This window comes from Platalea leucorodia (assembly GCF_965183815.1).
Source record: "Platalea leucorodia genome assembly, chromosome: 12".
NCBI classification, from domain to species: domain Eukaryota; kingdom Metazoa; phylum Chordata; class Aves; order Pelecaniformes; family Threskiornithidae; genus Platalea; species Platalea leucorodia.
The window spans coordinates 14893034-14953981 of NC_138834.1; the positions used below are offsets into that span (position 1 = coordinate 14893034).

Sequence of the window (60948 nt, forward strand, 5' to 3'; positions counted from 1 at the left end):
TGTGGGTCACCTACCTTCACCTTCTCCAAGGCAAACCTCCAAGTCTTCAGCTTCTCCTTTGGCTTCCTCTGTAGCACCGTGTTTGTAGGATGAAAGCTAATACCTCTGGAACATTGTCCCATCCTTTGGGTTGAAAATCCAGTGGACTCCAGCATAGAAAAAAAAATTTAGACGAATCCATCATTCTTCAAAATGCTGTCTCAGGGTGACTGGGAAATTCAGCTCAAAGCTACAAATTCCTGTCAAATTCGGCAAACCAGCTTGCCTAAATAAATGCGTTTCCAACAGAGATACCACACTGGAAAAGTTGGATCATTTCATCTTGATGTTTTTAACTGAAGTGAAACAAATTTGGATATTTCATTTGCTTTGATGAAGGAGGAAAAAATATGTTAAAAAAACAATATGAGGTATTTTACTTTTAACCAAATATTTCAGTTGGCTCAAGAGAAAAAGGAAAAAACCCTGTTGGTGCGGGGAGAAAATTGGTTTAGTTGCTTGAGTAAAAAAGAAATGAAAATCACCTCCCCAGTGAGCCACCCAAAATGAGCTGGGATCTGGGAATCCCTTGTGCCAGGTATCTCACAGACAGGGCTCAAAGAGACCCCCGGGAGCTGGATGGGACCCTCAGCAGGATCACCACCACATAACTCACTTTCCTTCACCAAAATCCCACTGACTTTATAATTTCGGGAAGAGGGATCAGCCGGGAAGGTCCCGTGGCTCCCAAGGGAGCGCAGGGAGAGGTACGGGAGTGACAGCCCCGTCTGTGCCACCCCGAGGAGGGACTGCCCGGCCACAGCCATAAACCCAAGCCAGCATGTCGAGTGAGCAGGTTGTCCGAGATGTCTCTGCCTCCTCCCCGGGCTGTACGCTTGCCAAGAGACGCGGTTGGAAAAGAGCAAGAAAGAAAAGGCTATCACAAGGCTGGACAGATGCAGCCAGTTGGCACCAGCCGCTAAATTACCAGCCAATTTCCAGCATACAACCTAGGGACCTGGGCTTTCAGCTGAGCACATTAAGGCTGGTGCCCCTTTTAATTGCTGTAGATCTTGACATGCGTCCCTCAACTTTGGTGTCTCTAACAGCCTGGACAAAGCCAGCTTTCAAAGTGGGGAAAATGGTGTTACCTGGTTTATTTAGGGTCTTGCTGACATGCTCTGGACCTGGTGTTGCTGCAGTTGATACGAGCAGATTCAGGCTTTGGGGCTGACTTCTCTCTTATCCCAGCATGGAGAGCAGGCAGGAGCACCATCCCTATGGTTTCCCCCTCCATGGATGCCGAAAGTTGAGTGACAAGTCAAGTGTTGACCAAGGTAGGAGGCTGCGGACCAGCGAGGAGGTGCAGGGATGCGATGACCCTGCGGACGTGTTGCTGGAGCTCGGTTGCTCCAAGAGGCAAGACAGGGAGTGGAGAAAGCTGTGAGACCCTTAGCGGGTCCTGTCAGCCTCATTCACACGTTATCAGATGGGGGAAGCCCAAAGGGCTGTGAGGGAGGTAATTAATCTTGGTCTCGAGCAGAAAGGCTCTTGGAGAGGAGGGGGGGAAGGTCAAAACGAGGCACTGTTTGAGGAGAGATGGGAACTTTGTAAATGCTTGAATGGTTTTCCTTAATATGAAGTTCACCCCAGATCTGAAGACACCTTTGTACTTCCCCCTGGTTTAATTTGGATTTTTATTTGGGATCATCAGTTTCTCCTCACCATAAAACACATCATCATCACTGTAAAGCACTTTTATGACACCTTTATCTGATTATCTGAAAGCACTTAATCAGCATTAACTCATTAAGCTTCCCCATGGCCACAGCGGGAGGAGGCAGGGGTCGGTGCCTGCTTTGAGAGCAGCCCCATGCACGGGGGACAGTTGGGGCTGCAGCTGGGATTGGAGCCACGAGCATCGCTTGGTCCCCGGCTCCGCAAGCGCTGCCAGAGGGAACTCACCACTTTTTCTCCATGGAGCAAGGCTAAGCTGGACGGACATAAGGTTTCTCTGGTAGGTGGACCTGCACCATCTTTCAGGGGTCAAAGGAGAAACACCTCGCGCAGACTCTCAGCATCCCCAAAGAGGTGCTAGGGCTGCGTCGCCTGGTCCTTGGGATGGGATTGCTGTGTTTGACCTGCTTGCCCCCTGTCCTAATGTACTACATAGGGTCTCATAGTATAATACACAGCATCTTAGCCAGCTCTGACTGTGAAGCAAGACAGACTTGTTTAAACAGCCTCCCTGACTCACATCTTTTACGGCAGAGAACAAGTCCAAATCTCAAAGCTCTCGGCAAAGAACAAGTCTCACTTACGGAGATGTGGCAACTTGCTGAGCCCTGGTAACACCCCACCTGCCTGTCCCAGAGTTGAGTCGCTGAATTTGGCCCCGAGAATAAAGCACTAGATCATCCCTACCCCAGTGGACTTTGCTGTGGGTTAGCATCCCGCTGCATCCAGTACCGGGGATGGCTGTACCAGGCAGAGAGAAGGGGGACATACCTGACCACCCCACAGGGGCAGTGGATGTGGGATGCTGCCAGCTCCCTCTCCACACAGACACCCCCAGGGTCTCCTCCAGCAGCATGCCAGGACAAGGTGACACCCCACCCACAGCAGCGACACTCAGTTATTCAGGGATGGCCATTCTCCTGGCTTCAGTGGCAAATTAAACCCCTGGAAAGGGGTGGCGGGCAGGGTTGCCCATCTGCTCCTGTTTTTGTCCATCAATTAGGCCCTATTTCCAACATGCTCACTGTGGTTCATTGGTTTCCGCTTCACGTTCCTCGTGGTTTCCAGACACCATCGCAGAACAGCTCTGTGTTCTCTCTGGAGAGCTCTTGCCTTTGGACTCAGGCCATTTTTTTTTCCCCTCTTTTCTTTTTTTTTCCCCCCAGGCTCATTCAAGCAGTGCTCCCTTGGGCCAGCTCAAAGAGTAGACCCTGGCCAGCCATGCCAGGGCACATGCTGGGTGCTGCAGGCTGCCCAGGACAGCCACCAGCACCCAGCCATCGTTTCATCCGCTGGTGTGTTCTCAGATGGTTCAAAACCTCTCTGCAGAACTTCCCCTGTCTCACCAGAACAGCAGCTCTCCCCAGCATCCACATCCCCACAGCTGGCAAAGCCATGCGTCACCAGCAATATTTCCTCCTGCTCTGAATCATTTCTCACTCAACCTGCTTACCTCCATCAATCCTATCACCTGTAGATGGGGATTTTCACTGTCTTTGCCTCCTCCTTGCCCATGCACAGGGCTGGTGTCATGGCTGCATGGACCATCAGGATGGTTGGGCTGTCCTGGGGGTCCCCTCCCAGCTCCAGATCGCTGAAGTCCTCCTCCCTTTTGGCGAGAAGAAACATGATGTTCCGGGCTGTGCAAACATCTCTCTTTGAACCCAGGGCAGCAGGGCTGAGGGGATGATGCTGGTAGGAATGAGACAGAAGAGACCCAGAGCCAAGAGAGGTTAAAGGGTTAGTGGTAAGGAGAAGGGATAAAGTCTCTAACGCTACTTCAGCATCGTGAGCTTGAGGTGAAAGACTTTTGCCTCTGAGCTCAGAGAGGTGGCTGTTTCTTTGACTTTTGGCAAAAAAAACCCATGCCTAACTGGATAATGTGGGTGGTGTGGGTTTGGGACTGGATTAGAGGTCCAGATTTTGTGTCCTGGGCAACCCTGTCTGAGTTTAGGGAGCAAAAACCTGGAGCTAAATGGGGAAAAAAACAGATGCTGATGTCAGTGTTGGTGGGACTTTGGGTGCATGGCTGGGACCTCCCATCCCGCCCAAGGGTGTGGGGTGCCAGGGACCCCCCTCCCCAGGCAGCCTGTGCTGGGAACTGCCCCTGGGTGGGCTTGGGGACAAAACACGGGGGTCTCCCACACAGCCCCAGCCTGGTGTGGTGCACCCTGGGGCAGGGCTGGGGCTCAGGAAACTCATCTGGGAGCTCTGCCCGCCTCGGTTCACTGCCGCTGGGGCTCTTGGGTGCCACGCAGGGATTTGGCTACCCATCGCACAAACGTCATACTGAATCAAAACAACACTTTGTATCCCTGAATCAAATAATCGGCGATTCTGGCAAAGAAAGAAACACAAAATAAATGCACAAAAGACCTTGGCATGTGTGTGGGTTAAGTCTGTGTTCGTGTTGTCAGAGCTCCTATCCTGACCTTTCCTTCGCCGTCTGGATGGTGCGGCTGCTGCATTCGATCCATCCTTTACCTCCAAAAGATATTATTTAATTCCCTTTGCAGCTGCCTGCAGCTCCTGATGGCCAAGCAGTTCTTCGGCTGATAAAAAAGTTGAGCATCAGTCAGTAAATCAGTGGCAACAGAAATGCTGAATCATTAAATCTTATACTGTAATCTATTTTAGCTGGGTTTAGGAGCAAGTTGCTGGGAGAGCACACACACACACACACACTGCCTTTGGTATTGAAACAGGAATGCCCACAGGAGGAAGGCAGCATCTCCGCCTGGAGAACGCTTTTCTCTCCTACCTCCACTCATTTTTGCAGGCTTTGGCTAGATTCACATTCAAACTAAACAAAATTGGTAGTGCTACGGGGCTGTACACCTCGGAGCAGCTCCCTGCCTGACCTCATGTCTGGGTTTGTGCCTTGGGTCTCGTTTCGGGGAGGTATTTGTGCTCACACTCCAGAACTGCCCAAGTCAGAGCGGTGGTCTGAGACTCCGGAGCAGTGAAAGGGCTGCCCACCCTTCATCGTCTCTGCTGTACCGCTGCCTTATTCCTTCCACTCCTGCCCAAGACAGAAAAATGCCTCCAAATCCTCTCCCCAGCAGCTAGAGCCCAGGCTGCCCAGGGCAGCTCTGCCCACCAAAGCCCCTGCTGCTTGTAAAGAGGTAAAACCAGCTTCCAGCCTCGCAAGGCTGGATGTCCCATGGGAGCACACGTACCTTAGCACATCCAGGCACGTATATCCAGGATCACGGATGCAGTCAATGGGCTTTAAAGACAAAACCGAAATAAAACACCCAAGCCAAAAGCAGAGAAATCCCTGATTTTCCTGGTTGTGGCCAAGGTGGCTCCAGCCCATTTCAGTCCCTGTAGGAAGGGAAAAACCCTTTCCCCTGTGAAGAACTGCGTATTTTGACTTTGTCCTGAGTTAAGACAAAAAAAAAGTCTCATCTTTTTAAAAACGGGGATTTCTAAGTCAGGGCCAGCTCTGACGGGAATAATGCAAATCATTCAGAGCTGCTTTCTGAGCCCTGGCTACATCTTAGGGTCAAGCAGGTCTGAGCATGAGCCACCAGTTAGTGTAATCCTACTTTGCCAATGCAGGTGCAGGTGGGATGCCTGGACTGGGCACAGGCCCTTCCTACAAGCACTCCTCCTCCCCATCCCTCCCCTCTCCCAGTCTCACATCCCATAAATGCGCACCAAGGTTGGCATCTTATTTGGGGAAGGGGAGAAGCGTGAGGGAAAACTCAGCGCTGGGACACAGCGTCTGCTCGTTCACAATTCACAGCCTGCCTTTTTTTCTCCCTCCTTACTAGATGAAGGGAGAAATGAGGTTTTAAAAGATGCTGGGCAAAAGATCCCAGAGCCTTGCCTGGAGCCACCGTAGCCCAGGGAAGCTGCTGGATCCAGGCATTATTGTTAGCTATTTGCACTCTTGTTTTAGCATCGTGCCAATGCTTTCTGCCCAGCACGGCATTCACAAACACGTCTGTGCCCCAGCAAGCAGGCAGCTTAGGGGTAGGGTAAGGCAAAAGTGGAGGCAGCCCTCAGAGATCTGCAAGGAGATGATGATGCTCTCAGCACGTGAACACCCAGAGCTCTGCCTTGCCACTTGGCCATGGACAGAGGCTGTCGTCCCATAGACTGACTTTCAGCAAGAGCCTCTGCAGAGATGCCTTCTCCCCAGAGCAAACTGCCCAGCGTAGAGCTGACCGGCTCATCTCCGGGCTCTGACCTCTCCCACCCACTCACCCTCCCCACATTTTCCCTTCAGGGGGTCACCTCGTGTGCAGTGAGGCTAAACCCACCAAAACCTGCTGCTTGTTTCCAGACCAGCCTCACGACGTGGTGGAGGGTCATCCCACCAGCTGCAACATCAACTTCCCATCCCGCCGTTGGACACCAGCATCCCACATGGAAATGCTGCTCCAGCAGAGCCACTTTTATCCCAGACTGAGCTGTTTCTTGCCCTTCACGAGTGCTTTTCTGCTTGTTCCCAAGTGAAGCAATCATTTGCTTCCCTCATTTTTCCTCTTCCTTGTGGGCAGCAGAGTAGAAGAGCAAAGGGCAGAACCTCCCTGGACACAAAGCATGTCCAACCAGCCTCACCCTTGGGGTGGCCAGATCCTGCTGGGCATGGCAGCACAAGCAATGCATCTCCCCAGCTTCTGCAGCACCCTCTGCCCAGGCGCTTTTCCATTGCTGTCACCTCGAGGAGCTGCACAGAGCTGTTAGCTGCTAGAAGGGATCAGCGGTGAACAGAAGGTCTCAGTCCTGCCCTGGTGCCTCCCAGTGATGTTCAGCCACTTCCAGTTCAGAGCCAACCTCAAACCTGGATAAGGAGATCTCACTCCTGCTGTAGTTTCCTCACAACAGTGGCTTTTTATTGACCAAGCCTAATTCTTGGAGAGTTTTCACGGTATTTCAGAGGGAAAAGGCTGGAGGCTCCACGAGCTCCTTTGGGGACCTTCCTCCAGTTTAGTACTGCAGATCCTCAGGGACCACGCAACTGGGTGTTTGTATTAAGCCCTAAAATCAGAGAGACAAATGGATGAGTGGATGGACAAACGGGTGTTAGATGACAGAAAGAAGATAACAGAAGGATGAAGAGCTGGATGGGGGAACTGCAAACAGATACAGAGAGGGCTGGGTGGATGGAGGGATGGCAGGCAGGGAAGGGTACCACGGGATGGCTGTGCAGGCAGACACTTGGCTGATGGATTCAATAGACAAGAAGAGGCACATCAGTACATTACTTCCTCCTCTTCCTCCTCGCCAGAGCAAAGAGGATGGCCAGCCCTGGGGACACACAGGACACATCCCAGCAGCCTGGCAGCAACCAAGGGCATCAGGCAGCAGCAGGGCTCTGCCCCCCTGCCCAAGGACAGGCGGGCTGTCGGGGTACCACCGCTCAGCGGGGCGCCTGGCTGGCCCAAGCGTCTGTTCCCTTTGAAGCGGGTGACTTACAGAGCCGCCGGAGAGGATTTGGCAGGACGGCACTTCTGCTCTGCGGCAGGCCTCATAACAAGAGGATTGGCTTCCCTCCCTCCAGCACATGGCTCTCCCTCCCCTCCGCGCTCCCCGTTGAACGGCAGCCCAGCCGGCAAGCCCCGACAATCTCCCGTCCCCCCCAGCCCAACCTCATTGTCCCCGGGAGATGCCTCCTTCCCCCTCCCCACCTCTCCCTTCTCTTCCTGGCAAATTCTCCCCCTCCTCCTGGATCCAGCCGCTCTCATAATAGCATCCTTTTCATGGAGACAAATTGTCCAGCCGGGGGCTGCACCTGAGGGCTTTCACCCTTTAACAAATAGCCTTTTAATTTTCTGCCAGAAGGGCATGGAAAGGGGGGGGGGGGGAGGGAAAGGGGGGGCTGGAGAGGGGGTTGCACAGAGGAGAGAGAATCAATCAGACATCCATCTTCATCATTGCTGCCAAGGGACCATTTGCACTGGCTGGATGCCCCTGGGGGAAGGTGGGGTGAAAAAGAGAAGAGGTTGGGGTGAGGGGGAGGCAGGAGGCGGTGAGGGGATGGGGAGGGAGGGGGGTCACAGAGCTATTCTGAAATCCATGTGGAACAGTTGCCCTCCAGCAAGATAAACAGCAACGCTTGGAGCCCGGGGAAGAGAGCAGAGGGTCATTTTCCTGCTCTTACTCTGCTCTCCAAAGAAGTTGGGTCAAATCCAGAAGAGTCAGTAGCCCCAGCACGGGGCAATGTAGTGGCCCAGCAGAGCCAGCCTGGCTGGAGAAGCCACAGGAGAACCCCATCCCCCTGGAAGTGAGGAACTCCCCCAAGGGAGACGAAGAACAAAGAAACATGGGGAGAAGCCCCACCAGCACCTTCTCCTCCCACGACGAGGGCATCACGGACATCATGCGCAGCTTCCACCGCAAGGCAGAGGGGCCAGAAGAGCTTGAAATTCTCCCCTCCCTGATGCCTGGACAGCAAGGAGGGAGCTGGCAGGTGAAAGCACCAAGTCACTGTCCTGTCCTCCCCTCTCCTCTCCTCCAGATCCTCTCCTGCAAGGGGAGCCCAAGCCACGGTGCTGGCTTTGGCTGGAATCTGTCACCTTTCCCAACAAAAAATAAGCAAAGAGGTTAATTAGATGTTTGCAATCCAATTTATGTCTTGTTTGTGAAACCAGCATTTCAGCTGTAACCCAGCCTGGGAAGCCCTCATGCCCTCGCTCTTTTGCTAAATTTATTTCACAGCTTTGCAGAACTGGCTCGGCCGGGTCAGAACTCTTCCATTATCATTTTATCGCTGCCTCTTACTCTGTAATTACAAGCTGCTTCCCTCACCCCCTCCTCCTCTTTTTCCCCAGCCCCCTCCAAGCACAAGGTGGGAGATGCTGGTCTTGCTTTAAGCTTCTTCTACAATTTGTCTCACCCACTGAGGCTGGGAACGGTTTGGCCCTGGTTGCAGCAGATAAGCAAGGGAAGGTGGCTGGGAAAGGGGGGGCATGCTGTTCTTCATCTCCCCCTCCCCAAGGATTAAAATATTCAGATGCACCGATGAATAGCAATGAGCACTGGAAATGAAGGCCTGGAAACTCGGTGTTGAAGAGGTTGGAGTCAATCTGGCAGGAAGGAGAGGATCTGCAGAGCCACGGAGGTCTGTGGCATGTCGCCTCACGTATCCTACACCCAGACCCTCGTCTATTCCCAGACACTGACTGGGAGGGTACTGGTTGGCAAGGACCAAAACTGTGCCAGGATACGTGCACAAAGGTGGCCAGCACTCTTATCTCTACCCTGTGGAAGTATAGAGGAGGGCTTTGTGAGCCCTGTTGGCCAACACCCCCAGCAAACTCCAGTGGGAGGGAAGGGTCCTTTGGGGAGCATCCCAGATGCACACCACACAGAGCCAGGGACCAGCATCTCCCTGGGCTACCAGCACCTCCTCTGTGCACACAGGGCAGAGATGGAGATGGGGACTCAGGTACCAGGCTGGCATTGCAGCTGGAGGACAGTCCCCAGCCAGCACGGTGGCTCCACTTGCAGACCCAGGACATGTGAAGCAGCAGCACTGATCCCCACACCAAGCACACGCTCTTCCCCAGCCCCCCTTGCCGTTGTAACCCATCCCCTCCCCAAAGCACCAGTCTCCTCCCCCTCCAGCAAGGGCAAGGGGCCACATCCTCACCTGGCACCATGCTCAGCCTGAAGGACCTTCCCTGGGAAAGCAGAAGGAGGCGAGGTAACAGGCAGAAGGATGCCCACCCGTTTGGGGCTCTGTAACATCTTGGCCATGGGGACAAGTCATCACAGGACTCAAAAACTGAGTTTGGGATGGAGGTGGCCACTGTTTCTGCCCTGGGAGAAAGAGATGCTGCCTCGCTGGGCGGACAGGGCCTGGATGCAGCTGGACATAGCCAGAAGCACCCTGCTTTGTTGCAAAATTTGGCTTCATTTCAGTCACCTGTGAGCATGAATCAGACAAGAACTTGCAGACAGCATGAATACACACACACACGGCCAGCTCAATTGTCCATGAGAAGGTTCATGTAATTAACAGGCGGACAGCTTTTCTTTCACGTGGCAAAGAAAGGATGGGGAGTGGGGGAAGTATTTGTCTGGGCCCACTCCCTGCAAGCAGATTTCTGCAGGACTGCTCACAGGAGTGGGGACCACAACACAGTCTGCGAACAGGACCCCAGGGGCAAGGAGGGATGGACCACTGACCCCTTTGCCCAGCCCTGCTGCTGCTCCTCCGTGTGCAACCTGGGACCCTTCCCACCCCTGGGGAGAGGAACAAAAAGCCTTTTCCCTGTTAAATCCATTGTGCAGGGAGTCCCTCTTTGCTGGAAATGGCATAAGGGTGGATCTTGCTGCTCCTTGGGCTGAGCAGCCTGCTGCAGGCCCTGGGCCATGCTCGCATCCCCTGCTCTGTGCAATCCCCCACCATGTGCTGAGGATCCCCATAATACCACTGGGGACAGTATTTAATGCTTGCGTCCATCACACACCATGCCATGATCACTCAAGTATGATTCCCAACCCCAGAGCACATCTGGCTCTGCGTTGTTCAACCCACGCACGCCGTGGCTGTCCACAGACACACATACAGCACAAAGACACCTCGATTCCTCCCTAAAACAAAGATCAAAGCCTCTGCTCTGCGCCATGCCAGCTCAGAGCTGAGGATACCACCCCCTCTCCCCACGCTGCTGGAGGAACATTAAAACCCCATTAACCTGGGGTTGTTATTAATCATGCAGCATTACCCAGTGGGGACAGCCCTGACGTCTGAGTGCCCGGGCTCCCGCCAGCTCCCCCGGCCCGGCTCCAGGTGACACAGGTGCAGGGAAGGTAGGATTCGTTTATAACCGTGCAAGCGCACCAGCTCCAGATAATGAATTTCCTCCACGAGGCAAAGGAGGAAAGCTTCGCCGAGATTGGAAATAGTCACCCTGAGGCAAGGCAGGGACCGGACTCCGGACGCCTCTCACCCCTGCGGATGATAATCCCCTTTGTGACTGGGTTAAGGGCAAGGCGAGGAAACCACGATTTATCATCTGCTTGAACCGTATCCATCCTCTGGAAGAAGTTTTCCAGCTGTGCTGCAGAGCGCACCCAACGAGAGGCAGCGATCCCAGGCTGAAATCAAACCAGGAGCTCAAATGTTCACTTTGGAGACCTCCTAAGGACACGGTGGGGACATCTTCAGCATGCACCGAACAGGTTAACGCCACGAGAGCACAGCCCCTGCCTGCATGTATGTATGTATGTAGGCTGAAGCCCCATCAAGCCCTCACAGTTCCGTGATATTAAAGCTTTCCCCTCATGCATAGAAGCAAGCAGGGGGGCTAATTGCTTCTTATGACACTATAATGGTAGGACTATTTACAGTAGATTAAAATCCAATTCATAATGAGGTATAATAACTTTGCAAATGCCAGGATTCGTCAAAGAGTGAGGAGCGCTGCTGAGACAGAGCTGAGCAGCCTCGGACTTGGGGTCTGAGCCTCAACGCAGGAGGAAAGGGCTTTTGCCAGAGCAAGGGTGGGTTTTTTTGTTGGATTCTCCCTCTTTGGTTGCTTCTCCCATAGGTTAAGCACAGGGGATGCAGATGGACTGGCACAGCCCTGGAATAGCTTTATGCCCAAGAGGGTGAGGGGACTGCCCTGGGAAGGGGTGAGCTGTGTGTGGCCAAGCAGGTGGACACATCCACAGAACTGCCTGGGCTTCACCTCCTGTGTCAGAAACAGAGCTCCTTCCCCAGGGAAGTTTTGCCCCAGATGCAGATACTTCTAAATCCTCCAGTAGTATTGAAACCCGCTGGGTACCAAGGGTGCTGAGGCAACCCTCGGACCAGAATACAGCAGTAGAAAATTCTCACGTGCTGGATGTCACACAACATGCTACAACATCACACCCCCCCAGAAACCCATCCTCTCTGCCCAGGGACATGGTGGCCCTTTCTGCACACCCCCGGACAGTCCCATTCAGCCACCCATCGAGGACATGAGCAGAGACAGGCACCCACCACTGCCGTCTCCCCGAGCTCTGGCCTGTGTTTGCAGGGTACTCCTGCAGCAGGGGGGGATTTTTGCCCTGCAGGAAAGCAAGGGCTGAGAGTGGATCCAGTTTGGATTTGCTTCCTGCCTCCACCACATGTTTACGGGTGTGACCTTGAATGAGCCCAGCACCGCATCACTCCTGGCTTGTTCAAAGGAGGTATTTATTTATTCCCTGCCAATGACATGGGCTGATGGTGCCCTCTGAATTTCAAATAGGACTCGGCTCTATTTCGATAGTCTGGGTGGCTCTGCGAGAAAACAGACAGTGAGGAAAGAGCCCAAAAAGCTGAGACCTGATTTCTTCATTTGGAAAGAAGATTGCTCCCCAGATCCAAGGGCTCTGTGCAATTTCTGGGTCATGCTGAGTGGATGCTGGCACCTTGCACAGGGGCTTAAGCAACGTCCCTCAGGTCTCCAGCCATCACCAAGGCCCTCTGCTGAATACCAGCCCTAGGGACTGCTCCAAAGGACTTGTCGTCACCAGGAGTGGAGCTGCAGAAGACAAACAGGCATCAAGCTAGAAGGAGATGTAGGGAGTGCTTGGGTTAGCGTGAGCCCCGCTGTGGTGACGTGGCTCGCTCTCCCGGTGTAACCAGGCTCTCCAAGCACCACCCCACTGCCTTCCCACATCTCCACACCTGCTTGTGTTCAAAACCAGATGCCTGTGAAAAAAAGCTGAGAGCAAACCCTCCAGAAAACAAGTTCTGCAGTACAGAATGCTATGAATTTGTCACTCATCCTGCTGGACGCTCAGTACTCCCAGCTTGTGACTGCTGAGTCGCATGCATCGAGGATGAGGAGCTAAAAGTAATATTTGATTTCCTAAAGGGTGAAACCTTCTCCTCTATACAAACTCTTCCTCAATGGGATCACTTAAACAGCTACCCCATGCATGGGAACACAGGGGAAGTGTTGAATTTTAAAAGCAGCGATAACCTTCATACTCCTTGTACTTAGAAGAAAATCAGCTGAGCCTCAAATACAGCAAAGATAAACTCAATTGTGCCAAACTTACCTTCACACCAGCAAAGGGCTCTTCCTGGCAAAGGCTCCATGCAGCACTCTCCCTGGTGTCTGAGCTGAGGGTGTCCCATCACCAGGGCACAGCAAGCCCCATCCCACCCTCTCCGAGCAAGGTGGGCTCGGGGATGGCAGCTGGGGTCAACCATGAGTCCATGTCAGCAGCAAGTCTATGGTAATGAGGCACATTCGACATCAGGCTGGAAACACAAGTCAGGCACAGGTCCAGTAACCATCAGACAGGACCGTGGTGACAAGATAGGTCCAAGTTGGGAAGGCAGCCCATGAGTTGGGGTCCACACCAAGAGGGTCCATAGCCAGGCACGGACAAGGCTGGAGTAGGTACACCTACAGCAAAGCTCAAGAAGAGATCAAAGACCCAGGCCTGAGCTTAAATAGACCTCCCACCCATGGGCAGAGGGTGTGGGTGGAGGCCCCAGGTGAGGCTGGTCAGGGCCATTAGGGCCTGTTAGTGCTCACAGGGCCCTGATGCCCATTGCCTTCAGGGCTGAGAGCCTTGTCTCAATGGTGTGCGTGCACCAAAGCAGAAACTTTCTTACTCCTTGGGCTGGGTGTTTGCCCAGCATCCTAGTGAAATTAAGAGGTGTTATTTGGTGTGAATAAAGACAGTGGGTCTCAGGTGGGCTTTGCCCCTTTTGGTTAGATTGAAGCCCAGACAATTTGTCCATGGTGGCTCCTGGCAGTGGCAAAGCCAAATGAGTTTCAGTAGCCACAGGACTGGCCAAGGTACTGCTCTCTGTGAAGGGTATGAACTGGTCGCAAGACCCAGGGCTCTGCAGAGTTACAAGGTGTATGGGGAGAGGGTATCCATCAGGTAGGGACACATCTGCCCAATGGCCACAACTGTGTAACCCAATGGTCCCCAACAGATACCCCAACAGACCCTGCCTGGCGATGAGGCTGTCAGGTTTCAAGGAGAGCACAGTGCCTCCTCGAAGCGGAGCTGCGAGGAGCAGCCACAGGCATGCACGTGGCTTGCAGAGTTTCCTTCTGGCATCCCAGGAGCGGAGGCTGGCGTGGCAGCACACCACAGCCGTCGCACCGCAGGACTCCTCACACACTTTTGCAGGCAGATCCTTCCTAGTGGGAGACAGAAGATGCTCATAAAGGCAACCTTAAGCAGAACACATGTATGTTGGATGAATCAATATGTTCAAGCTGTAAAGGAGATGTCCAGCAGCCCGGCATCTCCAGCACAACAGATGGAACGGGGCCCAGGAACACGTCCGACTGCATGGCACCTCCCAGCATCGCTCCAGGAGGGGACGAGGCTTCTTGGCCAGAGTCTGAACCAATTATCTTCTGGCAAATGTGATGCTCTTTGATTCACCAGCACTGAGAAGAAAAACACAATTTTCCCCCATTCGGTTTTTCTTTGAATGTGAGAGGGAGAGCGAGCTGCAGCAGGTGATGGAGCAGAAACGGCTTGAGAGGATGGCATTGCATCCCAATTGGAAAGAGCCAGTGGCCACTGCCCAAGTGAAATTCCAACTTTATGACATAATGGGCTTTTTCTAACCAGTGCTTGCTATTAACTTCAGCACTGGCTTAAACCCCCTGGCCTCAGGCACAAGCAAAGCAGAGCTCATATACTGTAAATGTTAATACTGCTTTAGTACTGTAATAAGCTAAAAGGTGGATGCAAGATCTGGCACATTAATTCCTTTTTTCATCTTTTTGGCACATTTCAGGGTAATATGAATAATAAATATTTGAGCTCATGAAGGTTAACGGATGGATAGCCCTGGAGACTGGCACTCCCCGGGTAGGAAGGCAGCAGCTCCCTTCTGCATATCAGTGTCTCCAGCAGCGATCCAAGGAATTGGCCTCCTCCAGAGAAGTCAGAGGTGCTTTTTGGCAGGGAAATGTCTGACACAAAAACTTGTTGCCTGGCATACTTGTTCACACTTCAAATAAGAGCGCTTGGGCTGGTGAATGCGTAGAGGTAGGAGTTTCCAAGCATGGCAGGGCAAAGCTATGGAGAGAGGAGAGCCTCCTCCATCCCAGCACGGGCTCTCAGTCTCCATTGAACAAGAGCCAGGTTTGGTTAGCAAAGGGCCTCCAGCCTCAGAGCTGTTTAGGCATCTAATTCCTACTGCAAGTAGGTCTAGATTCATCTGGACGGAGAAGCTCGGTGGTAGAACAAGGGAGCTGAGCATACACCTCCAGAATTTTAAATTCCAGTTGACCTTCCTCTCACTGAGGGAATGGTCTAGAGGCAGAGGATAGATATGACCCAGATGTCTTCATCAGCCCTGAGGCTCCTGGCCTGGACTTGTTTTGGAGCTGCTGGGTCTAACTTAAAGGACTTCTGATATCTGTCTGTCAGGCTGCACCCACACGACACCTCAAGGACAGCATCTGCAGATGCTGAGCATGGCAAAGGCCTGGCTATTGGGATAGTCGGGTGGAAAACCTTGCTGGAGCTGCCATAACTCTGCCCATCACCTCTGGATTATGAAAGGACCGCAACATGGAGAACAGGGCTTGGGGAGAAAGTCACACAGCTTTGGCATTCAGTCAGGCTCCACAAGAGAGCCCCAGCTTGCCCCAGAGCCAGGCAGGCTTGCAGGAAAGCAGTCCAGAAGGGATGTGGAAAATCTTCTAATCAAGCCTCCCCCTCCACAGCAAGACAGGAACCCAGAACCAGGACCATGCCAGGAGAGAAAGGGTAGGGCTGGCGACCCAGGAAAGGATTTGAACCCTGTGCTGAGAGAGCAGGGACCGCAGCATGTGAATTCCCATTGCTTACCTACCACGGAGACCCAGCAGGTAGCTGCACTTGCTGGGAGAAAAGGGCTCAGGGTAAACACCAGTATAACCCCCTGGGACGGAGGAGGGAGGGCTTGCCCAGATTTCATCTGCCGTTACGGCTTCACAGTGGGCACTTTGTCTTCTTGACCCACATAGTACAGATGCCTGCGCTGTGACTGCCACTTCTGGCAAGCAAGGGAAAGCTGGGAAAGCCCCGGTGTTGCAGCAGAAGTCGTTCTGCCACTTTTCTCTGCTGTCCAAGGCTGGTGGACATCAGCACTGTGGGACACCGGGACACCCAGGGCATGTCCCTTCGCTGGGTAGCCGGTGATGGGATGGGTGAAGGAGGCATGCTCTGCTGTTGTGATGTGGCACTGGAGGTTAAGGTGCAGGAGGAAAGTCTTGACTGTGCAGCCAACCTGGGGCAGAGACACAGTCCCCGTCCTGCCCCTGACGGGGTGGTCCAGGAGCTGCAGGAGCTGGTGGGGGCAGAGGTGCTGCATTCCCCCCGCAGATGCCTGGTGCTCCCATCCTGACCAGTGCTGCAGGAAGCTGGGATGGACAAGAAGCACTGGGCTTGTGCCACTCCAGGAGGACAGTCAGGGAGACGGGGCAACTGTGGGCCTGGCAGGGGACATGGGAAGGACAGGCTGGAGAAGCACTGCTCAATGGAGCGGGGTGCTCAGCAGGGGCTGGGTATCACGGGCCAAGGGGTGACCACTGCAGGTCTCTGGGACTCTCAGCAGGGAGCAGCCCCTGCCAACACACGGCTGGGGAGCGCTGGTGGCCAGGAGATTGGGTGCCCAAGGGCTGCGAGCGCTCCTCACCCAGCGACCGTGCCCACCTATGTTGCACGCACGCATGTTGCACGCAACGCGCGCTTGCCGACGACTGCGCATCTGCAAGGATCGCCTCCGTACCCTGATTTTGGGGGAGGGAGGGGAGCTGCCCGCCGCTCTTTGGGGGTGCGTGCCTGGATGCTGTGGAAGGGGAGCGATGTGCCCCTGCGCTCCAGCCCCCCGTGTTTGCCTTTCACTTTGCTCACTCTTGCGTGACAGCAGAGCCCCCCTCCTTCCCTGGCAATCCTTGGGGGATATCAAGGGCAAGCAAGAGAAGGGTTACCTGGAGGAAAGGGTTGCTAAGCAACCCCCCCCTCGACCCCCCCCAAGCACCGCAAACCCAAAACTCGTTCCAGGCCTGCAACCAGATTAGCATATTAATGAGGCTGTAATTTCCCCGGAATTGTCTGCACGTCTATGCCCGCTCACAGCACACTGGCCCAGGAGTTTGCTATGCAAATAAACTGGTTTTACAGGCTGTGGCTTAATTAACTCATCAAGTTCATCTTCCTAACAAAAAAGGCAGACTAACTGCGGATTAATGGACCTGTGTTTGCTCTTCTTTCTCTCTCCCTCTCACTGGCTCCCCAAGGCAATGCCTCCCTCCAGACCCTTCCCTCCCCGGCCAGGCCAACCTCGACGCTGGGTGGATGCTCCGTCCTCGCAAGGAGATAAATCCTGGGAAAAGAGATGGGGAGGGGGAATCTTAATACTGCTTCCAGCAGAGTCTGGGAGGTTTCCTCATCGACTTCAAGGGGAATAAGATGGATCAGGCCTCAAGGATGGTAATTACGCCTCCAGTTGAAGCTGGCAGGTGACCACTTATGAGAAGGAGGTGGCACACCGTGACACTGTCTCTTTAAAATGGTTGTCTCTGTGTGGATCAGGGGTCAGGGATTTTGGGGAGGGGGATTAAGGCACCGTTTCTAGGTGAGCTCTGGCAATCCTGCTCCATCCCTAACGGCGCAGGGTCAGAGCAGGCAAGAAGGATGCTCTCTCTCCTGGGTTAATTAGAAAGGCCCTTCTTGCCTGCATCCCATGCTCAGAGACATTATGTTTTTTGCAAATGACCCCCAAAAAAGTAAGTATAAGGATTTGCAGAGTCACTGGGGGAAGTTCACACAGCCAGAAGTCTGTATTCAACAGCAAATCCCTGGACCGGAGCTTTCTTTGAACATTAACGTCGTTATGAGTTTGTTTCCCTTTCCCTTCCCTCCTTTTTCTGTTCCTCCTTTCCTTCCCTGGGAAGAGGGAAGCAGTTTTCTGTAGGACCTGGATAGCTCTTTGCCTGTATTTGGGTACGGATGTCCCCCCATTGCTCACACATCGGTGGGGGTTTGGAAGCACACGGAGCTGGGCTGCGAGCACCTCAGCCCCAAGACTGGGTGTAAAGTGACTCTACTTGCAGATGAAATGTCTGAGCGTATCTTTTTCTTTTTTCTTTTTTTTTCTTCCAGCTGTATTGTTAGTTAATTGTCGCTTGACCTCCGGGAAGGTTTTCCATGGCTGGGAAGGTGGCCTAGGATACAGAATTCAGAGCCTAGGGTGGGAATGGTTTATTTGGCATTCATAGCATGAATTGTGCTGGCCCGACGCACAGAGCCCCGAGGAGCTGAGAGCCCGGCCAGCAAAAAAGGCTAAAGGGAAACTGAGGAACAGAGCTGTTGAGAAGTGCCCAAGGTGGCCCCGTGGCCATCCAGCTTGGGCTCTTGACTTCCAACCCATGCAAGCCAAGGCAGATCTGCTGTCCATCACCCCATAGCAGCACTACCATAGCCCCACGCTCTCACACCCCAGGGCTCTGCACCATGCAATCCTCCATGGTTTTGCTGTTGGGGTGGGGAAGGGGCCGGCTCCCCAGCCAGCTGGGCTACCAAAGACCACCCGGCTGCTCCATGCACTCAGCTCTGCAACATCTCTTCAGGGAAACTCAGCAGAGATCCACATCTCCCTTGGAAGAAAGTTTAGGAGCATTCAAATCACATTCAGCTGAAAACCACCCCTCGTCCAGCTACAGCTGTCTTGGAATGGACTTAAGTTGAAGCTTTCGTGCTAAAGTTGGGTTAGACTGGACAAAGTCCTTGAAAAATCTAACCGTACTCAGAAGCTTTTCTGCCTTCACAGGGAAATGGACTGGCTGACCTAAAAGGTCTTTTCCATCTCTAATTTCTGTGGTTGTGTGATTCATCCCTCTTCTTTGAAAGTGTTTCCTACATGAAACGTCTAGTAGAAGGAAAAAAATGATACTAAATAATCTTTTTTCATTTCCTCTCATCATTGTCAGAGATTATGAGAGGTGAGGGATATGTCTGCTGTGACATTAGCCAAGCAATGGAACAGAAAAGGCAAACCAGGATTCAGCTTAGCAGCCAAGAAAGAAGCTATTCACACAGGGTGGGATAGGAGGAGACGTGCTGGAGCCATCCTTTCCAGGAGCACAGTTGTTCCTTACTTTCTCAGCTCTTGAGAAAATACTGAGCTGGACTAAAACATAAGAACAGAGGAGTGCCCACATCCCGACCAAGGAAAGGACCTCTCTCAGACTGCTGTCCCCAGGAGGGACAAGGAGCCATCATCTGGGGAAGGGCAGCAGAGCAAGGCAAGCATATATAACAGTCCCCTGGGACGCTCTTGGGGATCACCAGAGCCAGCTGCAGGTTCAATGTTCTTAACATCCTCCAAGGAATTTCTCTCCTATGAGCTTGTCCAGTTTCCTCTTAATCCATTAAGCTCCTGCAGCAAGGAGTTCCATAGATAACTCATTGCAAGAAGTACAGTTTGTCTTAAATTGTGCTTCTACCACCTTCACCTGAGGATATGAAAGGGTTTTTAGTTTCATGATGGTCTCCTACTAGCTGTTTTATGTAGGAAATGCTATCGAAGGCACCACATATCGCAGAAAAGAGACAAAAAACTCCTGAGGTCAGCCAAGCCGTTCCCCTGCCAATGCAGAAGTTCATCTTTCCATCTTGAAGCAGCCCTGCATGGGGTGGGACTGGGAGCTACCCCAAAGGAGGACACAGGAGAGGTCCCTTGGCTTGTGGCCACCAGTCCACGCCTCAGCTCCCCACCCCTGCTCCCTGTCCCAGTCCCCGAGCTGCTCCCCCAGTCCCGTACAACCACGTGAAAGCTGCCCCATCCCTGCAGGCTCTGTGGCCACCACTGCATCCCTCCACTCTCCGGATCTCTGACCCTCAGTGGCGAGGCTGTCTCTTCTCCCATGGCTATCAGGTGACTTTGGCTCATACTGTCACATCAACTCAAGACTGCTTATGAGGGACAAACTGAAGATCATCAAATTTTGCCTTTTTTCCTGTTGGATAATGTCTTGCAAACCATCCCATTTGCTAACCCTTCCTTTCCCACATGCTCAGCAGCAAACGCAGGGTGATGTTGCTGGAAAACAACCCCTTTCAACTAGTTTCTGCTTTAAAAGTTGTCTGTGAGGTTGGACGCATGCTCACACCAGATAATTTCCAGAAAGGCTGGGGAGCCGACGTGTTGCAGGGGGAGCTGATGCAGACAGCCTGGCACTGCGCTTCCAGCCACTCATCTGAGGGCGTCAGGATGGGAAGGCAACGGGGGACGGAGCTGCTGTCCCCAAAACGAAGGGGAAATGAGGGGGGAACCGAAAGGACAAACCCCTGTAGGGAGGCAAACTCTGCATCTGATGCCGGGTCATTTATCAGTGAGTTTTTGTCAGTGATTTGGGGATCAGAGGTGGTTTGAATGATAAGTACCCATCTTCAGCTGTCACCCAGGAGGCGTTTATTTGAAGAATTTTTGTGACCATAATATAGGACTTTCAGCTCTTTTTATTTCATTGATTTAGTGGATTTTCATTCTCTTTTTTTCTTGCATTTTCTGGGAGCAAGAGAAGTAATATAAACCAAAGCCTTTCTACAGCATTACCACTTTGCTGCAAAATGCATTTCTACAGATTATTTTTTTTTAAACAAAGACTAAAGACCAAACGCTTACAGTCAGAGAATCACCAAAAATTTGAACACTTGCCAAATACCATTTCCACCCATAAGAAGCACCAATCCTTTTTCAGATGACATTCCAGGACACTGAATTTTTTCTTTTCTCCTATGTAGCCACTACTTCAACAAAAGGGGGAAAGCATTTATCTGGTACAGGAGAAGTGGGAGAAGAGGGAACCCAAGAGGACCAAGCAGTGGGAAGCTGGATCTACACAAGCTGAGCCTTGAAATTAAAAATTGCCCTTTTATGATTAACGAGAAGAGCGATAAAACAAGGGAACAAATTTACGGAGGGAGACATCAACTTCTCCATCACTGGTGATCCCTTTCGCAGGGGAGGCTGCTGCTTAACCGCAAGTCACGGGGCAGGATGCAAAAATTACCGGGCGAGTCTCTACGGCTCGTGCTCCGTGGGAGGTCAGACTACATGATGGTCGGGGTCCCTTCTGGCCCTAAAATCTATGAATCTATTGATGCTCTGAGGCTTAAAAAGCAGCAGCTGCTCCTATGCAGCACCTAGTTCTCATAAGCATTTGGAATAATGGATCCATATTGTGCCAATGCATACTAATGTTAATATACATTTGCAGCACACAATGTGATGGCTTTGGAGACACCCAGGTGTCAGATTGAATCAGTGTCAGTGACACACCATACCAGGACTTCGCGGCAGGTCCCTGTTGGCTTCACCAGCGGGAAGCTTTCGGTTCTTTGAAATTATTGTGTTTATCCCTTATGTTTCTGGAGGGGAACAAAAAAATAATAAAGAAATGGTACCAGGCCCACCACAGGACTGGTGTCCACAGTTTGCAGCCAGCCAAAGCCTGGTTTCCACAGGGTTAGAGATGTGGATGCGAGGGAAAACAAAGAAAGATGCTGTATGAGGAGTGACCAAAGAGTTCAGAGGTGCAGCCTTCTTCTCTCTCCGTTAATCTCCTCTCATGCACCAGTGCAAAGAAATTAAGCGCCGGGGCCAGGGGCTGCTCTCAGCTCTGTACATGCTGTCCCTGCTGAAGTCCAGAGAAGTTGCACAAAGCATTTGCGAGCCAAAGACCTGAGCCTGCCTCTGCCGGATTTAATCCCCCCTGGCTTTCAAGTGCAGAATCAGGTTCAGATTCTGCAAAGAGAAAATGGCCTCTTTAATTGCTGCCTTGGGTTGGGATTGGGGGGGCAGAGGAGGAACACGCTCACGCCCCCAGCCCCACTCGCTCCGCACCCGCGAGCCACGCGTGTGAGCGCGCGTGGGTGCGCACGCGGACTGAAGCACCCCGGGCTGCGTGAGCGGGGCGGGGGGTGTCCGGGGAAGGTTTGCACCCCAGGCTTGACCTGTATAGCTTGTCAGGGTGTGGATATACGTGCAATACCTTCGCCTTTATATATATACATATAAATACCTGCTCTTTTCATAATAAGCAAGCCTGCATCAGCCTCATCTCCGTTCCCTGCCCGAATTCACTTGTCAAGCTACATGAGCCCACATGGGAAGCTGCCCATTTGTTTGCAGTAACACGATAAAGCAGCACACCGCCCAGCAAGTCCTCACTTGTTTGGATGCTCGTTATTCCCTTAGCTAACCTGACGAACCAGCCCTGGTGCTGGGGACAAGGGGACTTTGTCACCACGCAGGCACTGCAAGGGTTAAGGCCGTCCCTGCAGCCCCCGCTTTGGGACTCACCTGCAGCAATGCCTGGGTGGATGGAGGTCTCCTTGGGAGCCCCTCTGCCCTGCAGGACCTTCTCAGGGCTCGATCCCACAGGCTGGCTGAGGTGAGGAGCCCTTCCCAGGCTGGCCCTCGTCCATCCCCCCCTCCAGCTGTGAGAAGTCGCTTCCAACGGACATGCTAAACCTATGTTCCCCCACGCTGGTTTTTGCCCTGCTCCAAAAATAAAAAAAAAAAAAAGGATCAGAAGTATTTAAAGAAAAATGGAATGAAAACAACAGCTTCCCAAGCCCGTAGGGACTCCGCTCCCCTTTCAGCCCTCCATGGCCCCACATGGTACCCTGCTGCCAGACCTTCTCTCCTGGCTCTTGAGCATCTTGGGAAGCCCAAGATGCCCAGGTACCAATGGGAGACCCCCTTGACCAGAGCAGGTGGGGCTGCTTTTGTGGTCTTGATCATGCTTAAGAGAGGCAGGTTGTGTCTTTCTAGTGGGGACAGAGGAGAGGGGAAGGGAGGAGAAAGCAAGCAACGTGGCCATGTGCTCAGGTGACAGGGACAGTCCAAGCACGCTCACCAGAACTGTGCTGATGAGGTTAGAGGGGTCCCAGGCGCAGTCTCCCCCTTCCCTGAGGCGATGGAGGTGTTTCCAGCTCCCTGCCCAGCATGAGGTGCTTCTGCCCCAGCTTCTCATCCAGGTTGTGAAATGGGCGTTGGAGTAGTCTAAACCAAAGAGTCAGCCCCGCTCCTGGCCCCAAGGCAACCCCAGGAAGGGCTCTTTCCCCTGGCCTACACGGAGAGAAAAACCTCGTCTCCTGGTATAAAAAGATGGGGCTGAGGGATAGTGTCAGCTCCCACAGAGCCTGGGTACGTCAGAGAAGGCAGGGCCACTGAGATGGGTGTTGCAGGGGGAATGTGCGTGTGTGAGGGCTGTGTGTGTGTGTGTGTGTGTGTGTGTGTTAAGGCTGGCTGGTGTGTGCATGTAGCGTGGCGAAGGGGTGTGTTTCTGAGCCATGGAGGTAGAGGGGAAGAGGGTTTGGGTGTGTGCAGGGAAGCGTGTGTGCACAGACGTGGGCGTGCGTGAAGGAACGTGCAGGTTGGGTGGTGCACGCAGGGAAAGGGTGTGTGTGTGTGTGCAGGAGAGGACGAGGCAGACAAAGAGCCGGGCAGGGGCAGACCCCGGGCCCCTCCCCGGGGTGTCGGGGCTGGGGAAGCCAGGCGAGCCCCGGTCCGGGAATCCACGCAGGTGGTCCCCGGGAGAAGCTGGTGGTCCGGCTGGTTCGCTGTCCCAGGGGGATGGAGGGGCGATGCGGGGTGTGTGTGTGTGTGCGTGCAAGGGCAGGAGCGTTTGTGCAAGAGAAGTGGGACGTGTCCGTGACACTCAGCATTTGCCACTTCTGTTTCTCGGCCGCCTGGGTCCCCCCGTGGGCGTGGGGCCGAGCCGTGGGGCTTCCCCTCTCAAGGCGGGCAGTTTGCGTTTCGGTTTAAATCACAGCTGCTGTAAAAGTAAAAAAATAATCGCACTGAGATCCCGCCGGTCCCTACCCCCGCGGCAGGGAGGGTGCCTGGAGCTGGCCTGGCTCCCGTCGGGATTAAGGAGTTAATGCTTGCACAGCACTGGGGAGGTGGGGGGGCTCCGATGAGGGTCTGCTAACCGCACCGTCGTGTCTGCAAAATTTCCAGTCTTTCTGGCAAAGGCAGCTTTCTGTGGGAGGAGGGAGAGAAACGGGAAAGGAGAGAAAAACGGAGAGAGACAGAGAGATGGGTATTGGATGTGTGTGAAATGAGAGGGGAAAATGAGAAATAGAGCACACGGAGAGAGACAGAAAGACAGAAAGAGAGAGAAATAAAAAGAGTGTGGGAGAAATAAAGAGAGTGTGAGAGAAATAAAGAGAGTGAGAGAGAAAGAGGAGAAAGAAAGAGAAAGGAAAAAGGGGGGGAGAGAGAGAGAAAGAGAGAAAGAGAGAAAGAGAAAGAGAGAAAGAGAGAAAGAGAGAGGGAAGGAAAGAAAGAAAAAATAGAGAGAAAAAAGAAAAGGAGAAAAACAGAAAAAAGAAAAAGATAAAAACAGTAAAAAACAGCAAAACAGAAAAATAAAAAGAAAAAGGAGAAAACCAGAAGGGGGAAAAAAAAAAAAGGAGAAAAACGGGGGGTGAGAAAAGGAGAAAAACAGAGAGGGGAAGAGCGAGAGAGAACGAACGAAATAAAGACGGAGGGGAAGGGTGGCGGGGCGGCCGTGCCCGGTGCCCGGTGCCCGGTGCCCGCGGGGGCCGGGGCCGGGGGCGGCGGGGCCGGCGCGGTTCAGCACCCTGGAGAGCTCCGCGCCGCCGGCGGGGCGGGAGGGGACGGGCGGGACACGGGGGACCGCGGGACGCGGGGGGGGACACGGGGGGGGACACGGGGGTACCAGGGCCAGGCAGGGCTCGGGGGGGGGCCCGGCGGGACCCCGGACCCCGGCAGGGTTCCTCCATCCCGGGGCTCAGCCCTGCCGGTGTCCGACCCATCCCGGAGCGGGGCTCCGCGCCCACCCGGGACGTGGGAGGGAGGGAGGGAGCAGCGGCCCTGCCCCGCTTTCCGCCGCCACCAGCTCCCGCAAACCGCCCTCCCCGCCGGAGCTGCCCCCCGCCGCCCTTACTGGCCCCCTCGGCTCCGCGACACGCGTGGATTTGGGGGGCTCTCAGCCCACCCCGTCTGTCCCCCCCCGCGTCGCCCCGTGGTGCCCATTAGCCGGGAGCGCTGTGACCCGGCCCCGGGGTGCGGGCCGGGTGCTCCCCCCTCCCTGTTTCCCAAGAAAACCCAAGGGAGGGGAAGGAGCGGGGGGGGGGGGGGGGGGGGGGCAGAGCCCGGCGGGGGCACCGCCAGCTTTGGGGCTCCCGTGTGCGGGGGTGCCCGGGGGGGGGGGGGTTAAACCCCTGCCAGCCCCCGGCTCAGCCCCGACCCCCGACGGCAGCACCGGGGCGACCTCCTTTCCCCTCTTGGCTTGCAAACAGCACGGCAACCCCCAGCTTCAGCCCTGCCCCCCTCCCGTGTCCCCATCCCGTGTCCCCCCCCCCCGCTCCGGGGGCTTCTGCCCCGCCAGGGCGGACTCCCCACGCACCGGCTCGCTCCGTCCCGCCGCTGCTCCGCGGAGCTCCGCGGTTGCCGCCGGCTTTTCTCATGCAGATTCCCTCTTTCACACCTCCCAAACAAAGGCAAACGGGGGCATCGCCTCGCCGTGTCAACACACACGCTCATTAGCGGGAAGGCGGCGGGGGGGAGCGGGTGGGAACGGCTCGAACAGCCCCTCCGGGGGGGCGGTCGCATCGACGGGAGGTTGTAGTGGGCCGGGGATCACCCGAGGAAATTTGGAGCGAGTTCTTCTCCGCATCCCCCTCAAGTCAATAAGTTTTCGATGCGCTGGGTTTTGGCTGTCTCCGATTCGTTTATTGTAACACAGGCTGCTCCCGGTCGGGCTTTGCCCACCCGCGATTCGGTATCGCGGGGAGCGGTAGCCGCAGGGCTCCGGGCCCCCAGCCCGGGGAGGGAGAGCCGGGGGCGGCTCAGCCCCGGGGAACCGTCGGGGCGGTGGGAAGGGGGCCCCGGCACCGCGCCGGAGCTAGGAGGGGCTGGGGGGCAAATTAAAGCTTCGCCAATTACCGCCGGCCACGGGAGGGGGGGGGGGAAAAAAGGAACTGATTAAAACGGCTGTGGGGAGGGCGGGGGGGATCCCGGCCGGGGAACGGGCGAGGGGAGCGGGGAGAAGCGGCACCTCGGTGGGTGCCGGCTGCCCCCGAAGCGAGCTCCAGGGCCCCGGTAGCCCCGGCAGCCCCAGCTCGCCCCGCCGGGCCACCGAGCCCCGCAGCCGGCCCCCGCCCCGCTGCCCCTCGCCTGATTTTTTTTTTTTTTCGGTGTGTTCTCAGTTTGGTTTGGTTTGTGATTTTTTTTTTCCCCTTTCTCTTTTTGGTGGTTTGGTTTAGTATTTTTTTTTTCCCCTTTAAACCACCTCCACCGAGCCCGCAGCCGTTCCGCCTCTCCCGGGGCTTCCCCGCCGGCATCGCCTTTCGGTTTGTGCCGTTTTCCTCCTCCCAACCCCCGGGCCGCAGCTCGGAGGGGAGCACACAACCAATTCGTTCAAAATAAGAGAAGGGGGATGAACAAAAATAAAAATCCCCCGGTTGTTCGTTTGCGTTTGGGCCGCGGTGGGGTTGGGGATTTTTTTTGTTTGTTTGGTTTGGTGTTTTGGTTTGTTTTGTTTTTTTTTTTTAACGCCCCCCACGCCGTTTACAGAAACACCCGCGGGGAGCGAAGAGCCGGGCCGGGCTGGGGCATCCCCTCCCGGGGGGGACACACACACACCAGGACCCCGGCCCTTCCTCGGAGCCCCCTTTGCGGGGGGAAGGAGCCGGGGGGGGGGGTCCTGCGTGGGGCTGGGGAGGCGGGGGGCCGCATTGTTCGCCGGCGGGGCCGGCCCGCCCCGCACACCCGCAGGCACCCTCACACGCTCCTCGCCCCCCCAGAACACGGAAATTTCCATGTCCCAGCTGCCTTCCCCTTTTAACCTTGGTATTAATTTAGGACGGATCTTTTTAACCGGCCCTGTAATGCATTCAGACGCTGCTGGAGGTTTATCTTTTTTTTTTTTCCTTTTTTCCTTTTTTTTTTTTGTATCGTGGGTTATATTTACACCCAAAACAAAATAATTACACTTTTGTTGGAGAGAGAAAGCTGGTGATTAGGCTGTGGCTCTTTGCAGCAAACCCTTTCTCAGTGGTACACCAGGACAATTTTTCACGGCTGGGTGAAATCAGACGCGGGAGGTAATGAATCCTGTGAGCTATTTAAATTTACAATTTGTAACGCAGTCACTCAGAAACGCCTATGGCCCGGCGAGGAGATGCTTGCTGGGTTTGTTTAATGTTAAAACCTGCACCGTCCCCCTCGGACCGGGGGGAAGGCGGGCGGGAGGAGCGCGGAGGAGCGCGGAACCGCCGCCTCCCACCGCGCCCGGCTTCGGCTTCCCCGGGCCGGGCAGAGCCGCGGAGCCCGGCCCCGCTCCGCGCCGCTCCGCGCCGCTCCGCGCTCCTCCGCGCTGGCGGCGTGACCGCCGCCTACAACTAAAAATAGTTGGAAATATCAACAAAGTCGGCGGCGGAGCATCCTAACAGATAGATAATTAATTACAAAACACAGGGGGAATATGCAAACCGCGTATTACAAATTCTACAGGGCTTAACTGATTGGAAACAGATTATTATCTTGTTTGTCTTTTGTCTGTTTCACTTATCCCTCTGCCGTCTGTTGTGTTGGAAGTTGATACACTTTATTCTTGAAAGGGGATTTTTTTTAATGTATATATATATATAGTAAAATCTGTCAGCATCGTGTATAAGCGACGCTGCTTCTCCGTGCGTTAAAACGCAATAGGTTTATTAGTTACCTATAGGCGGATGTTATGGGGCCTGAATTACCACAGGGGAATGGGGCTGGGGGGGGTTGCTTGGGTTTTGGGGTTTTTTTCTCCCCTTCCCCTTGGCTTTATTTATTCCTTTCAAACGAAAAAGGAAGCCGCGCCGGGGAGCGGGGAGCGGGACCCCCGGCATCGCCTCCCCGCCGCGGCCGGGCCCGCAGGGGGGGTCCCCGGTTGCGGTACCGGTTGCAGAGCGGCATCGCGGCGGGGGGGGGACCCGGCCCGGCGGTGGGGCAGGCCGGGGAAGCACCCAGGGGTGCACACGGGGGCGTGCAAGGCGGTGGGTGCGGGTGTGCAAGGCGGTGGGTGCGGGTGTGCAAGGCCGGGGCTGCGTGGGCACAAGCGAACGCGGGAGTGCCGCTCACGCACCCTGGGCTGCCGCGCTCCGCGTTAGCCATAGGAAGCAGATAATCCATACCATCATCCATAGGAGCCCGTGACGGCGTGGGACCGGTGCTGGCGCACGCCCACGCCCGCCGCGGCTCCCCACGCAGCCCCACGCCGCGCCGGGCCCCGCCGTTGGGGCTTAGCGGGGCCGCCCCAGCCGCCCCCCGCGTTTCTCCGTGGGAAAGAAAAGCCTGAGGTGCCTGCAAGCGGGGCTCCACCGCCGGGCACACGGACACGCGTGTGCGTGTATAGATGGGCACGTATAGGCGAGTGCGTACATATTGCTGTCTATACACGGGCGTGCAGCCGTGGGTGTATGTGCACGTACCTCCCTCAACACATCGATGGGTAGGTATTCACGCCGCGTGGGTTTTCTCCGTGGCCGTGGGAGATTCCCGCGGGAGCGGGGCCGGAGCCCGGCCGCCCGCCCGGCTCCCGGAGCCCCGGCCCCGCTGCCGCCCTTCCCCCGAAACCTCCCCGTCCCCCCCGAGCAGCGGCGGCCCGGGGGCTGCGGCCGGGCCGGGCCCCGCTCCGCGACACCGAAATTCCCCCGAAAAGGGAAATTTCCCACAGGAGCCCCCGGGAAACTTGGGCAGAGCCGCGGCGGGAGCGCGGCCGCCATCGGCCCGGCCCCGCTTCCCCTTTGCTTCCTTCGCCTTCGCCTTCCTTGCCCGTTTCTTCCCGGCTTAATTCACCGCCTTTTTTATTTCTTTCCTTCTCTCTTCCCTTTCTTTTTTCCTTCTCTCTTCCCTTTCTTTTTTCCTTCTCTCTTTGTTTTCTTTCTTTTCCCTCCTCCTTCTTGCTCGCTCGCTCTGGCGCTTTTCTTTCACGCTTCCTTTTTCGTTTCTCTTCCATTCTCGCCCTTCTTTCTTTCTTTTTAGTTCTTTTCTCCGTTCATTTTTTTCCTTGCCTTCTTTTCCCTTCATTTTTTCCATTTTCTTTCTTGCTTTCTTTATTTTTATTTATTTTTTTCTTTCGTTCATTTATTCCTTCTTTCTTTCCTTCCTTTTCCTTTTCTTATTTTTTCTTCGTTTTTCTTTCATTTTTCCTTCTGTCTCTCCTTTTCTTCCTTTTTTTCGTTTCCGTTAATTTATTTTTCTTCACTCTCTCCCTTTCTCTCTCTTTTTTTCTTTCTCCTTCTCTGTCTTTTTTTTTTTTTTGGACACGTTTTCTCTCTTCCCTTCCTTCTTTTTTTTTTTGTTTTTCTTTATTTCTCTTTCCTTTCTTTTTCCCTAGCCTCTTCACTCTCTATTTTCTTTTTTCGATTCTCGCTCTCTCCACAAACACCCCTACCCAAGGGCTCCCACAAAACCGCCTCCACCGATGCTCTTGTGCCGTGGCGGGGTTTTGGGTTTTGGGGGTTTTTTTTTTTGGTTTTTTGGTTTTTGGGGGTTTTTTTTGCCGCTCCCGGCAGCGTTTCCGCGCCCGGGTGCGGAGCGGGCGGCGGGATGCTCCGCGGCGGCGGGATGCTCCGCGGCTGCCGGGCCGGAGCGGGCTTTGGCCGAACCCTTCTTCCCCGGGGAAAAAAAAAAAAAATATATATATATATATATAAAAATCATAAATTTAGAGATTTTTGGCTGGAGCAACGGGCGGGGAAGGGAGGCCCGGGCCGGCCTTCACCTGCCCTTCCGCCTTCCTCCTCCTCCTCCCGGCACGGCCGGGCCCCGGGGCCGCCCCGGCCCCTTCCCAAATCCCGAGGGAAGGCAGGGGGCCCCCGCACACCGACCCCGCCGCTCGGGGGGGGACCCCTGGCCGGGGCAGCGGCCCCCCGGCCCCAGGCAGAATAACCCCCCCCCCCCCAGGACCTCCCCAGCGCCGGGTCCAATCCTGCACTCCAGCCCCTCCCGCACGGCGATTCCCAGCTCGGCCGCACCTGGAATTAAAGAGAAAAAACAGTGTCCGAGGGGGGCAGTGCCCGCCGCCCCCCCGGGCCGCCCCCTGCCCCCTTCCCCCCCCCCGGGGGTGCCAGCGACTTTGGGGAGCGGGGAAGGGGCGGGAAGGCGACAGCCCCGGGGGACAAGGGCCGGGGGGGCCGGGGGGGCCGCGTACCTCCCCGCAGCCGGGGGAACTTTTCATCCCGCCAGGCTGCGTGGGGGAGCCGGCCCTCCCCGCGCCCCCCTCCCTCTCCCCCTTCCCAAAATCCCCCCTCCCCTTTTCCCGCTTGTTGCTCTTCCAGACAAAAGCATCTCCCCCCCTTGTGCAAAAAAAAAAAAAAAACCAAACCAAAACAACCCCAAAAATAAATAAACCAACCCGCAAACCAGGTGATACTCCCCCCGGCCCAACTCAGGACCCCCAAAACCCTCCCCGAGCATCCCTTTAAGGGAAATTCATCAAAATAAAAGGAGAATTGGGGGGGGGAAAGAGGGGTTTTTGCAGTGCCCCCCCCGGCCCCCCAGCCAGGTGCATACTCACTTCGCGGCACAGGTACAAGCCACCCTCAACAATAGAGGCGCGTTGTTTTTTTCCCTCTGTGCCAAGCACAAGGCTGGAGCCAATTTAGATATGCTATAAATTAAGAGGTTGCCATGGTTACCGGCCTCCCATTGGTCCCAGCCGGGCCGACGCGGGCCTCGACGTCACGAAATCTGAATAAGGATGCGCGAATTACTAAGGCGGGGGACAAAGCTGGCGATGGGGACAGCATGAGAGTGGCGGCGCGGCGGCGGCGGAGCACAGCGAGGCACCGGGGCTGCCGGCTGCAGGGGGGGGGTTCATGCACCCCTCCCGCCGCGCCCGCTGCCGCAGAGCCCGCCAGCAGCGCGGCCGCCGCTCCGCCGGCTCCCGGAGCGCTCCGGAGGGACCGGCGGGGGACTGGGGCTCTTTTTATTATTACTATTTATTATTATTATTTCTTCTCGGGGGTGGTTTGGATTTTTTTTTTATTTTTTTTTTTTGGGCATCGTTTTTTCCCTCCCGCCGCCGAGGCTCCGGAGAGAAGAAGGGGAAGAACTTGACAGCCGCTCCGCTCCCCTCCCCTGAATTTTTCCTTATTCCCTCTCGCATTTTTTTGTGATTTTTTTTTTCATTTTATTCTATTATTATTTCCCCCTTCCCCCTGCATTTTTGAGCCGCCGCCGTGTGCCGGCGCCGGGCTGCCTTCTCGTTTGCGCGTCTCCATCCCCCGGCGGAGGTTATGATGGTGCATTGTGCGGGCTGCGAGAGGCCGATTTTGGACCGGTTCCTGCTGAACGTCTTGGACAGGGCATGGCACATCAAATGCGTCCAGTGCTGCGAGTGCAAGTGCAACCTGACCGAGAAATGTTTCTCCAGGGAAGGCAAACTCTACTGCAAAAATGACTTTTTCAGGTGAGTCCCCAGCCCCGCCGGCGAGAGGGTGCGGAGGTTCACACCCGCTGTCTCCCTGGGGTCTCCCCCGGAGCTTTTGGGGGGGTCCCCGCTTCCCCGCCCATCCCTCCCTGCCGGGGATCGGCACCGAGCCCTGCTCCGCCGGGGCAGGGCCCCCCCGGGCCGGGGGAGCCCCGGGAGGGGGGGGGAGCCGGCGGCTGCGCTACGGCCGCTGCTGCAGCCCGAGGGGGGGGGCGGCGAGGCCGTGCCCCCCCTGCCCGGTCTCCCCATGACCTTGCCCCCACCGGGCCCGGGCCCCGCTCCGCCGGTGCCGCCGCCCGCCCCGTCGCGGCAGGCCCGGCCGGGCATCGCGGCTGCAGCCCTGTGTCCCCCCCCCGGCTCCGGGGCCCGGCCTGGGGCTCCTCGCCCCCCTCCCGGGACCGCAGGCCCCGGTGAAGACGGTGGCCAAAACCTCGCCCCCCCACACTCGCCGCTCCTTAAAAGCCCCTAATGACCGCGATAAGGTGCCGCTGAGGAAATTAGGGGCCGGGATGGGAAAGGGGGGGGCGATGACTTATGACTCCTAATGCTCCCACTACATCAACGTCACGGGGAGCAGCGAGGGAGGCAGAAGTTGTGCCGCGACCCGTGGGGAAAAAAGGGGGGGGGGGACACACACACACGACCCCTGCGTGGGCACCCCGGGGCCTGGCAGCCCCCCGGGACCCGGCAGCGGCAGCCCCCGCTCCCGCCTTTTGGGAGCTTTTTTTTGTTTGTTTTTTTTTTTTTTTTTTTTGTGGGTGGGGGGTTTTTTTGTTTGTTTGTTTTGGGGTTCGAGTGGGGTTTTTTGTTTATTTGGGGTTTGGGGTTTTTTTTTGGTGAGTTTTTTCGGTTTTTTTGGTGAGATTTTTAGGTTTTTTGGTGAGATTTTGGGGGTTTTGTTTGTTTGTTTTTTTCCCTTGGAGAGATCGTTTCCAGCCGATTCGGATTCCTTGGAATTTTTTTTTTTTAAAAAAGGCATCTCCTGGGGGGAAAAAAAAACAAAAACAAAACAAAAAAACCCCAAAAATCCAAAAAACACCTCTCTGCCTCCAGCGAAGGGAAGGAAAATCGGAGATTTCCAAAGCGGTGTTCCCGACCAGGAAAAATTCCCCCCGGGAGAGCGGGACGGTGCCGGCGCCGGGCTGGGACCCGGGATGCTCCGGGGAGCGGCGCTGCCTCCCCGCCGCCCGGCGCTGCCCCGGGTGCGCGCTGCCCCCCGCACCCCCGCTCCCTTCTCCCGTCGTTCTGGCCGTCGTGATCCCGTTTGATCCCCGGGATTTTCCCCGTTCCCCGCCCGGGAGGCAGCGGCTAAAACGAAATCCCCCTCCCGCGGAGCTCGGGGGGGAAACCCCAGCGCCCTCCCCTCTCCTCCGGCCCTTCTGGGGCCAAATCCAGTCGAGGATGCCCGTGTGTGTCCCGTCCCCCCCCCGTGGGGACACCCCAAACCCGGGCTCTCTCCGCAGCCCACCCCGCGCCTGCGAGCGGGGCTGCGCGGGGATGAAGGCTCTCCTCCTCTTCGCCCCAAAATACGGGGTTTACGGGGTGCGAATGGCTCGCTCCCCCAAATCTCCCAGCCAGAGATGCTGGAGGACCGAGCTCCCGCGGTGGGATTTTTTTAGGGGAGGAGGGGATCGGGATAAAGCCCCCCCCCCCCCCCCCGCAACCCATCGCCTCCGGGGCTCCCAGCTCTCGCTTTTCTCCCCCTCTCCAGGAGGTTTGGTACCAAATGCGCCGGCTGCTCCCAAGGCATCTCCCCCAGCGACCTCGTCCGGAAAGCCCGGAATAAAGTCTTTCACCTGAACTGTTTCACCTGCATGGTCTGCAACAAGCAGCTCTCCACGGGCGAGGAACTCTATATCATAGACGAAAACAAATTTGTTTGCAAAGAGGATTATTTGAACTCTCCCAGTTTGAAGGAAAGCAGCCTCAACTCAGGTACGAGCGGCTCAGCCCGCCGCATCGCCCGGGGATGCGTCCCTGCCGCTCGTACGGGCAGGAGCAGGCAGCGCCCGACGGCTGCGGGCAGCTGCCGGTACCTCCCGCCGGGCCGGGAAGGAGGTTTTGCTTTACGGGGTGAGGGGCTGCACCCCGTTAATCCGCGAGGGAAGGGAGGGATTTGGGGTGAAAGCCTTCGAATCGGGCAGAAGCCTCAGTGGCACCCCACACACGCACACACGCGGGACGTGGACACGCGTGGGACTGAGCGGCGGCCGAGGTGCAGCATCGCTCCCCGCTCCCCCCACCCCACGCACGGCCCCTACGGCAGCGGGGATGTGGGGTGGTGGGGAGCTGGGACCCCCCCCCGCCCCGGCCCGGAGCCCCCCCACGCCCCGGAGCCCCCCCCCGCGAGTGTGCCCGTCCCCGCGCCGCGGGCCTGATCCTTCGCCTCCTTTCACCCAGAGGCAAAGCTCCCATTTGACTTCCTTGGAAGCTGTCTCTGCGTCAGGACAGCAGGATCAGGCCCACTCCTGCTGTCCCAGCCATGCCAGGCGCCTGTGCTCACCCCCTTCCGTGGGCTCTCTCTCCGTCCAGCACCGGGGCCGGATCCTGCCACGCCAGTCAGTGGGGCCGCTGCTGTGAGCGAGGCGAGTAGAGCTTGGCCTTGGGGAGGGTGCTGGCACCAGGGTCCCGGGGGGGGGTTCTGGGGAGGGGGGCGAGCCAGGCTCAAGGCAGCGACTGGAGACCACCACCCCCAAACCCCGACAGGGACCGGTTGCGTTTTTCCCAGCGGCGCATCCCGCTTCCCGGTGTGAAAGGCGCGGGGAGAGGGGGAGCGCCGGGGGCTGCCGTGCACCTGGGGGATCGCCCCCTCCCCAGCTGCCCCCCGGCCGGCACGGCGCGGTGCACGGGGCCGGATCGGGCCATGCTGGCCCGGAGCTCTGCGTGATGTTGGGGGGATGATGCTTTAGGGGTACCGGGGGGGGGGGGCAGAAGCGATCTGCGCCCCTTGCCGCTCTCCAGCACCCCCCAACCCCTCTCCTGGAAAGCAGCCGGGCCGGGTGGGCCAGGGAGGGCAGAGGAGAGGGGGGGTTGATCTCTCCCCTAAGTCACCCGCCGCCCCCCCTTTCCTCTCTGGGTCTCCTTTACAGTGTCCTCATGTACAGACAGGAGTTTGTCCCCGGATCTCCAGGACCCCATGCAGGACGACACCAAGGAGACGGACAACTCCACCTCCTCGGACAAGGAGACCACCAACAACGAGAACGAGGAGCAGAACTCGGGCACCAAGCGGAGGGGGCCCCGCACCACCATTAAAGCCAAGCAGCTGGAGACCCTCAAAGCTGCCTTCGCCGCCACCCCCAAACCCACTCGCCACATCCGAGAGCAGCTGGCCCAGGAGACCGGCCTCAACATGAGAGTCATCCAGGTAGGGCAGCCCCAGCCCACCCCCCCCGCCCCGGCTCGCCCCCCTGCTGTTCTCCCTACCCGGCAGCGTGATGTCATGGGGCTGGCCAGCGACGTCATTCGGTTCCTGTGACATCAGAGCTTCGGGGGGCGATTTCCTCTCGCGGAGCAGAGACAGGGAAAGGACCCGCCTGGGGAGGGAAGGAGAAGGGGTGCTGGTGGGAGCCCAGGTCGTTCAAGGCTCTGTCGGTCTCCCCCGGGTGCTGGAGAGGGGTTGGGACCTCGAGGCCGTTCCCACGAGCTGGGAAACGGGGACAGGCAAACCCCATCTGTCCCCTGGCAGCGTCACCCCAGGCCCAGCCCCGTGCCCACCCCACGCTCCCCTGGGTTAGCGGGGATCCCCCCCCGTGCTTTAATGCACCGACCTCGCGGGAAGAGATGAAAACCAGCCCCAAATCGTGAGCCGGCCGCGCTCCGCCGCTGCCGCTCGCCAAGCCAGCGGCACAGCTTCCCAGGGGCCGAGCAGGATTCCCCGGCGTGCCCGGGAGACGGATGCTCCGGCCTTGCGAAAGCAAGGAGAAGCCATTGCGCTCTGCGGGCAGCCCGGCACTTTCTTACCGCGCTGCCCCCATGAAGAAAATCCCTGTGGAAAAGTAGGGATTAGTGGACTTTAATAGAGGCATTAATAGGGGAGGACTCTCCGGCTTTGCCGGTAGCGGAGCTGCGAGCATCCCGGCTCCCAGCGGAGGGGACCAGACGTCCCCAGAGGAGCGTGACGTGCTCGTTCCCCCAAGCTGCCCCATCCCTGGAGGACACGGGTGGGAGCGGGGCGATCATCCGGACGCCCACCAGGCCAGGGGAAAGGCGTGCGTGGGCTGAGGCCATGCGGTTCGGCTGAGGCGATGCCCCGCAGCGAGGCGGCCCTGTCTTTCCCTTCCCTTTTATCTCCATCCTCACCGGCCGGCTTTCCTTCCGACTCCCTGCCCGCCGCAGCAGGCGCTCACCTCCCCGCTCCCCACTTTCTGCCTGCTTCTGCGCGATCCAGAGTTCCTCCCCCCACTTTTCCTTCCCTCTTTTCCTCCCTTCTTTCCCCCCCCACATAGGGGAAAATTCTCCCTCCTGTATTTTCTGGCTGCCCTCTCCCTTATAGGGACAGATAGGGTGAGGGTGCCCACAGGGGGATGCAGCCGGGGGGGGGCGAGGATTTTAATCAGCCTTGTTATTTGGGGTGTCCCCCCCCTCCCCATGCACCTTTTGGGACTACTGGCAACGGGGGGGGGGGGTCATTAAAAACCACGCAGAGGTGGGAAAACCCATCCCCTCCCAGGTGGGTGCAAAATTTCCATCCCTTTCCCCAGCCAGACTTTGGGGGGGGGGGGGGGGGTCCCCAAGCCAGAGGGGTCCCTGGTGGGTGCTGATGCCAGCCTGGCCGCAGGTCTGGTTCCAGAACCGTCGGTCCAAGGAGCGGCGGATGAAGCAGCTGAGCGCGCTGGGCGCCCGCCGGCACGCCTTCTTCCGCAGCCCCCGCAGGATGCGGCCCCTCGGCGGCCGCCTCGACGAGTCCGAGATGCTCGGCTCGACGCCCTACACGTACTACGGAGGTGAGGGTCCGTCCGCGGGGGCCCTGCCCCGTCCTTCCACCCCTCTTCCCCTTTCCCTTTGTTCCTCCCCTGTCCCGCTTCCCCCCGGGTTTTTCCCTCCCGGGCTCCCCGTCCCCCCTCCGTAGGGAGCGGAGCCACCCGGGGCCCCGAGGGGACGGTGAGGGGGATGCAGCAGCACCCCGACCTGCCCCACGCCCGCCAAAGCATCGGTGCCTCCACCCCCACGCGTGTGCACCCCCACGCGTGTGCACCCCCAGGCACCCCAGCGCACGGATCTGCGTCCCCACGCCCGCTCACCTCTGCACCCCCCCCCGCCCCGGGCGTCGTGGCCGCCCCTCTCCCGGGAACAAAGCCCCAGTTGCGGGGCTTTTGTGCCCCTTTCAGGTCGCATTTGTCCCCGCTCCCTCCCGGGCCCGCAGCCTGCGGGAGGCCCCCGCCGCCCCGACGGGCCGCGATGGGCGCAGCGGGGCGGCCCCGCCGCCTCCCCCCGCCCCCGCTCCCTGCACACCCCCCATCGGCCGCGCTTTCAAAGCCTCCCCTTGCTGCCCTGCAGTTAGTTTCTAAACCCCTTCCAGGCTGCTAAACATATATAATTTCCCCATTATAAATATATATATTTTTTCCCCCCATTATATATATTTTCCCCATTTTATATATTTTTTTCCCTCATTTTATGTATGTATACACTTTCCCCCCTTCCCTTTCTGTATATACTATTTTCCCCCCTTCCCTTTCTGTATATAGGTTTTTTCCCCATTCCCTTTCTATGTATACTTTTTCCCCCCATTCCCTTTCTGTATATAGTTTTTTCCCCCATTCCCTTTCTGTATATAGTTTTTTTCCCCCATTCCCTTTCTGTATATAGTTTTTTCCCCCATTCCTTTTCTATGTATACTTTTTCCCCATTCCCTTTCTGTATACACCTTTTTTCCCCCATTTTACATATGTATACACTTTTCCCTGTTCCCTTTCTATATATACACTTTTTTCCCCATTCCCCTTTTATATATACTTTTTCCCCCCATTCCCTTTCTGTATATAGTTTTTTTCCCCCACATTCCCTTTCTGTATATAGTTTTTTTCCCCCATTCCCTTTCTATGTATACTTTTTTCCCCATTCCCTTTCTGTATACACCTTTTTTTCCCCCATTTTACATATGTATACACTTTTCCCTGTTCTCTTTCTATATATACATTTTTCCCCATTCCCCTTTTACACATACTTTTTACCCCGTTCCCTTTCTATGTATACTTTTCCCCCCCCATTCCCTTTCTGTATATACTTTTCCCCCGTTCTCTTTCTATGTATACTTTTTTTCCCACATTCCCTTTCTGTATATACTTTTCCCTCCATTTTATATATGTATACACTTTTCCCCGTTCCCTTTCTATATATACTTTCCCCCCATTCCCTTTCTCTGTATACTTTTTTTCCCCATTCCCCTTCTATAAATACTTTTTTCCCCATTCCCTTTCTGTATATACTTTTTTCCCCATTCCCTTTCTGTATATGCTTTTTTCCCCCATTCCCTTTATCTATATACATTTCTCACATTCCCTTTATATATATATATATATATGTATTTTTTTCCCTGTTAACTAAGAATGAAACGGAGCCCACCCCCCCAGCTGCCGCGGCCCGGGGCTCCTCGCCCTCCTGTGCCCCCTCCCTCCCTCCGGGCCGGGCAGGGGGAGGGCGACGAGCCCTTAGGACGGGCTTATTTCTCTCTCGGGTCGGGCTCAAATTTGCAGTGGGCTCTTTGGGCCCCACACCCCAGCAGAGTATTTCGGAGGGGACAGCCACACCCGTCCAGGTCACGCTTGTGCCCGGGGCGGGGACGATAGGGCTGGATATGGGGAGCGGTGGGATTTTTGGAAGGTTTTTGGCCCCGGGGGCCCAGCTCCATCCTTTTCTCCCCGCTCCCGCAGATTACCAAGGTGACTACTACGGACCGGGAGGCAACTATGACTTTTTCCCCCATGGGCCGCCCTCCCAAGCCCAGTCCCCGGCCGACTCCAGCTACCTTCAGAACTCAGGACCCGGCTCCACGCCCCTGGGACCCTTGGAGCCCCCCCTAAGCGGACACCACTCCTCAGAAAACCAAAGGTACACGGATATGATCTCGCACCCCGACACCCCCAGCCCCGAGCCGGGGATGACCGGTTCGCTGCACCCCATCCCGGGGGAGGTCTTCAGCGGGGGGCCCAGCCCGCCCTTCTCCATGTCCAGCAATAGCGGCTACAGCGGGGCTCTCTCGCACCCCAACCCGGAGCTCAGCGAGGCGGCGGTCTGGTAGGCCTGGCGCGGGCACGCGTGCGCGTGTGGAGGGGGGAAAAGACCCCCACGTTCCCCCAGCCCACGCGTGTCCCCCCCCTCCCCACCCCGGACCAGGGCGCATCACGTCACCATCGCCGGATAAAGACCCCCCCTCCTCTGATGCCAAAACGCATCCCTGCATCCTGCCCCCATCACTGCAGACCCCCCCCCCGGGACCTTGGGGCCACCCCCGCTACCTCCCCCTCCCGGCACCTTCCCCCCAACAGTGCGGGGGGGGCAAGGAATGGTGCCCAGCCCCGAAGACCCCCCCCCGCCGGCGTTGGGACCACCGCCTCTCGGACCAAAGCTGAACTCGCCTGGACACGGGTCCCACTGGGGACTGGGGCAGGGCTCCCCCCTGCTAATTAGCATCCTTTTTAATTATCCCTGACCACATCTTGGGGGGGGAAATGGGGAATAGCAGGAATACCCCCCCCCCCGCCCTCTTCCCCTGCCCTTGTTTTTGTTGTTCCCATTTTATCCCCAAGGAGAAGGTGGGTTTGGACCCGGTTTTTGGTGATGGGTAGTTGATGGGGGGGGGGGGGAATCATGGGGCTGCCCCAGTGACTGGCTGAGATTGGGCTCTCACGTGGCGGAAAAAGACACCAGAAAGAGGCAGAAACAGGAAAAATACAACAACAACAAAACCCCAATAACCAAACAAAACCAAACCCCAGAACAAAACCAACCCAACCACCACAACAGCAGAAATTAAACCCGAGCCTCGACGCCGAGTCCCACCCCAACGTTTCCCAGAGGCTCCGCCGATTTAAGGATGTATTATAGTTTTTGCTTCTAGTTTCTTTATTTTGTATAAAGGAGAAACAAATAAAGTATGTTTTTGTGTTTACTGATTATTTATTGTACTTTAGTTATCGGAGGCTCCGAATTTTTCTATTTTGAAGGCGGGGAGGGGGTGGCGCCGGGGAGGGGGGCAAGAGGATAGAGGGGGGAAAATAAAAAAAGGAAGAAGAATGGAAAAGGAAAGAAAAAAGTTGTTTTCTGAAAGCGTCGTGGGTTTCCTGTCCCCGCTGCCTCTTGCGGAGGCTGTTAGTGTGAATGGCTCTTGTTGTTCAATGTGAATAAAAAACCTTTTAGTTACCTACTGTTCGGTCACCTGGTCCCTTTCATTTTATTTTATTTTTTTTTTTTTTAAAGACAAGACCATGAGAGATGTTGGCAGGGCTGCCCTGCTCCCCCGCTGTCCCCCGGCCCTGCATGGGGTCTGAGGGACCGGTCCCCATCGGTCCCCTGGGTGGGATGGGTGCCACGGCCCCTCTACAAGGTGATGCTGCTGCATCCCGGGCTGCATCACCCACCGGGCACCCCAGTCCCCCCATCACGGGGCGGGGGGCACATTAGCCAGCTCAGCACCTTCCCCCACAAGAGACAGGCCAGAGCATCATTTTTTCCTGGGGCAGGGTATGGTGTGTACCCCCCAAGACCCCCCCAGGGCACCCACAGCCCCGTGGGGTGATGCTGGGGTGCCAGGGGGGTCAGCAGGGCTGCTGGGGGACACACACACCCCAAGGGGGGGCTGTGAATGCCATCAGCAGCTTTTGCCCCCCGCGCCTCGGGGGCACCGAGGGCAGGCAGGAGGGGGTCTCCTCCCCCAGCACCCCCCCACCCCCGCTTTCCCTCTCTTGTTTTCTGAGATACAAAAATAAATAAAGTCCAAGGCAGGCTGCAGCTCTGAACTAATATTTAAAATGCAAAATCATGGCAGAGTTTCCCCCCCCCCCCCCTTGTCTTGCAGTAAAAAGATATAAACAGAATAAATTACCTTCCCTCTCCGGCTTACGAGAGTCCCTCTCTCCTGACCTGAATTTTAAGTCCTGGCTTGGTTGTAGCACGGAGCACCGATGATTTATGAAAAGCCAGCCACTTCTCTGCATATTTTCTCTGTTCAGCCAAGTGGTAGAATTTATCCTTCCTATACCATTACCAGCATTAATAACAGGGTAGCAAACGAGCCAGGCCGAGCCCCAAGGGATCCCTCAGCCAGGAGCCAGGGCTACCACAAAGACTCCAGACTCCCACAACACAAAGCAGCTCTCCCCTTTTAACAGGTGGGGAAACTGAGGCAGGAGCCGCTCCCTTCCGCTCCACCCCTTCCAGGCTGTTGGTGTTATCAGGTAACGGGTGCTTCTTATAAGGACAGGGCAAGGTGGTGTTAAATAACTCCCTCCCAGCATCTTTTTGAGCTTTATAAAATGGAGCACAAGGTCATTCACTGGGTAAGCACTGGCTGCTATTATTATTATTATTATTATTATTATTATTATTATTATTATTATTATTATAATAACTGAGCCCAAGGCATGCACCTGAGGGGTGTTTGCAGGCTGCTGGAGCATGCTGTCCCCAGGGAGGGACAGGCTGCAGGAGGGATTTTGGCTGATGCTGGCATGCTCCAAGCTGCCACCGCCCGTGCCGGGGGCTCAGCGGGAGCAGCCATCCAAGCAGGGACCCACCAGCACGGAGGAGCTTCACTAGTTGGGCCTCGGAGCTGGGTGCAGGAGCCAACCCTTCCCCCCCCGGTCAGGGGCTGCTGCTGCCCTGGGCTTGCCCGTCCCGGCAAACACCCGGCTTGGCGCTGGCAGAAGGGACCTGACGGCTGGGGAAAGCCCAGGGGCCGGATCCAGGCCGTGGGACACGGAGCCGGCCTTGCAGGGAGCAGCTGGGTTCAGCCCCTTGGTTATCCCAGCCCTTCACCACAGCCAGTTTTGGGGTCCCCATTGCAACCAGGGTCGGCGTACGGCATCAGAACTGCGGTTGGGGGCCCCATCGCAGCCACGGTGGAGGTCCCCGGTCCCCATCACCCCAGCAGTCCCAAGAAGGCACCAGCACCCAGGGTTCACGCCTGTCTCTGGCTGCAGGGAGACCATGGGTGACCCCCCACCAGCTGGGGCCATGCCCACCCCCGGCGGGGTGTCCCCCGGATAACCTGCACCCCTGCTGGGGACATCCAAACCCAGTCCCCCTCAGCTGGCACCCAAAGCCCGAGCGCTCCCTTGTCAAGGCAAGGAGGGGGCAAAGCTCCCTGTTGGGGTGCTCGGGGTGTCACCTCAAGCCCCACGGCCGTGCCCGTGTCACCACCAGCAATAACCCCCGTGGGACCGCGCTGGGGAAACACCGCCGCGAGCTCCCGGCTGCCCCGAGCCCCGGCAGAGCAGCGTCAGCCCTGGGAATAAACTTCTTTTCAAAAGCTGTTGGGCAAACATCAATGCTATTTTTTTTGTCCTGACCTTTTTCCCTTTTTTTTTTTTTTTTTTTCAGAAGGGGAAGGTCTGCAGAAGGTGGAAAGTAATCAGGTTTTGGACCTGGGATAAAAAATTGCTGGAGTAGGTTGGGCTGACTCCTTATAATTAATAGTGTGCCTCGTAATAGGATTCTCCAGCCTTCGGTGCTCCCTGGAAACACCTTTTTACATAAGATATTGCTCACGATGGAGCGGCAGAGTTTTGATTTATGGGGTTTTGGCCTCCAAGAAGCATCTGGGGGTGCTGGCCTGGCCGGTGGGATGCACTGGGGGAGAGGGGGAAAGGGCTGAAGGCGGGGAGGGGGCTCCTGTGGGGCTGGCAGCCGGGTCCCGGGGCAGGCGCCCGGCCGGGGGAAAGGGCTTGGGGGGGATGCCTGCGATCCGGGGGCTGAGCTGGTCCTGGGGCTGAGCTCCCTCTACTCCGAAGGCGAGGAGGAGGAGGGTGAGAAGGGTTTTGGGGCAGGAGAGGGCTTGTCTCCCTGCCCGCCATCACCGGGGGATGTCTGGGGCATGGGCTCAGCTGGGGAGCCCCAGTGGGAGCGAGACCCCACATCGCCCGGGGATGGGAGGAAGGAGGGGGGAGAAGCATCACTGGGGGGACACGAAAAACCCCAGGAGGAGCAACAGCAAAGGGCTAAAAGCAAACGCAGCACTAGGGAGCGGGAGTGGGGGTGAGCAGGAAAGCCTGGAGGAAAGGGGGGAATGGGAAAAAGAGTGGGATGGGGGGGAAGAAAGGGGGGATCATGGAGGCTCCGGGATGGGGTACGCACACACGCACGAGCGTGTCGGTGCACCCCGGAGCCCGTGGGTGTTAAACACAGCCGGGGAGCTCCGCCAATAAATCACCGTAACAAGCGGGTCCGTGCGTGTTGTTCTCCTCTGACCGCAGACAGCGCGGCAGGAATGGGAGAAGATTGTAATAATTAATAATCATTAGAATAATAATGCATAAAGACAGTAGCAAAGTAATTAGTCAGAGAGGGAGCGCTTGCTAATTGAGGCGGGGAGCTGCAGTCCGAACAGCCTGGGGAGGGGGCACCGAGGGTTTGGGGACGGGGAGGAGGATGCCCGGCGTGTCCAAGGGGCAGAGCGGGACGTGTGTACCCCAGTCCTGCCATCGGACTGGCAGGGGAGGCACAGGCAGGGCCCCGGCTCCGTCCCTGCCTGTGGTGTTGACCCTGGTCTCGTCCACCCTGCGTGCCTCAGTTTCCCCATCCCTACACGGATGCTGCGTGCTGGGGCAGAGGCTGCGGGAGGAGTCCGGCACCGTGTCCAGCCGGCAGCGGGGCTTTATTTTGGTTATTTTGGAAGGAAAGCAAGGAGAAGGTGCTGGCAGGGCTCCGTCACATCCGCCTCCGCAGGGTGGGAGTCACTCCAGCCCCAGCTGGCTCTTCAGGGCCCGCAGCTGGGCCGCCTGGATGCTGCCGCCCCCGCACACCACCACCACCACGGAGGCCAGCGGGGTCCGCAGCCGCCCCTCGCGCTGCAGCCGCTGCAGCCGCCCCGTGTAGAGCAGGGCCAGGGCGGCCCCACACGCCGGCTGCACCAGCATCCTCTCGTCGTCTGCGGGGACAAGAGCGGGGGGACACCCTGAGCCGCCCGCCCACCCCGTCCCCATCAGCCCCCTGACTCCAGCACGTCCCAGACCAGTCCCAAGAGCCGGCAGTGTCCCTGTCGCCCCTGCCATGCCTGGCTGGACCCTGCTCACCCAGGAACTGCTCCACGGCTCGCACAGCCTCCGTGTCCTCCACCACCTGGGAGATGACCTGGCACTCCTGGGCGCACTCCAGTGCCCGTGCCGCCACCATCTTGGCTCCCAGACACTTGGCCACGCTGGGAGAGGAGGGGAGGAAGGCAGTCAGGGTGGTCCCGGGACCCTTCAGTGAGCTGGGCTGAGACCCGCCAACTCATTGCACGCATGGCCGCTCCCACAAAGCCCACCTCACCTGGTGATGTCGGGGAGGGAGACGAGCCGGCCGGCCACCAGCGCCTCATGGAAGCTGTGAGCCCCCCGGGTCTCGGCGGCGATGATGGGGATGTCCTGCCAGCCCACCTGGCGCAGGCCGGCCACCACGCCGGCCAGCAGCCCCCCGCCGCCCACTGCCAGCAGGATGGCGTCCGGTTTGGTCTCCAGCGAGTCCTTCAGCTCCCGGACCAGGCTGGCGTGACCCTGCCTGTAGGGCGAGGCGGGGTGGGAGGATGCAGCCCGGGGGCACCCGCAGCCGGCCGGGACCCCGGGGATGGGGACCGGGGGCAGGAGCTGAGCCCTGGCAGCACTCACCACACCAAGGGGTGGTTGAAGGGGTGGATGTTGACCCAGCCCTCGGTCTGTGCCAGCTCCAGGGCTCGCCTGTTGGCTTCATCCCACACCTGGGGGGGGCGAAGGGGGCTCAGCGGGGCCGCATCCAGCCCTTGCACCCCGGAGATGGGTCCCTTGTCACCGCGGGGCACTGGGCTGAGGTGGGGGTCCCTGGGGTGACCCTGCCCCAATGCCGGGTGGAGGGGATGCAGGAGGGGGACATTTCGGGATGGGGTTTGCCATGCACATCCCCGGCATCGCAGAGCAGGCTGAGCTCAGGCTCAGCCCCCTCTGGTACCCCCAGACCCCAGTTCTGGGGGGCTGATGGAGGGGTACCTGGCCGGAGACCTCCACCTCCGCCCCCAGCTCCTCCAGCTTGCGCACGGTGGCGGTGCCAGTGGTGCTGGGGACCACGACGGTGACCGGCATCCCCAGCTTCTTGGCCGCATATGCTGCTGCCAGACCCGCGTTACCCCCTGAGGAAAGCGGGGGTCAGGCAGGGCTCATCCCCCCCTGCACCCCCATAATTCTCATGAGCATCCCCAATAGCTCCCCCCCCCCCCCAATTTAGACCCCAATTACCTGAGGAGCAAACGAAGTGGCGGCAGCCCTTCTTGGCAGCCTGAAAGGCAGGAGGGAAGGAGGGAAGGGGACGGCTGTGTCCCCCCGCCGTCCCCCCCATAAGGGCACGAGCCCACGCGTGCCCACGCTCACCTCCTGGCAGAGGTGGCCGATGCCGCGGATCTTGAAGGAGCCCGTGGGCTGGACATTTTCCAGCTTCATGTAGACCTTGGTGCCGGCCGCCTTGGACAGGGGCAGGCTCTCCAGGACGGGCGAGACGATGTGGAAGGGCTTCTCGCCCCCGCCGAACTGGGCTGCCATGGCCCTGGCGATGGATGCTCTGCCAGGGAGAGGTGGGGGAGCCGCTGGCTGCTCCCCGCGGGTTCCCCCCCCGTGGCCCTGCTGCCCGTCCCAGGCTCGGTACAGGGCACAGGAGCCCCTCAGGAGGGACAAGGTTGTCCCCAGCGTCCCCTCCCATCTCCGGGATGCAGCAGCACCGAGCACTGGGGCGCAGCGATGGGCCCTCCCTGCCCTGGCAAGCTGGGCCACCCCCTCCTGCATCCTCCTGGTCCCCAAGCCCCCAGTGTCCCCAGGTGTGCCCCGCACACCCTGTCCCCTGAGCCAGGGCCACCCCACAGCAGGGATTACCTGGTGTCCCGTGGGGCCTCGCTGTGCGTCCCCAGCTCCTCGCCCGCAGCCGCAGCAGAGTTTGGGGACAGAGGAGGAAGAGGTGACGTCGGAGGGGCCGTGCCGGTGTCCCCAAGTCCCCGTGTCCAGCGGCCCAGCGGGGCGAGGGGCAGGGGTTAAACATTGCCCTGGCCCCAGCTGTTTGCTCAGTGCCAGGAGGGTTTTTCCAACCATGGGGCTGGATCCGTGCCGAAAGCGCCCAGTCGTGGTCCGGGCACGGTGCCGGGTGCCCCGGCGGGGACAGCCACGTGCGGCCCCGGCAGCCAAATCCCAGCGGCCTTCGCATGCCCAGGGGATGGGATGTGGGCACCCAGGAGACAGGGGAAAAGGAGAGGCAGCTCCCAAACGACTTTGGGGGTCCCCGAGGGTTTGCCCCCACCAGCTGGGCACAACCACTGGCTCTTCTCGGGTCCAGCCAGAAACATGTCCCAGTGGATATGAGGACTTTGCCCATTTGACCCGGACCCCGGTGCAGCGAGGGCAGCCTGTGCGCCCCAAATCCCTGGCAGGCAGCCGAGACCCCCCCCATCACCTCCAAATGAGCCATCGCACCCCTATGCCTGCCCTGCCAAGCCCCCCTGCCCCGCGGCAGCCCCGGGCCCCCCTCCGAGCCGCGTGTCCCCAGGGGGTTCAGCCCTGCCGGCTGGGTAAGCCCCCCGGGACGAGACCCCCCCAGCCCCGGCTGGGCAAGGCAGGCACCCCCCAGGCAGGAGGGGTCTGGGGGGGAACGGTCCCCGCACGGCTTGTGCAAGTGCCCCACGAGCACCCCTTGGAGATGGAGGTCCCGGAGGGACCCAGCCAGAGCCCGGCCGAGCCCCAAGGTTCAGCAGCACCCAGGGACCCCCAGGCAAAGCAGGCAGAGCCCCCCCCTTTCCTCCAGGACACCCCTTCTTGTCACCCAGCCCTGGTGACACCCCCCAGGGTAAGGGTCCCCCCAGCACGTACCCTACCTCTGCACAGAGGGGCTGGCTCTGTCCTGGACAGGCGAGGAGGAGGAAGGTGGGGTCTGGAGGAAGGTCTCTCCCTGGCAGTGTCTGAAAGCAGAGGCCTTTGGCACAAGGTTAGTCCCGTCCCCTTCCGTGGTGGCTCCACGGGGGTCCCAAGGGGGGCCCGCGGCACACGAGCTGGCACACACACAAGACACAGCCACGACACCACCGAAAGAGGTGCACTGGGAACCCCCCTCTCCCCTCCCCAGCTCTGTCCCACTGCCAGGCGGAGAGAAGTGAAACAGGCCCTGGAATACCAGATTTTGGTCCCCTGACCCAAAGGGCGCTGCAAAGCCCCCCTGGTGACAGGCACCAAGCAGGGCACGAGCTCCAGAACAGCCCTGTCCCTGAGGGAACTGACCTTTGGTGGCAATGAATGAACTACCCCCCTGGTGCTTACACCATCATTAGGCTTCAGAGTGAACAGCACAGGCAGTGTCAGCACAGAGGCACAGCGCTGCCTGCAGAGAGCAGGTGCCTCTGCACTGAGCCATGCTGCTTTTAGGAGATCAGGGACTGGAAATGCGGGGGACGATGAGGATTTCTTGAACAGGGACACCACGGTGGGGGGAGGCAGAGGAGGTCCAGCTCCCCTGGGGGCCCATGGAGCGGCCCCCCCACCCCACAGCGGGCAGAGGGGCTGCAAGTGCTTCCCTGGGGATGGGCCCTGGGGAAGGGGTGCAAGGAGCCCCCCCCACTCACAGGGAGGCAGCTGGGGACCCCCTCGGCGAGGGCACCACGTTTCGGCTCAGCCCTGGGGTGCTCTGGGGTCCTTTTGCACCCCACACCCCCCTCCCCGCCTCCCCCTTGGCTGCATCCCTGTCCCGGGGAAGGCGATGCCAGGCTGTCACCCGGTCACGTCCCCTGGCCAGGGTCCCTGGGTGACATGGCCTCAGCCGCTGCAGCGGAGGTGGCATTTAACCATTTCTGTTTGTTTGTCCGCTTTTAAGAAAATAAAAAAAAAAAAAAGAAGGGAAGCAGCAATGCAGCCGCCGCTGCGTTTCCAGCGTGCCCCGTCCTTGGCACCGATGTGCCCGTCCCTCCTCGCTGCCCCGTCGCTCGGTGGCAGTGACCTCCTCCTCCCCAGGGAAACTGAGGCACAGGGACCCCCCGCACAGCACCCCTTTCCCTGGGGACAGCAGGGGACACGGGCACAGGCTCTGCCACCTCACCTGCAACCCCCTCGCCCCCCCCAGCACAGCAGGTTTTGGACACCCCTCCCTCTCCAGGGCACCCATCCCAGCTTTTGGGGTGCCAGCACCCCAACAACCCAAACCTGCTGCAACCCAGCCCCGCGCAGCCCCCAGGGAGTTGCAGGGGCCCCCAGCCCCGGTGGGAACCTGGCGCCTTCAAAGCGCTGCCGAGCGCCAGCTCATTAATCCCCCAGTAATGACCTCGTTATTCCTAACGAGGCAGAGCGGATCAAGGGAGCTGAGGTAAGAGGATTTTGCAACGGGGGTTTCGGGGCTGGGGGGACACAGGTGGCAGAGGAGGGGAAGACAAAAGGGATGAGGACGGTCACCCCGTCCTGGGGGGCGAGTGCTGGGACCTCCCCCCTCCATCCCACAGCCTGGGCTTCCCTGTTTCAGCAGCTCTGCCCCACACCGGGTACCCAGCCTGATGCAGCAGCAAAGAAACCTAAGCAGCCTGCACCCCAAAAGAGCCCGGCCTGGCTGGCTGCACGCTCTCCCAGTGGGAGGCAGCGGAGAAGCAGGGAGCACCCTGTTAATTTGAGGGGAGAAGACCACCGCGTGAGCCCAACCCTTATACAAGACACCAGAGAATCTCAGCAGAGCGCAAAGCACAGCCACCACCTCCGCTGCACCCAGACCGCTTTATTTGTCACAGCCAAACCAGCTCACTCCCATCCTCTCTGCCCCGTGGGCGAGCCCCAGCCTCCCAGGAACCCCCCCTTTTCTGGGAAGAGCCCCCCCTGTACCAGGCTTGAACCCGGGGCCGGAGCCCCCGGGCGGGGAGGGGGCACGGCCCCTTGCGCAGCACAGCCGGCGCCGCGGGGATGCGGCAGCGAGAGGCAGAAGCAGAAAGAGCCGGGGGTGCAGGGGACCCCCCCCTTGCACCCAAAGCCAGGCCCCCTGCAGACAAGGGAAGAGCCAGGAGCGCTGCCCCCCCCAGAGGGGTCCCCACGCGGGACAGACGCCCGCGGATGGACGGATGCCTGCAGATGGACAGACGGACAGGTTCAGCCCAGCGGCGGCCGCTCAATCCCAGCGGACCTTGACGGGGGGGAAGGTCCAGAGGTCAGGGTGGCCCATGTGGAGCAGGGTGCTGCAGGGGGACGCGCTCCAGCGGAAGGGGGGCACGTCGTCCCAGGCGGGACCGCTGGCGGCCACCAGCCCGAAGGCGGGGGCCATGCCCGAGGAGGTGACCTGGTGTTGGGGGGGGGGCGGGAAGAAAAAACAGGGGTGCAAATCAACACGGGGAAGGGGCAACGCAGCCCAGGGGGAGCTGTCGGAGGGGGGTGCACCCCCAAAGAGGGGACCTCCAGCTCCCCCCCAGTCCCACCCCATCTCCCCCACCTTCATGTCGGTGCCGCCGTGGCAGCGCTGGCGCAGGGCCGGGAAGGGGTAGGTGCCGTTGGCGGGGTTGAGGTCGGAGCGGGCGGAGATGGCGTTCTCCGCGTTCTGGGGGGGGTCGCAGCCCCTGCACCACGACAGCGGGTCCCGCAGGTAGTTGTTGGACCTGCGAAGTGGCCAAGCGGGAGTCACGGTGAAGGTGGGGAGGGAAAAAAAACGTATATAAATTTATAACGATGAAAAAATCACCCCCAAGGGTTGCAAATCCCTGCGGGGGGGAACCACACACCCAGGTTTGGGGGGTCCCCAGCACCCACCGCATCAGGCGGACCATGGAGTCCAGGTCGCGGACCAGCGTCTGGTTCCGGCGGAAGATCTGGGCGCGCGGGTTCTTGTCGTAGGTGAACCAGTCACCGTATTTCTTCACCAGCTCCAGGTTCCCACTGGCGTTGAAGATCTCCTCGAAGTACCTGGGGTGGGGGACCCAGCGAGTCAGCACCCAATGGCGGGGGGCAAGGCCAGCGTTGGCTGCCCCCCCTTTATGGGGCACCAGTGGGGTGGGATGAGGCTGGACGGAGCTCACGGCACGTTGTAGCTGGCCCAGTAGCCCTGCTGGTACAGCAGCTCCGTCTGATCGGCCGCCATCACCAGGCCCCTGCGCCGGGAGAAGAGCACCGGTCAGAAGCGATGGTGAAATCGAGCGGGGACGGGGGGACGTGCTGGGAAGGGGGGCAGCCCAGCTGGGAGTCTCGTTCCCACCCCAGGCAGGGGTGCCGGGCACCCATCACCTGCATACAAGCATCCCCGAGAGCCTTCAGCTGCAGGCTGGCAGCGCAGGCAGCTCCTGCCTGCATTTGCATCCCCATCACCCAACTCCCACCCGTTGCGCTGGGGCAGATGGGACCCTTAGGACTTTCCCAAATCCGTGGGGACGGGGCTCTGGGAAGAAACGCTTCCACCACGGCTCAGCGGAGGAGCCGGCACTCGGGGAGGAACGGGGGTACTCACGGGATCTGCTCCAGCACGGTCAGCACGCCCTGCGGCGGGCTCGCTCTCCCCGGCGTGAAGGCGTTGTAGTCCACCACCATCCACTGGTTGTTGTACCTGGCACGGAGAAGGAGGAAAACACCCCTCCGGCAGCCGGCCTCTCCCCGGGGACATCCCCGCTGCCTGAGGGGAGCATCCCTCCATCCGATCCCCCCTCCCCATGACAGCCGGGGGGGATTCCCATGCCCCATCCTGCCCCGCTCACGTGCCGCTGTTGAACCGTCGGAAGACGGCGGCCCACTCGGGACCGCTGCGGGCCAGGCGGTTGGCCACGATGTTCCTCAGCCACTCCAGGACGCTGCCCCGTGGGTCCAGGTACTTCCATCGCGCCGGGTTGTTGTTCCCGATGGTGGTTTCCAGCGCTACCTGTGGGGAGGGGAGCGATGGGCAGGGCGGCGGGGCCGGGGAGGGGTCCCCCAGGACCAGACCCCCACTCACCAACCCACTGCTGAGGATGTAGAAGTCATCCCCAGAGAAGATGGCGCCGGGGTAGGAGGAAAACACCTGGATGCTCCCGGGGATCTGAGAGTTGCCTGGAGGGAGGGGATGCAAAAGCGGGGGAGAATCAGAAGGGGGGTGTCAGCCGCAGCCCCCCCCAGCCCAGCCCACGCACCGCCGGCCGAGGCGCGGAAGGGCAGCGTGTACTTCTTGATGACGCGCAGCATGGACTGGTAGGAGGTCCAGGTGTCGTGGGCGACCAGGAGATCCCGGTGGCCCGGCAGCAGCTTGAGGAGGGCAGAGCAGGAGCCGGAGCCCAGGACGCGCCCAGGGGAGGAGCGGTTCAGGGCAGATTCCAGGTCCTCCAGGTCGCCCCCCAACTGCAGCAGGCTGGGGGGAAGCGAGACGCGGGGTATCAGGTGGGGGACAGCCTGGCCCCAGAGCCGAGCTGGCTCCGAGCTCTCTGTCCGTCTGTCTGGGCTGCAGGGTGTTTCTCCATCCCATCCCAGTGCAGGCACAAGCACCCCAGCAGCCTGAGCAGGGAGGGAAGGGTGAGCACAGCAGTGGGGAAACTGAGGCAGGGGGCTGCAGCAGGCCTGGGGGGGCACCCACCACCCAGCCCATGGTGCTGGGGAGGAGGAGCACCCGCCTTGGCTCCATCCTGCCCTCGCAGCAGAGGACAAGCACCCAGAAAAGGTGGGCGAGGGCGACTGGGAGCAGAACCGGGTGTCCCTGGACATCCAGGAACCGTCCCCATGGTCTCCCCTCCCCCCCCAGCAGCACCCCAACCCCTGGGGAAACCGCCCCCCACTCTCCATCACCTCCGAGAGGAGCTTACAGAAAGCCGAAGGGTGCCAGGGTGAACCTGCCCCGGGGGAAGTCCAGGCGCCCGTTGTAGCTGTCCTCCAGCCCCTTCAGCTGCAGCAGGGCCAGGCGCACCTGCGGGGACAGGGGACAGAGCTGGCCCTCGGCTCCCGCAGGGAAGAGGGGTGATGGATTTCAGGGGGACGGGGTCCCCCCCTTCCCTCGGGGGATGCAGCAGACCCGGTGGGTCCCGGCGCTGCCGCAGAGGCGGGAGGAGGAGTGGGGGGAAGCGGTGCCGTCGGCGGGGCCGTGACTCAGCACCGGTGGCCGCAGGGCGCTGAGCCACCCCCTGCACACCCCACCAGCGGCATGTGAGGCTCTGGCAGGGACGAAGTCACGAGTTGCCTCCGCTCGCCCAGGGGCAGAGCATCCATATCCCAATCATCCCGCCTGGAGCCCCGCCAGGACCCCGAGCACCCCTGTCCCCTCCTCTTGGTGACAGCCCCAGTTAGCCCGGGGGGATGAAGCGGGGGGTCGCCCTGGGTGGGGGTACCCCATCCTCACCTGGTGCCAATACTCGGGGTCCTCCCCCTTGCCCATCTGCTCCTCCATCCAGCCCAGGTTGGCCTCGAGGTAGCTCCGCAGCTTCTCGCAGTACTCGCTCTCGTACTTGAAGGGGCCGCAGTAGCCCACCATGGTGTTCATCCAGTGCATGTACATCAGCTGGGGGACACGGCGGTGTCACGGGTGGGGGTCAGCCGGGGGGGAGACCGCGTCGAGCCCCTGGGGACCCCGATTTCGCAGGGGTCACCCGTTACCTGCTCGGAGACGGCGGCCTCGGCGAGCCCGGCGGCGTAGGCCTGCAGGCTGTCGTTGTACGAGGGGTTGGTGGTCACCTCCAGGAAGGCCCAGCTGCGGGGGGGACACGGACACGGGGGGGGGGGGGTCACGGACACGGGGGGGGGGGTCACGGGCACGGGGGGGGGGGGTGTCACGGACATGAGGGGGTCACGGGCACGGGGGGACGGGGCTCCCCACCCGCGACGGCTCCCCCGAGGCCGCCCCCGCCGCCCCGTTCCCGCTCGGCTCCCTCCGAGCCCCCGTCCCGCCCCGTCCCCGTCCCTACCCGACGGCGGGGATGCGATCGTCGAGGCTGGCCCAGGCGACGGCGGCGGGGCGGCGGCCGGGCAGGACGCGGAGCCGCCCGGAGCCGGGCTCCAGCAGCACGGAGACGTTGCGGGGCGGCGGGGCGGCGGCGGCGGGGGCTGCCCCGGCCAGGGCGGCGGCCATGGCGGCCCCCAGCAGCGCCCGCAGCGCCGCCATGGCTGGGAGGGGGCGTGGCGGGGGCGTGGTCAGGGGCGTGGTCAGGGAGAGGTACACGCCCCCTCAGCCCCGCCTCCTCCGCGGGCGTGGGGGGGCCCCGCAGCCCGGCCCACCGCCCCCCCAGTGTCCCCCACAGCCCCCCCGTGTCTCCCACCGCCTCCCCCGTGTCCCCCACCGCCCCCCCGTGTCCCCCACAGCCACTCCCATGTCCCCCACAACCCCCCGTGTCCCCCACAGCCACCCCGTGTCTCCCACAGCCCCCCCGTGTCCCCCACAGCCCCCTCGTGTCCCCCACCGCCTCCCCCGTGTCCCTTACAGCCCCCTCGTGTCTCCCACACCCCCCCCGTGTCCCCCACAGCCCCCTCATGTCCCCCACCGCCTCCCCCGTGTCCCTTACAGCCCCCTCGTGTCTCCCACAGCCCCCCCCATGTCCCCCACAGCCACCTCGTGTGCCCCACAGCCCCCCCGTGTCTTCCACCGCCCCCCCGTGTCCCCCATCGCCCCCCCCGTGTCCCCCACAGCCCCCCCGTGTCTCCCACCGCCTCCCCCGTGTCCCCCACAGCCCCCCCGTGTCGCCCACCGCCTCCCCCGTGTCCCCCACAGCCACCTCGTGTCCCCCACAGCCCCCCCGTGTCCCCCCAATCCAACCCCACGCACGCACCCACGCCCCCCAAATCTCCCCCGCCCCCCCGCCAGCCCCCCAGCCCCACGCCCACGGGGGATGTGCGCAGGTTCACGCCCCCCCCCCCCCCCCGCCCCAGCCCCACCAGTGGGGAGCACGCGTGGGCCCCCTCGCCGTGGGGAACCTGGCGTGTCCCCCGTGGGGTCCAGCCCCAGTGGGTGCAGCTCAGGGGAAGCCTGACAGCGTGGGGGGGGACACACCGAGCCCCACGGGTGTTTTGGGCCGGGGGTGACACGTGAGGTGTTGGTGCCTGGCCCACCCGGCCTTGTGCAACCCCGGCCGGCGCCTGTCTACTGCCCTGCCCGCTCCCCCAGCGGGCAAAGTCCCGGAGGCGTGGGGTAACCCGGCGTGGCGGGGGCAGAGGGCTCGGAGCCCCCCACCCACGGTGGCAAGATCACCGTGGGGCGCGTAAAGTCCCCACGGCCCGGCCCCACATCGCCCCCCGCTCGGTGGTACCCTGAGTACCACCGCAGCCGCCCGCCCGAGGCCTGGCGCGCTCGTGCCATGCCACGGCCGGGTGCCAGGGAGCAGCGAGGGGGGGACGGAGCTTGACCCCAAAACTCCGGAGCCCACGCGGAACCGGGACGCCCAGCGGGCGCTGGGGTGGGTGTGGGTGCTGCCGGGGCACCCTGCCCGGCGGGGAGGACCCGGTAATGCCCTTTATCGGATCGGCCTCCGAGCTGGAAAAGACGGCACAGGCCTGGGGCTGCTCTGGGCAGGGCAGCACCCACTGGCACCGTTCGTGCCGCCACGGCCCAGCACGCCCCAGCGGCTCCCAGTTGCCGCTGGTTAATTTTCCAGTACTGCCCAGTGCCCACGCGTCCCCGCTCCCGCGCTCGGTGCCGCACGAGGCCTCGCTGGCCGCCCGGACCCGGCCGTGCACCGGGACGTGGGTGCAGAAGCCAAGGTGGGAGCCCTGCGCACCCACCGCCTGCGTGGGCAGGGACCCGAGCCCCGCCGCGAGCACCAAAATTGGGCCTAAACCCAGCAAAACCAGTTAAGCAGAAAGCAGGGGCTGGGGGCGATGCCCAGGGCAGAGCGGGGCTCTGCCCCAGCACCGGGCCGGCTCCTGGCGGCTCCGGGCACCGCCGGCGGGGACAGCGTCCTCGGCCGTGCCTGCGATGAGCTCGCCCGGTCTCAGAGGGTCACCCCAAGGAGGGGCTGGGTGGGCGCAGCGCCCAGGGTGGGCGTCCAGCCTCTGCCCTGCCTCTGCCCGTGGGCACCGGGATGCGGGGGGACGGGGCGGAGGGCGGGGAGCCCCGCGTCCCGCGGCGGACCCCCTGCCAGCCACGTGTAACAAGGTGGCGCTGTCCCTTTAAGAGAGGAGGGTGGCGGCCCCTTTAAGAGGCGGGGGGGGGCGGGGGGGAATCAGCTGCCCGCGCAGGACAGCGGGGCCGCGCCGCCACGGTGGGTCCACGGCGCGGGTGGGGTCCCCGGGTCCCCCTGAGCATCCCCCGCCCCGGGACCCCCCCCCCACCCACTCCGGGGTCCCCATTCCCCACCCGCATCGGGGTCTCCCCGTCCCATCCCTGGCTTGGGGTGGGGGTGCCCCGCGGGTCCCCTGGTCCTGCGTGGGTGCCCCGCTCCCACGCTACCCCCCCCCCCCCCTTTGCTCCGCAGGCGCCGGCAGCGGAGCGGCCCCGGGGCTGAGCCCCCCGCGGCGTGGACGTGGCGTGGCAGCGTGTTTTTCAGCCTGACCGCCGCTTGCTGTGCCTTTTATCGTTGTTATTATTATTTTTTATTTGATTTTTAATTATTTATTTTTAATTCCCCCCCCCGCCCCGCCCTGCCCGGGGAGCTGCGGGATGGGGGCCCGGGAGCTGCCCCCGTTCCCCCTCCCCGGGGGCCGCTGCCAGCCGTAGGTGCCCCCCGGCCATGGGGCAGGGTGCCATGGGGCCGGCGGGGGTGCTGAGCCTGGCCGGGGTGCTGAGCCTGGCCGGGGTGCTGGTGGGGGACAGCGGGACGCAACCAGCCGGGACCCCGCTGCCGCTAGCCCCGGGGGACACGGTCCTTCCCGGGGGGGATGCTCCGAGCCACGGCCGGGGCCTGGACGTGAGTGAGGGGGTTGTGGTGGGGTTTTTGGGGCGGCGGGAGGGATGTGGGTGCTGCCGGGGTGGCGGGGTCCCGTCCCGTCCCTGCTTCCCCTGTCCCCGCCATCGCAGCCGGGATCTCGCCAGGATTTCCTCCGCTGCTGGTTTTCTCCTTCCAAAACCTCGCTGCTTGCCAGGCCGGCGCCTTCCCACGGCCGGGGTTGGGTGGGGGGCGATGCGGGACCCTGGGGACAGCGACAGGGATGGGGACAAGGGCTCGCACCCCCGCTGGCCCTAGCACAGCCCTTGACCCACACACACGTAGCACCGACGGGGAAACTGAGGCAGGGGTGACGGTGACCTACTGAAAGCGGCCCAGCAGAGGGGCAGCGTCGCCCGTGGGGGGCCCGGTGGCAGGGCGAAGGGTGCTGGGGGTGGATGGGTCTTGGGGTGCCCGGCCGAGCACCCCACGCTCTGCCCCGCAGTGCTGGGAGGTGCGGAAACGCAACAGCTCCGACTGGTGCCGCTTCGTCCGGAGCAACCCCGACTGCCAGCTGGAGGGCGGCTTCCTCAACTACCTTGAGGGGGTCTTCTGCGTCTTCCCGCCCCGGCTGCTCCCCCTGGCCGTCACCCTCTACGTAAGGACGGGAGCGGGGCTGCTCGGCTTTGGGGGCGTGCAGTGGGGACCCCACTGACCCCTCTCCCTGCCGTCTCTGTCCCCGCAGGCTCTCTGGCTCCTGTACCTGTTCATCATCCTCGGCGTGACGGCGGAGAAGTTGTGAGTAGCCCCGCGGTGGAGGGGACGGTCCCCGGGGTGAGCGGGGAGCCCCGTGGTCCTGGAGCAGCCCCGTCACCCCTCTCCGCCTCCTCTGCCCTTCCAGCTTCTGCCCCAACTTATCGGCCATCTCCACCAACCTGAAGCTGTCTCACAACGTGGCAGTATCCTTGTGGGGGACCTTGGCGGGGGACGCGGGGACGGGACAGGGGGTAGTGGCATGATGGGGACATTTCTTCCCCTGGTGCTGTGCCGGGGGAAACCCATTTGGAGCATCGTGAGCGGCGGGAGGGAGTCCTGCGGTGGCCGGAGCGGGCAGGTCCCCTGCGTCCCCGCGGGGAGGAGGCCACCAGGTCTTTTCCTTGACGTCCCCTCTCCATGGTGTCACCTTCCTGGCCTTTGGCAATGGGGCACCAGATGTCTTCAGCGCTGTGGTGGCCTTCTCCGACCCGCGGACGGCGGGGCTGGCCATCGGGGCCATCTTTGGTAAGGAGGCCCCCACTGGGGGCTGCCGGCTCGGGTGGGGTGACGGGTGGGGAGGACATTGCGGGGCCGTGGGACATCCCCCCCTGAGAGGGACCCGTTGCGTTGGCAGGCGCCGGCGTGTTCGTGACCACGGTGGTGGCCGGGGGCATCGCCCTGGTCAAGCCCTTCACGGCCGCCTCCAGGCCCTTCCTCAGGGATGTCATCTTCTACATGGTGGCCGTCTTCCTCACCTTCGTGGTCCTCTACTTCGGCAGGATCACGCTGGGAGAGGCTCTGGGTGAGCGCCGCGGGGGGCTGGGGCTGGGGGGGTGGCGGGAGCAGCCTGGGGGTGCCGTGACCCCCCATCGCTCCCCCCATCCCAGGTTACCTGGGGCTGTACGTCTTCTATGTCTTCACCGTGGTGCTCTGCACCTGGATTCACCGGCGGCAGCGGGGCGAAGGGCTGGCCCCCGCCAGACCCTGGGAGCCAGGTAAGGGCCGCCCGGCCGTGCCGACGGGACCCCCGGTGTGCTGGGGTCTCCCTCCACTGCCCCCCTCCTCTCTCTTCCCCCCAGAGATGCCGACGGATGCCGAAGAGCAGGAGTCTTCGGGCACAAACAGCGGGGACTACGGTACGTCGTTCCCGGGGGGCTCGGGGCCGGCTGTGCTCTGTCCTCGGGGGTGGTCGGGGGTCCCGGGGACCCCCAGGCTGCTGCAGGTGTGACCGAGCCCACGGGGCGGCCATGGCCGGGTGCTGCCGTGGGGCTCCGTGGGGCCACACAGGCGACCAGAGCCCCATGCTGGAAGGGCCGGGGGGGGGCCGGGGAGCCCCCCGCCCCGCTCAGCTACCGTGGCCCCTCGCAGGCGAGGAGTACCGGCCCCTGCTCCCCTCCCGGGAGACCTCCCTGCGCATCCTGACCACTGCCCTCAGCCCCTTGGACTACCGCAAGTGGAGGAGGAAGCCCTGGTACTGGCGGCTCTTCAAGGTCTTCAAGGTGAGTGGTGGGGGACCGGAGCCGGGAGGAGCCCCCGCACGGGGCGTCCCCCTCCCCACTGGGGCTGCGTCAGCCCTGGGCTTTGCGGTGGGGATGGTGGGACAAGGACACGCGGGTGGGGGACAGGCCATGGGGCTCCTCCCGGGGTGTCCCCTCTTGGGGGTCCCCCATCCCAGCTCACAGCCGCTCCTCCCAGGTGCCTGTGGAGCTGGTGCTGCTGCTCACCGTTCCCGTCGTGGACCCTGACAAGGACGACTTGAACTGGAAGAGACCCCTCAACTGCCTGCACGTCCTCACCAGCCCCCTGGTCTGCATCCTCACCCTGAAGTCAGGCGCCTGTAAGAGCCCTGGACGCCCCGGAGGGGACAGGACTGAGCCACCAAAGCCCTGGGGACTGCAGGAGCCCTCTGGAGCTGGCACCCCATCTGTGGAGGGGAGCACGAACCAGCAAAGAGCCAAGCTGGGGGGCCTGGTTTGCAGCTCCATGGCTCTGTCCTCCCGCCGAGCATCCACGTCCTGGGGGAAAAATGGGGCAGGCTTGGCCTGCCTGGGGAAACTGAGGCACAGAGGGGAGCAGCCCTGAGAGGGCTTAGGGTAGAGGTGGCTTTAGGGGACAAGGCTTTCCCTCATAGCACGACCTGGTGGGATCCTGCCCCAGCCCATGTGGTGCTGGCGGGGCCGCTCTGATGCCCCCTCTCTCCACCACTTGCAGATGGGCTGTACCTGATCCAGGGCATCTTCCCAGTCTGGGGACTGGTCACACTGGTTGGCTCTGTCCTGGCCATCATCATCTTCATCACCACAAGCAATGAGGAGCCGCCCAAGTACCACTGCGTAAGGTGCCCCCCAGCCCTGAACGCCCCACCAGGGACCAGCCCAGCCAGCTCCAAACTGGGCTGAGGGTCCTGGGGGCAGAGCAGGAGCCAGGACCTCCTTCCCCAGGTCCCCAGTGGCCCAGGGACCAGCTTACCCCTCTGCCCGGCAGGTATTTGCCTTCCTCGGGTTTTTGGCCAGTGCCATGTGGATCAACGCCGCAGCCACGGAGCTGGTGAACATCCTCCGGACCCTGGGCATCATCTTCCAGCTGAGCAACACCGTGCTGGGCTTGACGCTGCTGGCCTGGGGCAACAGCATCGGCGGTAAGGGCTCTGCGGTGTCCCGGTGCCACCCCGGGCGTGCCCGTCCTCCTGGCACCCCTCAAGGTCTCCCCTTCTCCCTCTGCAGATACCTTCTCCGACCTCACCATGGCACGGCAGGGCTACCCCCGCATGGCCTTCTCCGCCTGCTTCGGGGGCATCATCTTCAGTATCCTTCGGGTGCTGGGGGGAGGTGGTGGTGGTACTTGGGGCAGGGGCTGCCTCAGTTTCCCTGCCTGCAGCCCAGGGAGAGGCCCTGCTCCTGGGGGACCCCTGGGCAGGAGCTGGACAGGATCCATCCCAGGGTCCCTGGGATGCTGGCAACCTCCCCGGTGCCCACACGGTGCGGGGGGACTGGCATGGTATTTGTGAACCGCAGGGATGGAGCCAGCAGCATCCCCCTGTCCCCACTGCTGTCCCAGCCCCGGCGGGGTGGGGGTTTGGGCTGGAGTCTGGCAGATTTGGGATCTGCCAAAGGGAAGGAGGGGAAGAGGCCGTGCCGCCCTCCGGGAGGCTTTGTGTGGTCCCCAGACCAGGCTGAAGCCTCTCCTCCTCGAGTGCTCCAGCCTGCATTCGCCATTTGGGCTAGGCAACAGCCACGGGGCGCGGGCAGGGAGGAGAAGGGCTGGTGCTCCCCCCTCCCCGGGGCGGGAGGGAGGTGGCCGGCTCCGTCGCTCCCCCGCGGTCCCCTGCGCTGCGTCTCCATCCTGAACGTGCCCCAGACATCCTGGTCGGCGTGGGACTCGGCTGCCTGCTGCAGATGACCAGCAGCCAGCTGGTGGTGAAGGTAGGGCTGCGGCGACGCGGTGGCACGGGTCAGGCCGGCAGCAGGACCCCCGTGTCACTCCCCATCACTCCCCATCTCTCCGGCAGCTGGAGCCCGACAGCCTCCTGGTCTGGATCCTCGCCGGGGCCCTGGGGCTGAGCTTGGTCTTCTCCTTCGTGTCGGTGCCGGCGCAGTGCTTCCAGCTGGGCAAAGCGTACGGCATCTGCCTCATCCTCTACTACCTGGCCTTCCTCTGCGTGGCCCTGCTGACCGAGTTCAGGGTGATCCGTCTCTCCGCCATCTGACCGGCCCCACCACCAGCAGGAGATGCACGTCCATCCCTGGCTCTCGCTCTGCCTCCCCGCCGGATCGGGGCCTCGCTGTCCCCTCTCCCTGTCCCTGCCAGGGGGACAAGGGCACCTTGACCCCGACCGTGCTGCAGCCACCACATGCTGGAGGCATCACGTGCCAGCCTTCGCTTTCCAGAGAGGGGCTGGTTGGTTGTGCTTTGGGAAAAGGAGCTGTTAGTCATTAGCTACGGCCTCTCCCCGCTCTGTTTAATCTTGTATAACTCAAGGTGGCTCTGAGCAGGAGGCAGGTTAAGACCTTGGCTTCCTCCGGTCCCGGTGGCAGGGGCAGGGAAGAGGGCAGCTCCAGCCCAGGGTCACGACAGGAGCGGTTTTACCTCTTCAACCACTTTACTTTTCCCCTCGCAGTCTCCATCCCGGCTGCTCTGGGACGGGGCTAGGGCAGTCACGCCACTCGGGGTAACTCTGTGAAGGTCTGAGCACCAGTTTGTCATTGCAAAGGACTTGACGTGGCTTTGAAACGGCAGCCGAGGCGAAGCGAGACGGGGTTAAGGTGAGACGAAGCTCCAGGGCAGTGCTTGGTTTCAATGCAAGCAAAGCCGGAGGAAAAAAAAAAACCCAAACCAACCAAGGGAGGCTGGTTTCCCCTGCTTTTTTAAGCTATGTTTTTCAACCCGAGTTTCAGATCCTACTTTTCTCCTCCTCCTAGGGGGGGACAGAGCTGTAGGAAAGGACTGGGAGGTTTCCACACACAGTGTTAGCCTCTGGCAAGACTAGGTTTAGGCACTGTAAAAAAACAAACAAACAAACCAACCAAAAAAAATTGCAAATTGCAATAAAAAACCCGACCACAAACCCAACGTCGACTTGCGTTGCTTGCTGCGAGGGTGTTTTCTCCTGCTCTCTGCTAGCATAACACAACCCTCACCCAGCACGGCGCCTTTGGAGGGGGAGAGGGAGCACCCGTAGCTTCTCCGGGGCGGCAGAGGGGCCGGACGCCCTCGGCTGTGCAGGACGGGTTTCCCAGCGGCTCGGGGAAGTGGTTTCCTCCAGGTTCACCAGCAGTTGATTTCTCAACAGCGGTCACACGCGCCTGACTCAGCCATTTAGTTGGGAAGTGCAGCGTCACGGCGCGGGGTCCGCATCGCTCAGCTCCCCGGGGCCGGGGCCGCCGGCGGGGCAGCCCACGCTCCCAGGAGAAGCGGAGCGGGTGGGCTGGTGCTGCTGCTCCTCGTCGGAGGGTCCGCAGGGCGCAGGCTAGAAAGCAAACTGCTGTTACGGACGGACGGACAGCCACGTTTCTGCTCCGCAGGGGCTGTTTTGCAAGAAGCACAACCGCCAGACCTGGTTCCTGCTCCCTTCTAAGGGTGCCAGCCGCCTCCTGGGCCTGGATCATTTCTCCTTTTTCTAACCAGATGCGGGCTTTCACAAAAAAATACCGC

General features: G+C 60.0%; 3 protein-coding genes across 3 annotated transcripts; 2 read left to right on the forward strand and 1 right to left on the reverse strand.

The window, feature by feature from the left end:
* Positions 1–30948: 30948 nt before the first annotated feature.
* LHX5 (LIM homeobox 5) lies at positions 30949–38385 on the forward strand (the record flags this gene model as incomplete). Its single annotated transcript, XM_082324634.1, has 5 exons — positions 30949–31121; positions 32854–33077; positions 34232–34509; positions 35923–36088; positions 38018–38385. The coding sequence occupies 5 exons, from the start codon at positions 30949–30951 to the stop codon at positions 38383–38385; spliced, it is 1209 nt and encodes a 402-aa protein (XP_082180760.1).
* A 4651-nt stretch (positions 38386–43036) lies between these two features.
* LOC309596810 (putative phospholipase B-like 2) lies at positions 43037–52354 on the reverse strand (the record flags this gene model as incomplete). The annotated part of the gene is made up of 18 exons (XM_082325523.1): positions 52153–52354; positions 51845–51938; positions 51591–51749; positions 51061–51161; positions 50398–50612; positions 50223–50317; positions 49990–50150; positions 49746–49841; positions 49321–49392; positions 49055–49207; positions 48727–48903; positions 44681–44852; positions 44549–44588; positions 44303–44442; positions 43949–44037; positions 43614–43841; positions 43376–43500; positions 43037–43230 (listed from the first exon to the last, which is right to left on the reverse strand). The coding sequence occupies exons 1-18, from the start codon at positions 52347–52349 to the stop codon at positions 43037–43039; spliced, it is 2508 nt and encodes an 835-aa protein (XP_082181649.1). The 5' UTR covers positions 52350–52354.
* Positions 52355–54530: 2176 nt separating this feature from the next.
* On the forward strand, positions 54531–60348 carry SLC8B1 (solute carrier family 8 member B1). The gene is made up of 15 exons (XM_082324832.1): positions 54531–55083; positions 55547–55699; positions 55787–55839; positions 55943–56008; positions 56225–56322; positions 56432–56599; positions 56685–56792; positions 56877–56933; positions 57166–57296; positions 57493–57634; positions 58009–58130; positions 58282–58435; positions 58521–58601; positions 59155–59219; positions 59306–60348. Exons 1-15 carry the CDS (start codon positions 54907–54909, stop codon positions 59501–59503), a joined length of 1773 nt encoding a protein of 590 aa, XP_082180958.1. The 5' UTR covers positions 54531–54906; the 3' UTR covers positions 59504–60348.
* The last annotated feature ends 600 nt before the right edge of the window (positions 60349–60948 follow it).

Excerpts from the sequence above, each read along its gene's own strand:
- SLC8B1 (XM_082324832.1), top strand. The coding sequence starts at position 54,907 with ATGGGGCAGGGTGCCATGGGGCCGGCGGGGGTGCTGAGCCTGGCCGGG. Across the intron at positions 56,934-57,165 it reads CACAAACAGCGGGGACTACG|GCGAGGAGTACCGGCCCCTG; the intron begins GTACGTCGTTCC and ends GGCCCCTCGCAG. Across the intron at positions 57,635-58,008 it reads CACCCTGAAGTCAGGCGCCT|ATGGGCTGTACCTGATCCAG; the intron begins GTAAGAGCCCTG and ends CACCACTTGCAG.